The sequence below is a fragment of the Anopheles stephensi genome, chromosome 2, assembly GCF_013141755.1.
Source record: "Anopheles stephensi strain Indian chromosome 2, UCI_ANSTEP_V1.0, whole genome shotgun sequence".
In the NCBI taxonomy this organism is placed as follows: domain Eukaryota; kingdom Metazoa; phylum Arthropoda; class Insecta; order Diptera; family Culicidae; genus Anopheles; species Anopheles stephensi.
The window spans coordinates 53,566,572-53,638,660 of record NC_050202.1 but is presented as its reverse complement, the minus strand read 5'-3'; the positions used below and the strand labels follow the sequence as shown (position 1 = coordinate 53,638,660).

At 44.4% G+C, this 72,089-nt stretch overlaps 2 protein-coding genes across 4 annotated transcripts; both read left to right on the top strand.

Moving 5' to 3' along the window:
* Window positions 1-33,552: 33,552 nt before the first annotated feature.
* On the top strand, window positions 33,553-48,565 carry LOC118502734 (protein obstructor-E). Of its 2 annotated transcripts, none has more exons than XM_036035298.1 (5): window positions 33,553-33,889; window positions 44,455-44,664; window positions 45,563-45,751; window positions 45,832-46,042; window positions 48,415-48,565. In XM_036035298.1, exons 1-5 carry the CDS (start codon window positions 33,847-33,849, stop codon window positions 48,467-48,469), a joined length of 708 nt encoding a protein of 235 aa, XP_035891191.1. In that variant the 5' UTR covers window positions 33,553-33,846; the 3' UTR covers window positions 48,470-48,565. The 2 variants fall into 2 exon arrangements, with proteins under 2 accessions (XP_035891191.1, XP_035891189.1); XM_036035296.1 differs by lacking the exon at window positions 48,415-48,565 and adding an exon at window positions 46,678-47,974.
* A 19,344-nt stretch (window positions 48,566-67,909) lies between these two features.
* LOC118502746 (general odorant-binding protein 83a-like) lies at window positions 67,910-69,522 on the top strand. 2 transcript variants are annotated; one of them, XR_004905071.1, is made up of 4 exons: window positions 68,032-68,191; window positions 68,313-68,569; window positions 69,031-69,187; window positions 69,279-69,522. XR_004905071.1 is itself a non-coding variant. In XM_036035311.1 (3 exons), exons 1-3 carry the CDS (start codon window positions 68,032-68,034, stop codon window positions 69,046-69,048), a joined length of 435 nt encoding a protein of 144 aa, XP_035891204.1. In that variant the 5' UTR covers window positions 67,910-68,031; the 3' UTR covers window positions 69,049-69,522. The 2 variants fall into 2 exon arrangements, 1 of the variants encoding a protein (XP_035891204.1); XM_036035311.1 differs by having other exon boundaries at window positions 67,910-68,191; window positions 69,031-69,522.
* Window positions 69,523-72,089: the final 2,567 nt, after the last annotated feature.

The following is a 72,089-nucleotide window of genomic DNA, read 5'->3' as shown; positions in this document are numbered from 1 at the left end:
AAATGCAATAAGCGATCGTCATGAAGCGGGAGAATATCCATAAACTATTCAAGATAAAGCCACAATGTTATCAATGCCCCTCATTGGGAAATGTCTTACGAATGACCAGGACTAATTGGTCTACTTCTCTGATAGAGGTTCATTGCGGGTTCAAGTAAGACGTTTCCAATTTCAGACGTGTGGAATAGCAGAGTGGATTGTTAGTTGGTTTTACCAAGAATTGACACTTACTATTCGGCACCATAGACAGCATAGCTGAACAGCTTTTCAAAGCGCTTCAGGTGCTTTTTGTGTATGATTTTCCCCATCATAATACATGTAAACCGAATGTGACTGATCTAGATTTTTATTTGTCGTTTGTTTTGTTTGGTCCTCTCAAGCACTCACACGATCCCTTTCAGGGGTTCTCAACCAAACACTTCTTAAATACATAATTGCTCAACTTTTTTACATTTTACTGTGTTGTGCTTAAGGTATTTACTTATCTTATCCAATCAAAAAAACCTAAATATCGTTTATACGCCAAATATTACATCACCTTCTATTAGGATTCTTGCTAACTATATTTGACAGAAGTAATTTATCCAAAGCTACTGTACATGAATACAGTATCTTTGCATAGAGTTATTGCTTAGCGGAGAGTGGTGCTCATCACTGTCTGTTTAGCACAGGCATAGATAGTTTATATGTTCTGTAAGCAAGGTGTGAGTCCGGTATTTTCAACTCATTAGTTCAGTGGAGGGCATATTTACTCTGACTATGCAGTGTCTCTTTCTATTGGCATTTGCTTGAATTTGAATCTTGGATTCAGTAGATTTAAACCTCCTTGTGCTTTAGGGAGAGACTACTGAAGGCGTTTGAAAGTAATACTTTTTGATTTAAATTAAGATATTTATGTTTGTTTTGCCAATTAATGTGAGCAAATTTATGGGTTGTTACATACCAATTTAATGTCATAAGTGATCTTAAAGAAGTAGTTTAAAATTCCTAGTAACTTTATGTTATCAGCAATATACAGCAAAGTTATTTCGAGGTGAGTGTTATTGGAAATTATTAGTATTTCTAATGGTTGCGACATATTGTGAGTTTAGTTTTATTCAGGCTACTTGAAACTAGCTTGAAAAGACAATTAAAAATTGTTTAAAGTATATTCTGAAAGAAAGACTGATAATTTATATGATAAACTCCATGAAAGACTTTTGACAAGATCGATTATCACGGCCGTTTTGGTGGATGAATCACTCCAATTCAATTTGGGCCTACTGAAACACATCTTTTCTTGTGGTTTTTACGGGATGGGTCGTCCGGTGCTATTATCATGACATGACCCACTCACCTTATTCGCTTCATGAACGAAAGATCACTGTACAGTTCGTAGAGCTCGTCATTGCAACGGCCTCTCCATTGTCATTCCAAAATTACCGAGCCAATAATCCTTATGAGGGTCTTCCTTTCAAATGCAGCTAAGAGCGTTGCCTCAGTGAAATGGAGTCAATATTTCAGAGGCTGCGACTATAAATGAAACTCCTTTAGCCTCAGCTTCGTCCGTCACGACGGGTATTTTTAGTGGAGAAGTTTCCCTCTCCTTCTACACAGAAGGGTTGTCTAAGTTTTGAAGCAAAACTTAGTCAAACAAATTATTGGATCAATCAACTCCGAATCTTCTTTTGCTATTCCGCAGAAAGCATTGCCGAAATATTTCAGACAATATTAAAACATTCCAACTGCAAGTTGTTCAGATTCTTAACCTTTCTTAATTTTTTTTTCAAATTGCACTAGAAATTGAAGAATTACTTCCTTCATCAAACACCCATTCAAACAATGCTTCCAGAACAATGTGGAAACCGGAAACCAAATCGTTTAATTTCTGATCACACCCTTCATGTGCACTCCAGCAGCAGCAGAAGAAAAACCCGCCTGTACAAGCGCGTTTGTGGCTTACCGCACACACACACGCATACTCACTCATGCAACATGCAACAAACACGTTCGGTGTGTTTTGTTATTAATGATTCGCAACGTTGTGATATTATTAATTTGTCTAGTTGCCGCTTGAAATGAAGCCTTCCACCAGTTCTCATTTACATTAAAATTGGAATGAATTATGACGTGTGCTCTTTCCAACGCAACCAACCCTTTCGGGAGTGTCGCCCGAAAGGGTGGTCCACCTCCAAACTTCAAAAACAATAAAAGCTCACCCACCTACAATAATATTAATAATCATGCTGCCCATGCCATGTACATCATTCCACAGCCTGCAATCAATCGCTGTTTGACCCAATTTTCACGCTCGTTTGCATTTGCGGGCACAGTTTTCCACCACACCATCTGGCGGACGCTTCTTCACCTGGCAGGCTAGAGAAAGCTCCCCGATGGGTCGATGGGAACCGAGACTGCACCGAGCTGCATAATAAGCAATGCACTTTTGTGAAATGGATTGTGTTTAGCATGTGTTTTGTTTGTTTCGGTTGTTGCAATTGTTTCCCCGTTTTGTGTGTGTGTGTGTGTGTCGAAGCTGCTGTGGCTCGAATTATCAGACTGGTTGAGCTACTTGTTAATCGAATCGCCTGTAGCATTATGTTGCCAAAAACCATACCAACGGGTTGCCGAAACGTAATCGCTGCCGTAACGCCACGCACGTGATTCACCCGGTGATCGCGTTGTGCAAACAGAGCGCGCAAACTGTGAACAACAAACAAACAAATACAAAAAATCAGCCACAAATTTCGCCTCTTTTTCACTCTCGCACTGGCGGGGCATAGAGAGTTTGGCGGTTGTTGGACGATTTGGGGGGATTCGAACTGCATCGAATGCAATTGGTTAATTATTTGTATGCACGGTGGTGGCCATACGCAGGCCGGTCCGTTTGCGTACGATGCGTTCGATTTTAGTCGGACGGCTGGGTTTTGTTGCTCTTGCTTTGCTGCTCTCGTTCGTGTTTGATTATCTGTTTGATTATTTCACTAGCACCAGGGGTTGCCCAACAGGTTGGGAAGATGGGCCCAAAACATTTCACACAAAAAATTAAATTGTACACAAAAACAGCTTCCCAAGCTTCGGGCGCACTGGTTTTTGGTGTACCGATTGGCAAAAGAACGAGTGTGATGTGTGTGTGTTCTGCACTTTTCGCCATTGCATACTGAAACCTCATTCTATCGCTACACCTATATTTTTGATGAGAATTGAATTCGGGCCTACTAGAAATAATGATACCACGCTGATGGATAGTCAGTCCTCACTAAGAGAGATCGGTTCGGAAGGGATTTGAACCCTGGTCCTGCAGTAAGAAAAGCGGCACCGCTGTCACCTCTAGCACCAGTATAAACCTCAAAATCGAACGATGAGTTTGATTGTATGTGATTTGTATGACATATCGCATACGGCCGGCCAGTTACTTCAGCCTTCATGGCAGCACATATCGACTCTAGATAATGCTTCTTCATGTTGGCTTCTTCAAAGAATTCACCGATCTTTTAAGAAAAATTAATAAAAATTAATTATGGAAAATTCATGTATATTTTTTTACCTCACCAACCAAATTGCATAAAATTTGTAAAAAATCTCAAGTCTGTTGCACGAAAATAAAATAAACAAACTGGTGAGTAGAAAATTTAAAAAATCAATTATTGTTCAAATTTGGGGTGCATCTATAGGAAATGGTGTCAGTGTAGTCATCCATAGTGCATTCGGACACACCGAATTTGATTCGGTTGTTTTGTTTTGGGTTTTTTTTTCTTCTCTGTATATGCACCTCAGCAGCATTACCAGCGCGTAAGTGGGCTTCGATACACATGCATCAACACACCCATCAAACCGATCGATCGATGCGCGATGTAATGTGTTTCTGTTGTGCTTTTCTCCATGTCTTGCCAAACTTACATCATACCGTAGAACGAAATCATTTTACCCAACCACCCGAACGATTCGAACGAAGCATGCATTTAATAATGCGATTACTACACCTGCAAATGAATGTTTAAAAAAACCGGAACACCTTACCACGGCAACATCATCCGCTTTCGCCCCGGCTACCGGAGTAAGCCCGAAAGCTTATTTGCTTTTAATTACAATGATCGGCCAATAATTGAGCTTTCCGAGAGTAAAAGAGCTGCCGGTGAAAACAAACAAAACAGCGCAACCCAGCTGGGAAGCCACTTTGTTGCAATCAAACCATTCTGAAAATGTCGGATTAAAGAGGATTGAGGGTGTCCTCAATGTTGACGCACCTTCCGCAACAACAAGTCATCAGTTTACATTTGGACAAATAATTTAAATACCAGTGCGATTTTCTGACGACTGCGTGTGTGTTTTTTTTTTGTTCGGCTTCGTCCATTTACCCCTTTTTACATCTCTCGTCCGGATGGTCCGGTAAGATGATGCCGGGGAAGATTTATTGAGGCCAAATGCAACCTCACCTCACCTCATCGGGATTCTGTTCGGTTGTGCTTTAAGCCTACCCCACCACACAGACCATCCTGATGCCTGATCCCTTTTCCTGTGAGAAGAGGCTTCAATCAGCCGTTAATAGGACACAACTCGTTCACATTTCCCAATGTTCGTCCAGGATCGTCCTTGCACGGGACGGCTGGGTGTGGTAAACGAAATCCGAACCGTTGTTGACCGTCATCCTTCTGTCACGCACGGGCATGGATGGAGCGGGTAATGTACGGGAAGGCCTGAAGCACGGGCGGTGGAACAATAATGGGATAATTTCCGGACCTTTGGACCAAACTCCCAAATGAACCGCAAAACGCAAAACCCTATCGAGGATTCGTGAGGTCCCCGTTCGTTTTTTCTTTTCCTTCCCGTTGTTTGGTCGATTGTTGTTCGTTGATGAATGATTGATTGGATTCATCGTTTTGGCTCCATTTCCGCATCCCGTAATGTTACCTCGCTCAAGGCTTTCGGTCCCTCGGCCGATCCGACCCTGGCGATCGGCTTCTTATGTGTCACACATGTCTACCCCCATCACTCGTGATTCCTCGGGCTGGTGACGTTCGATCCCACCGGTCACATGAAAAATGACACATTGAACTTCATTTCCTTGATGGTTCTATTCATTCCGTTACCGATTCCGATTTGACCAGTACGCGCACACACACACGTGTGTGTCGGTGTGTGTTTTCTTGTCAACCGTATGTCCCTAAGTGAGCAATTCATGCTAATTTTTTATGTAGTCCTTTTTTCCTGTTGAGTCCTCGCATGGGCTTTTGTTGGTGCCCACTTTTTTTTTTTGTTGGTTCGGTTATTCCGTTCGCTTCGTTGAAGTCGTGCTACGCCTACATCGCCATGTAACGATACTCCAGCAGCCGGCAGCAGGTTTTGTGCTGCTTCCGCCGGGACAATGCTAATCAAGGTGACTTCCGTTCCGAACGGACGATGGTCGTTACGAATAGATGTATCGTTGCAGCAAGCAACCCCCAACCCAGATAGGAACTCCCTTATTCTGCTAGCCCTTTGACCGAGGGGGCAATTCTGCTTACCGACGTTCGGCAGTACAATGATGAATTCCTTGTTCGGTCGTTCGTTGAGCTAGGCCAACCATTGGGAGGCGGAAGGTTTACAACACTTCCGGAGGGAATTATCCGGTACGTGTGTTTCTGCCGCGCAGAAGTTTCTGAGATTGTGGGCAAAAACGTTTGATTTTTCTATTCGCAATATTCAAATATACATGCCTTCGATTGAGACGAAGGAGAAATTGCAAATTGCTTCCCCAGAAATGATGCCAATGAAGCAATTGGTGTACACAGATTTTCAACGCTGCTATGATTCATCGACAGAAATTGTGGCACATGGATGAACGGTAGCAAAAATTAGGAAACTAGTTCTGACTGCCAAACCTTACTCAATGTACGAAAACTTGTTCGATTGTTTTTAAAAGTATAGAATAAATGCACAACACGATACATCTAGTTTAAAACTTCTCTAAAAGACCAGCCTTAGGACTTGAATTGGACATAAATTACAGCAAATACCTACAGGGATTAAATTTTCCTGAAATCATCCAATACATAATCAATCTGCAATCTAAATTCCCTTGCAGCTCGAATCAATCTTAACAGAATTATCTAATATCTCATCTAAAAAATCTGGACTTAAAAGTGAAGGTGTCCATTTTCAGGACCTTCTATCAGTGACTACTTTATCTTGATGGTAGTATGATTGAACAAGGTCCACGAATTAAAGTTTATCTCTCTCTAATAGTTCTATTTAACACTGCTGAGTTCCGTTTGAAATCTTGTTTATCGAGAGCGGACTCATCGGTGGAAACATGTATTTTACAAGCATCGTCCTTAGTACAATCTGGCTGGTCGGTTTAGAAACAGGAATTCTATTGACTGCTTTGCATAACAATATCCAAACCTTTCAAGAAAATTGCTCATCGCTCAGACGATAAGGTAGGTGTACCTTTACTTTTACTCAATTTGGGCCTACCACGCCTCCTCTGTCCGTGTGGACGGCCTAAAAGGACTTTACGGGTTGGGTCGTCCGGTGTCATTCTCATGACGTGACAAACCGTCCGTAGCCTGGCGAGTCTAATGCACTGCACGATAGTGAGATCATCGCATAGCTCGTAGAGCTCGTCGTTGTAGCGGCTCCTCCATTTTCCTTCTTGTATTATTAAAATTATTTACTTGTATTATTTATTCTTGAGCATTGCTCAAAATAATATGCTTTTATTATACAAATAAAACGTAGTAAAAAAATAATTTAGGCCAACAGAACAGCAGATACGCTTACAGCATTAATCTTAACACGGCACTACCAGATAAAAAATCTTGTCCGGATCGCTTCCCTATACAGCTTCCCTATATACGCTTCCCTATAATCCAACTACGAGTCTATTAAATTCAAGCGAAGCCAATACAGGCTTATCGAGACCTCTCAACGCGTAGAGTCGAAAAAAGGAAAACCCAACACGGATATTACAACAAGATTTTACAATAGGTGGATACCAAAAATAAAATCTCTTGAAAAAACGTTTTAACCTTTTCCTGTTTCTTTTTTGTTATGAACAGAAAAAAAGCATGATGCGCGACATCGCTGCTCTGAGTCGTCTCTACGAGCGATAACTTTCAGACGCTAGCTGTCATAAGATGCACGTGCTGCTACAGGGCGCAACCATCGCGATCCTGTAGCAAGGAGCGGATGGATACAAGACTTCACAACGGGCGTGCGAACGGGTTGGGTGCGTGCGTGTGCGCTAAGGGCTCAGTGCATATTAGTTTTAATATAATATGTGTTTCTATATTTGTACGACCGTGACTTTGTTTTATTTGTGTTCATCGGAAAGAACATAAAATTTTTAATAAACAAGTACGGCTTGGCTGTACTGCTATAAACTAGGTATAAGTTACAATTCACATACCTTATCCCAGTTTAGCTCGGACGATCCGTCGATTGTAGTTCCGCAATCCCAATTTGGTAGTCCTGATTATAGCGGGGGTATGTATCGTGAATCAGTGTCTTTAATGGTAAGTATCATATCCCGTCCGTTTTTGGAGCGTGTTTTCTTCCGGTGTTCCTCCTTGGGCTCTAGAGCCAGCGATACTCCAGCACACTACCTTGTCTGTTTGCTGCTTAGTCTTTACTCTGGATCCTCTAGGACATTTTGTCTTTGCCATATTTCGTTTTTCTATTGAAATCACGTTAAAAGTAATGTAACATACACTGGCTGACACATGGCGGGGTTTAACGCGTCGAAAAATCTCGGGTCAAGAGCAAACAAATTTTCGGAAACGCGTCATAAAAGCCATGGTCGCTAAGACTAAGCAATTTCTATGATTTCTATCAAGAAAGGGTAGAGATATCTCATGAAAGCTTTTTAAATTCAAATAATATTTTTTATATAATAGAAGAGTCTTTCACCAAAACTACACCGTTGTAATGGCGTGTTGCAACGGTCAAAGAAAGCAGATAAGCCAGAGGGATGGAAGAACGCTGGATCTCGACACGCAGAAAACTGACGATGGCATATCCCAAAAATAAACGGGATGAAATGATCACCAACGATACCGACCCTCGCAACCAACACTACCACGACTACTGGATGACGGATACATATCAACCGAGCTCACCCGGGATAAGGTGCCCTTTCACGGTTTGGAGAAGGAAATGTTTCCAAACCAGCGTGAATTGTACCTATTTTTGTAACTTAGCTTTAAGCAATACGGCCAGGCCGTTCTTTATGAATAAAAAAAAAAAAAAAAGAAGAGTCTTTCAACTAGGGCGACCCGGTGATAGAAGCGACAACGGAGCTGGTCTTCGTACGGCAGCACCTGGACTCAAATCCTATCCTATGACTATGTCCAACTAGTGAGGGCACTAGCAACTAGTGGTATTGTTAAGTTTATACAGTAAGCCAGAAATGGAAGGCAATGTCCTAAGAGGTCGTTAGGCCAAAAAAAGAAGAAGAAGAAGTATTACAATAAAACACTTTTTAGATAACTTTAAAAAAAAGCGGCTGAAAGGCATTCCTTATAAGCTTTTAATCTGCCATTTGTCAAGAAGATTTCACAGTAAACGTTACCTGCCAATGTTGGCTGGAAATTTCTAATAACTTAAGTATTTTTCAATTAATATTACAGTTTAACTTCTTTAAAAATAATCTAGTAAATCCTCATAATTTCTTATACCATTTTCGTGGAAATCTAATACTTTTGTTCACTTGATAAGTTTAGACAGTTCAGACATAAAGTTCACAATTTAAGGTAACTGACACAAATTATAGAATTTAATAGGAAACTCTTGCTCACTTTTTATTTAAACTGTTTAACAATCGAATTACTAACCTATTTATAATGATCAATTTGTCTCAACTTTCAAACTCCACACCCCATCTAAGTTACTAAACCTCTTACCCATTTGTGTTCAATCAGTTCTGCTGTAAGTAGGTCACACGCGTAAATTTTATTCATGCAGCAACAGTTATCGCTTGAATCGCAGTCTTCAAACACCTCCTGCTTTCCCACCACCCATCCAACCTCACCCCAGCCGACCCATTACCCTTTTCGAATGAAAAGAGCATAACTTTCTGAGATTGACATACCTCCTACCGTCCTAATCGTGCACATGGTGCAAATCATTGCCAACTCATCTTTCCCCTGGCAGCAAATGCAAGTGCCTGTGAGTCCACCCAACACCAACTCCAAGCCCTAGTCGTCGCGGTACCAGTTGCGGACGCAAACTATCACGAAATGCACCCACAGCAATCCACGGATCTTCCCACGACGAAAGACCTCGGTGGTGGAGAAATTGATGGAAAAAGTTTTTCCTCTCCCGGGATACAAATAAAATGGTGCAATATCCATCCTCCCCCCCCCCCCCCCACTTTATTTCTCTTTCTCCTACCAACTCCGAGTGCGTTGAAGTTGCGCGAAAACCTTAATCCGGATCGTGTTTTATTTTTGCGATACACTCCCGGCATCTCGGCCGGCACTTCTATCAGTGTCACCGCGTGACAGATGAATTCAGCGTAGAAGCCAAGCAACAAATAGAAAACCGAGACAACTTCGAAACACGCAAACGAGAACGCCCGGTTCCGTCCGTATTGAACCTGGGATGAGCAGTTGAGAGACACAGACAGCCGGACGGACGGGGAAAAAAAGTAATCAGCGTTTCAACCTACAATCCTTAGTTGCACTTATCGTTTTTTTTTTGTGGTGGAACTGGGAAGTGAGGGAGGAAAAGTGATTCACACACCGAAACAAGAACAAAAATGCAACAAAAACCCGGGAAAACTATTGACAATCCTTTCGATGACACTCGTTCGCCATTCCCTTCGGACCGGAACACACACACACACCCACACAGACAAAGCACGATCCTTGAACATATTGCCATTCCGGCGCCTTCCAGCCACCATCATTGACAGTTTCGGGTTGGCAGTGCTCGTTTTATTTTAACTTTTCCGACGAGCAACCCATGGCAAACGAGGCACCACCACTGACAGTTGCGTTTCCCTAACGAGCACCAGCACGATCACGGGAGTCGCACGGAGTGAAAGGGGTGCGTTTTTCCGCTTCGGAAGTGCCGCGTGACGGAAAAGCGCTGCGTCCGGGAGGAGCTTTCTCCCACCACATGAGACCACGTCGTGCAAGGAGATTTTGCATCGCACACATACACCTCGCACCTTGCGCGTTGTGTGTAGTGCAGCAGTCGAGATGCTTGGCATCCGTCCGTGGTCCTGCATGTGGTGATGCAGCTGTCGGGCGAGAGATTTTCCAGCTTATTTCAGTTGATTTGGAATCGCATTCAAACAAAACCCGGAAACACTATCACTCCGGCCCTTCTCACGGCTCGTACCCGTGAAAGGTAACATTCTTGGAATAGCGATCGCGCGAAAGGATGTTGCAAGTTGGCAGTAATTCAGTTGCCAGGTGAATATCCTGCGCTCGTTAACCCGTCTCCCGTGCTTGATTGGTGCCAGGGTGAAAGCTTGCCGACACTAAACGAAAGCGGGAACGAGGGAGGAAAAAAGAACTGGTTGGACTTGGTAGCATGTGAAGGTTAGAGTTAGACCGTGAGGAAGGCTTGATTGACTTATTGTACAGTTTTGAAGCTGATGCTTATCATATCACACCATTTGAGTGCAGAGGAATAGGGCTTTGGAAGGAAAAAATAGTAACGATGATAACTTAATTTGATTATTGGTTTCTTTTTTGAATATTGGTTTCTGATTTATATTTCACTTAAACTAATGACCATAAAATATGTTGTACCGATCCTTTCATAATTGTGTCCAGATCCTTATACCCTTGTATTTGTACTAGTCTTATACACTTAATTTATTTACTAATCGCTTGAAGTTCAACTGATTCTAAGCTTTCTTAGAAGATAAGCTTCTTCTTGTTGACAGCCTTACAACCTCAAAAGTTCTTAGACTCAGTCGCTGGATAAAGCCTTGCTTAAGCTGTACAATTCAATATGTTTACATCTGTTTTTATGTACTTTTTTAGTACTTAATGTATTTTTTTATTTATTCATTTATTTATTTATTTATTTCTTAATTTATTTATTTATCTTTTTACTATTTATTAGGCTCTTCTCAATCAATCAAATCAATCAAAAAACTTTGATTTAATCATTTAATTTTTTTCGTTCTTTTCTGGTTTATGAAATTGTTAATTTTTTTAATGATTAATGTATCTCTTTATTGATCATTAATTGATTATATTTTTAACGTAAGGCTTCTTACAACTTAAAAATATTCTTTTTGTTTTGGGGATGCTTTCATGCTACAAAAATAGTCAAATTGTAGTTAATATTATAAACCTTACTTTAAAAATCGAGGTCCATTCAAGCTTTGAGCAACGTCATATTGTCATATAATAAATTTTGCTGTCGTTCACAAGACCATTAAATTTCATAATTATTTATTTTATAAAATGTAATGCAGAAAGAGAATTGTGAATTATCAAAGCTCTCAAACCTTATTAGTTTGTTTTTCCAAATAGCTCTCCAAACAGAACAGAGCCTAAGAAGAACGCCTCACGACCTAAGAAATAGAAGTGGGATGGAGGACTTCTCAAACTGCAGAACACAATTGATCCATCTTGAATTATAGTATCTTAAGGAGTGATTTTTTATAACTTGCATATTTTAAAGGATTTTATTTTAAATCGCTGCTCTAGTATCTTTACAATCATTCTTCAGTTCTAGTTCTATGCCGTGTATCTTAACGAACAACTGCAATAGGAAAACTAATATGTTTCTTATACATATACTAATTTAACATATATTTACACTAAAGGGAGGCTAGGAGGCCAAGTGGCGTCACCGCTCTTCACAAGACAAGACCGAGGCTCAAATCTCGTCTGGGCTGTTTATCCATAGTGAGGACTGACTGAGGATTGAGCGGCAAGAGGTCGTTATACCAGAAAAGAAGAAGAAGATTTATCCTACTATAAGCGAATCGTATTTGGTCCTTGTATAGGTAGCCTCGTATAGAAAGCCTTGTAATAGAGGTCTCGTAGAAGTACCTCCTACAGTGGTCTCTCCGAAAGATGCAACTAGCTTCCTCTGCCCATGAGGACCGCCTCAAAGTACTTGATGCACTAGATTGCCCGGTGCCTTCCTTATGGCGTAATCCCCCTCCTAGAGATTGAGGAGTCAAGCAAAAATAATTCATACAAAAAGTCCTACCCTAGTATAATACTAAAAATAAAAAAAGGCACAAAAATAACAAAATTAAATTTATTTTTCAAAATAAATGCCATAACAATCAGTATCGGACTCTAGGTTGATATAACCAATATTGCATATTTCACTTGGGGATGGGTCCATCCCGAATCCTCTGGCACACCATAACCCGTAGATGCAGGCAAACGGTGTCTTTGGGCTAGTCGAACAGCGGCCAGTTTACCCTGTTCCCACCTTGCTGACATTGAATTACGAAACCATGCAAGGGAACGATTGCATCGAAATGTCATCGTCATTCCCTGCGCAAACATTACAGCATTACATTAACCCCTTGGCGCCCATTCGCCTCCACCGATGCCCTCCCACCCGACCGTTATGGACTTTCACCTAATCACACCGTCCATCTTGCCGATGATTGCCGGCATTATGAGACGCAGAAGTAAACACGTTACTGTCACGCGGTTAGATAACGCAACGGGAGACACATCTACCGAGACGGACCCAAACGGGACACCGTTTCAAAACACACACACCAACCGTTTTCTGCCGCGTCATAACGAAACGCGACAAGCGTGTTTTAAGGGTGGTCGTGGAACGGAACCCTGTTGACGGTTCCAGTTGACACCTTTGGGACTCCAGGCTGTGGTGGCGTTTGTGCGTGAAGAATGCGTCTCAATCACCACGGCACGCCCGGTCAAGGTGTTTTTGCCGAAAACCCAACGTTTTAAAACCCGTAAAAGTGTGATAGAATTAGCTGACGAGTCGCGTAACTGCAGATTGAAAATCGTTCCATTCTTGTAAGATGCATCGTTCTGATTGTGCTCTCTTCGGGTGAATTCGATTATTGGAAAATGGCCTCCCGGGAGGCTTTACGTATGCGTTAATGATGACGAACAGCCGTTAATGCCTGTTTGCCAGGCGCCTCACAAAGCGTTCATTTTCACGGAGCTTTAATGGGACGATGGCAAACGTCACAGCACAACAATGGGTGGTAGCGTTAGCGACACGCCAATAACAATTGACACCGGCGCGAGAGGATGCTGCGGGCATCTGGGTGTCGAATATTTATCATATCAATAATCGTTACGAGGTATTGTTTACATTTTTCCCGTGGCCCATTACGTGCTGGAGAACGGGCAGTAGCTTTTTTGTCCCGTGTCTCTTGTGTTTATCACCGCACGGATTGCCTCACGCACCGAAATGATGCTCGCGAGGTTCCTGCTGGACAGTCGCGGACCAGGAAGAGGAGTGGTTGAGGCATTGTAAAATTTATTCATTTAATTTTTACGATTATAACACCGCGTCCGATCGGCCGGGTTGAATAATGGCCCGGCCGGCTACAAATGCTCATCGGTGGCAGTTTTTCGAGTCTGGTTTCACGAATCGAGTTTCGGTGTGTAGTTTTTTTTTGTTTGTTTGAGAGGAGATCAGTTTGACAGGGTCGGATGCTGTGATGCAATTTGTAATGGCGATCCATTTATCAATTGGTGCGAGCAAAAAGGTGTGCTGTTTGATGTTTGTTGGACAGTCGGTCGGGAAACCGCAATAGTTAGCAGGAATTGGGCGACACCGTGTTAGAGTTGGCGTTGCCACTGAATGAGAGCTGGTGGAACAAATTTGCAGCATAATTGAATTGAAACGTGTATGGCAGTAAGCAACTATTATTCGTTAAGGACGGTCTTACTGTATTGATATGTCAGTAAGCAATTACAAAATTGCAAACAATCATGTTGTTATCTCAGTTTCGGCTTAGGACCAGGACTCTTCGTATAGTTCAACTCCATTCCAATGCTGATCTGTTCGACCCATGGAAACTTCTGTCTAGTGACGTCTTTTGATCACGGCTAATATCCACTGCGAGTCTTACTACATCTTCGGGCAACATTTTTCTAAAGTCTGGATACTTCACCATAGTGGATCATTAATTCGGAGTTCCGTAGGGTATAAGTCTTATTGAAAAAGAATATCTTAGAAAAAAATGGCAAAGTCTTCCAGATGCAGAACAAATCGTCGATCGAAGAGACCCTCACCGAATCTCAGAATCAATCAAATAATTTCTTTGGGCTATTCTTAATAAGAGGACCTGTTAATAATCTCAGAAAGTGCTAGTAAAATGCAAGGATAAATTATTACAAGGATAGGATAGGATCAATTTTCATTAAAAAAAACTATGGTTGAGGTCCCCGGTTAATGTCAAAAGGCTACTTGGGAAGAGGTTACTTAATTTTTTGAATTGTACTTCGATATAGCGATCCAGTTAAATTAAATTCACTTCTTGAAAAGACTTGAATAACTAGCATACCTTCGCATGAAACTCTCACTCAACACCCGGAAACTATCTTGCAAACGCATCTAAAAATATCGAAACTGTCCCATCTAACACGATTCGCTGCGCATACCAGGTCTCCTTTGTCGGAGTTAACATCACCAACATCCCAACACCATCACACCATCGTTCTCCCCAGAAAAATGTAAATACTTATCACATTTCATACACCGAATCGAAAATCGTGTTCCTCTTTAACGCGCTCCCACAGCACGAAAGCGGTGTTGCGACTAGTTTGGCCTTCCCCAGAAGATCGGGACAACGGTGAGGGTGGCGAGAAACAGAACATGCGGGCATGCGGGAACTCGATGTGACATCTTCAAGGTGAGTGAGTGTGTTCGGTGTCGGTTCTAAAAGGTGGCCCAAGATCCGGGACAGGAATTTCATAACCACCATAGCCAAAGTGGATGAATTTGCAATGAGTTATGGTGCAGACTGCTGCCGATGCTCCCTCGGTTCTCCGGCTGGGTTGGGCGAGCCGCTCCGGTGGGTTTCTTCGAGCGCATCCTCAGGCGTTCGCGTGCATTCTCCACCGGCGAATTGTTCAATTGTGGGAGGCCTTTTGCGTACCTCTCGAGAGTATGTTTCGAGGAACAATGCGATTCGTTAGAGTGGCAGAATCGATTACTGGAGGGCTTTCCATGTGTATCAAAACACCACTACACAGATTAATGTACAGACATGACATTTAGTGATGGTGGTAGTGGCAGTTAGTCGGAAGATCTTTCATCGCTGCAAGCACTCACCCAGTATGGTGCGTTATGTCTTCAATATATTAAGCTTCTAACACGGAGGGCTATTCCTTGGAGTGAGGGCGACACACACACACGCATATGCGCACCCTTGGAGCTTATGCTTCCAGGTAAAATCATTCACTAGAAAAAGGGATATCGCCAAGTAAATCCTAGCATTCCTAGACTTCAAATCAATATTCTTCAGAGAGCCTTCCCCTTTATATATCACTCATCTCCACCTTTGGCAATAATTTTTCAATTTACACTCCAACCAAACATTCGTCCAAACGACGATATGATTGCGGTATACACTTTCCAGCAAGAGCTTTCAAAAAGTGGCCGACGAGTGTGATGAAAACAAATTACAACTATCGGACCCTTTCACACACACACACACACACACACATTACCCAGAACGGTCAGTGAGATATTCGATACGCCGAAGAACCAACCCCCTTTCCATCCCTGTGGGGTGTTCTTGTAAGCTGAGGCGAGTATGTACGGAGCAACCGTGCGGATCAATCACAATTGAATTGCACCGAGCACAAATGCTCGTGTTTGGTACGGATTCAACCCAACCGAGCCAATTGGGATTTTATTGAAGCTTGCGGTGAAGATAATGGCAAAAGGCACATCACACACGGGAGTGAGCACTTGAGGGGGGGCTGGGGTGGGGCAGGAATAGGCGCCGACAGTGCCCGGCGGCACCGGACCAAACATCCCGGACCGGATGCCGGGAAGCATTTGTTGCTTCGGTTATACCACAAAATTCCACACGCCACCACCGTCCATCTGGAATCTACCATCCCATCGCACCATCACGCCCGGAGGCTAGTGTTAGAATATGGTCATGAATGTGAATATGTTGTGTACATGATTCAATTTGCCCGGCTCCTTTTCCGGAGGCTGCTTACTTTACAAGAATCACTAATGAAGTGTGTTAAGGAAGCGCACCAGCCGGCCAGTGGCTTCGGAAGGCACGGCGGCGCAGACCCGGACCAAGCAAGGGTCAGGGTGGACATCCGGCAGAAAATTGAGGGACCATCATTTATTTACACCTAACTCTTGTCTGGGTTCCGTGTATGTGTGTGCAAGTATTCTGTGGAGAAGCTGGAGCAAGCGAGCACGTCAATCGTCGACCGGATCTACACCACAACTTCGGGACGAGAAAATCCGGACCGGACTGCTCAATAATCCGAAAGCTGCCAACCTCACATACGTACTTCGGTCCAGTGTCTGCAAGCACACATACACGCTCACAAAAATGTAAGAAATGGGGGGAAAAAGAAATCAGCAAATTGATTTAATGCTGCTGAAATATTGTGATGCCCTAAATCAGACCGCCAGTGGAATGTTTCTTGACATCCCCTTATATCTCATGGTAAGAGCAAAGCTGCGTCCGCGCATCGAGTAGATTAGGTTGAATGTGTTTAGAGTGATCTGTAATCCTTTTATGATTCGCGCGGGCGTTCGAGTGCTGCGGTGTTATGCATTCCGATAACATTTTGACTACTTCACGCTAGTGGCTAAAAGACCCCGCTCACCAGCAAACGAGACATGGTCGCGCTAGGTAACGGATCTCCCAATAAAAATACCTCCGCAAGGGACACAAAACGGTCCATTGGTTAGGCGAATGGAAAGGACCACACCGAATCCCTTCCGTCATCGGGCAAACAAAAACAAACCCATGCGGAAATGGTCGACAACTCGGTGTGTCTCCGCAACTTCGCTTCGGCAGTGACTCTGTGTGTGTGTGGTGAGCGACTCATAATGCCATCGCACGTCATCGCACAGTTGGTTTAGAGAAGGGCTGAAAATTGGATTTTATCGTAAACCGGAGTGCAGGCAAAAGTATAAAACCTACCAGCTACAGGAAGCGGTACGGTTGCCATTTTGTTTTTTTTTTTTTGTTGTTGCTTTCCTATTATTCACCTGTCGGACGTTCTCTCCAGTACACTCCCTGGCTTTTGGGTTCTCTCTCACTCACTCGCCTATGATTCCCACTGATTGTTGGTAGTAGCTAGTGAGGCGGTCGCCCGATGACGAATGCCGGCCACGCCATTCCAATGCTCTACACCTGTCCGTCACATGTGTGTTTAACCTCTAACAAATTGTTTTCCGCAATCAGTTGGGTGGAGGGCGGTCTAGTTATGTATTTCATGCGTTGCCACGCGCCTACGAGGGTTATTATTTACGAGTGGAGCTGTGGCGGGAGCTAGACGATTGAGCCTCTCGGACCGGGGAACGCTAAAAAGTGGTCCTCCGGGTAAACGGTGTCCCTTTTGATGTTACTTTTATGTGGGCGTCGGTAGAGAAAGTCGTTATTTTATCGTGAATTTAACGGCCGTCAGTGTTGGCCGATGGCTTAAAATTGGCCGGGATGCAAAAAGGATTCGGGTTTGGGTTGGTTTGTTGCGAAGCAGTCAGCAGGTCAAATAGAAGGGGGTGGGAGTTTTGTTTTTTTTTTTTGTTGGTCCTATTTACGGAAACGGTATCGAAGGACGGTGAGTTTACACCGTGTACCGTGTGATTTGTTCCGGTCAATTGGCTGTTTTGTTTGCCTAGCTGCCTAGCAGGTTTTTATTGAAATATGCGCTTTTGACAAATACTGTAAAACTGTCTAATAGATTTTAAAATATCGACAACATTCACGAGATCACGAGGGTTTAAACATGTCTAAACTTAATGAGCAATAGCTGCTCCTTTCAGTGTTTTAGCCTCATTTCGGCTCAGCAGCGATTAGCGTTTTAACAGCGATTGGGGCGGTTCGGTTTAACGGCGCCGATCTTCACACTGCAGGACCGGGGTTGAAATCGCATCCAGACCGGCTCGCCACTCGCAGGGCTGACTACTTTGCTACGGGTAAAATCAAGTTACAGAAAGTCAGAAATGGCAGGCCGAGATCTCTCGAAGTAATAGCGCCAAGGAAGAAGAAGAAGAAAAAGAGATTAACGTATTTAATATATTCTAAGTGAATACAGATGTCTTCCTGAATAACTTCACTTTAATGTTTACAAGGTTTTGAATCATATAAATTATATTTCGGATCATTTAGTTGAATATTTCAACTGGATAAGGAAATATTAAAAACTTGAAGTGGACGATAGATAACATTCCATTATATGATTGCAACTTTCCACTTCAAAATTGCAAAATTCCACTATTTAGTTAAAATATTCTGCATCCAGTGAATCAAATATTTCGCTATATGATTCAAATTCCTCAAATGTGAGAATATTATAGAGTTTTGGTTTCAATTACTTAGAGTATTATCCTTCAACACGTATGTAGGGCTTTCTAGTTTATTACGGGTACAATTAAAGCACAGTAAGCCAGCATTGACAGGCCGAGACCTTTCGAGGTTGAAGCAGTGCCTAGGAAGGAGGATTATCCTTCAACAATTCTTTTGAAGTATGCTGATTTAATCAACTTTAAATTGCCTGTTATAACTTGATAAGTAGTAATTCTGCTTCCTTACAATAAGGCTACAAATTTTTCAAAAAATACATCAAATTCTCAATTTACCGGAAACTACAAGCATTAAATATTTTCCTTTAAAAGAAACATCATTTTATCATTTCATCATTTTATGACAATAAGTTTTTTGCAAATATGTTATGCACTAAAGGCACACATAATTACGATTGGATGTTCCAAAGTAGACCTTTAGAAGACAAACAGGTTTAATTTTTTCCTTCATTTATTTATACAGGCTTGGAAGCTCTGAGCCTTCATTCACCATTTTCTTTTAAAAATTAAAATTGGTTAACAATACAATAAATTACAATACGGCGCCAAGCCGTCATAATTTAAAAAATGAAAAATATTTTAATTATTTTTTAAAGTTTTCCTCAGAGGATCCTCTTTAATCAATTAATATAAATATTCAAATTGCTTGGATTCCCAATGTCTTGATGAGTTTCTAAAACATTTATCCTAACATCATGTAACAAATTTCTTACTAACCCAATTCAAATCATTTGTCAATACATTGTTGTCCATAATTATGCCACTGCACTGTTCCATGCTCATTTCCGAACTCAATTCATTCTGTTCATTACCTTAACAAATTGTTCGCGAAGATGAGTCTAGACGTTGGGTTGGCATTCGGAAGCAATGCATAGCAAGTTATTCAGCTAAATCAAGTTACTTGTATCGCACAAATCAAAGCACACATTCCGAGACCGATATGTTCTCCGCAGCATCGGTCTCAGCATCTTGACGCATACATCACGCGCACAATCCTCAATCGCGTCCGCGAGCGGTTCGCGTGTGTGTGTCTCGCTGTACGGCCAGTGTATCTTGATGTAAATTAATTTATTCCAGGCAACCATCCATCCCGAACAATCCGGTCCATTTCTCGTGCGGCGTGGAATGTGCAACGCTCGTCCACGGTGCCTCGGGGAGTGTGACAACACACGAGTGTGGCTTCCGCGGTTCCGCGCCCGTCAGGCAAATACCGGCGAAGGACTTCCAATGACCCTGTACATCGGCACCAGCCGCTACAGGATTGCCGGTACGGAGCACGCAAATTATGCCGCATATAAGGTCAGCGATGTAGAACGGCCAGTACAGCGGCAACGAAAAACAGGTATCGATAGGTCCACCGGCACGCCGGTGTGAATTGGTTTGCCCAGACCACTTTGCAGCAGGAAGACAGACACAAGCTGTTTTTTTTTGTGTTGCTTTTTGCAGGAAGACCCGGTGCTTGCGATCGACCTGACTGGCGACCGGTACCCGACCCGACCCGTACCGTATCGATCAGGGGATGTCTTATCCGCGGGACAAAGTAGATCCACAATCTCGCTTCTCCAACACCCTCGCTAACAGCATTGTTGTGCCGGGTGCCTAGACCGGACCACGTTGGCACCTTCTCGCATGGAGGGATTATCATAGAACCACTGTCTACTGGGTGTGTATCGGGTTTTTTGTTCCTTTTCTTATGCGTATTAGTCCTACCTGTCTACCGGTCGCCGGTGCTGACTAGATCTAGCGTGCGTAATATGCGACCGAACTAGCACCGATACGGAAATCACTTATGCTAATAAGTTTTAATGGTTTTGCGCGGGCCCGAACCCGAACCATTCGTGCGTGGCGTGTTTGGTGTCCGGTCGTGTCCGAAAACCGCACAACACCCGCGGGCGAACCTGGGGCGAACCTGAGCGGCCCGATAGATGGCAGACGTCACTTTGGTCTAATCTAGCGATCGCTATCAATGCGAGGCCCGATATCTTCATCGGTCTCATGATGATGTATGGGCTTCGGGAACAAAGCAAGTTCCACGGCGTGCGGTGAGCATAATGGAGCAAATTTTGTCACTTGAAACAAATGACGAGTGGTAGATGAATCAAAACAAAGCTACTAACAACAGAGTGCACACTCGCACACACAAAAAAGTCACAAAAACTGGGCCACAGCCTCACAGCGCATCGTGGTTTTGAATAGGGAATAGATTTCGCTTTGACGACTCGGCCTGGCTACGTCCAGGCCCAAGGCAGACCGAAGGAAACACGCTCGATGACAAACGGTACAAGCTCACCCCCCCAAAAACCCTCCAACATCTAACGTTCGACACGCCGACAGTCACCATGATTGATGAATGCTGCGTTCAACGAATATCCCTGCTCAGAGAACGCCCCGCCGTCAGCCAAATTCGTGGTTCGCTGTTGTGCCAGGACAGTTGTTTGCCAACTGTCACCGTTCGACCGTGAAGTTTGTCCGGCAGCACCGTTTCAGATCGGTTCGGGAAACCCTTCGGGCTATTCGGTGATTTCGGTGTTTTTCGGTGGCAAACTTCACCCTTTGCTGAGGTCGGACCGGAGTTTCCTCATGGTGGGGAATTATTCACGTCCAGAAAAAAAGTAGGTTTAAGCGAAAAATCTACTCCCCGGTGAGGTAGGGCGCTTGCCTTCGTTCCACCACCGACAACGGTTCCACGAATCGCGCCAAATGAAGACATCCGACATCGGGTGAAATAGCTTTGCCCTACTGAGTCCTTCCTGTCGCTACCGAACGTGCTTCTGATGGCCAGAAGCGCGCATACATACCAGTGTCCAGTGGGGCGTTGAAAATTATTAACCCCATCAGCCAGCCAGGCCGTGATGACGTAGTCTCGCGCCGTTGGCTACGGGTGACAGTAACCGGACTCTCAGACAGTAACCGGACGTCGCCAGTCGGTCCGGCGACCGGTTCTTCGCGTGGGGCGACCAGTTGACCGAGATTGCGTTTTGTGTCGTAATGTCTTCCGCGGTTGATTGAAGGTAGCGCAAAAAGCCGAGATGGACCTGATGGAGAAAGAGTCGCAACACTAGGTTGGTATGGTCGCCAGGTCCAGTGGACCACTGGCGGACCCACTCCACACCTCCGGAACTGACCTTGCTCTGCGGTACACGGGCCACTGACGGGGGCAGCCGGTGCTCTCGATTTCAAATTACGAACCCTCGATTTCAAGATTACCCCGGTGTTTGTTGCTCCAGTTTAACTGGACTATTCTGTGTGTTTCTTCAGCTTCATGCTGCTGCGTTGCATTCTTCTACGCCCTGCCCTTCCCCTTTGAAGCGCAGAACCGAACTGCAACGCTTCAGGCATTCATGTGGCTGAACTTCAGCCGATGCTGGGTATTTGGTGACAGACCTACTGACGTTGAAACGATTGGAGTTGTGCCGTCTTCTTCACCGTCTAACTGGAGCACATCACGTTGAAGGGTTCGCGGGATACAATTACACATTGAACGTGAGTCGCGTTTACACCTAAAAGGGGGCCACTCCTATCCGTTTCCTGTTGGCTTTCCGGCGAAAAGTCAACCAACTGTCTTTATTCTCCTCCGCTCTCTCGCTCTCTTCGCGGAATTGAGAAACTATATTTTTACACTCCATTTTTTCTAAGGAACTTTATCTTTCCGAACTTAACTGCAATAGTAACAGATTTGAGCTAAGTAGAAACTGTAAAATAAAGTTATCCGTGATTCGTTGGGAGGTTTTCGTCCCATTAAACTGGAACTTTTTCCCAGAAAGCTGGAACTATTTTTGACCCCGCTCATGTACGCGCAGTGACGCACTTCAATGTCCCGCGCCATATTTTACTTTAAAAATTTTATTCCCTGCCTTTCGTGGAACTATCGTGCCGGGCACTTGCCTTTCTTTGGGCCGCTCCGGGCACTGTGAAGTGTAATTGTTGCATAAGCGTACAAGCTGCCTTAACCCCTGCTGCTAACGGCCCACTGGCACGGGGATTCCGTGTCCTGCCATCCGACCCGAAGAAAATCAATAAAACAGCCACGCCACCACACGCTTATCTGGAAGCGGCGGTGGAAAAGTGGTGTAAAATTTACATTTCTCATTCTGCTAGGCTGGCTGGCTGGTGCTGGCTACCAAGAGCCCGGTGTGGTTTAGCTGCCAGAAGTGGCTGGCCATTTTGATGCAGCACCACACACACACACACACTGCGGCACACACCAGCAGCGAAACAAAACAAGGAATGAGGAACACAGTGCTTTAAAATGTTCCCGTCCAACGGTAAATTCAATTCCGCCCTCCCAACCACACCCCATCTCCACACTTCAACCCCCGTTTTCGGTCGAAGGTTTGAAGTGCACAGTAAAGAGGCTAATTGGTGTTAGTTTGTAATCAATTAATAGTGCTTATACCCTCGCATGCAAGTCGATACATCCATACACACAAACGCGCACACACACCAAACTGAGCACGTGGCACACATCGGAACGACGGATTTAGAGCCACAATCCCATAATCCCTTACCCCAGGCTCCGCTCTTTCGCCCGAGATAGACATTTATTGTTTTGCATCAGCTGCCCAACCCGCCAAGCTTCGTCACAAACGCCAGTCCCCCTTCGCTAGCCCCCCCCCCCCCCTCTCTCTCCGCGCCCCACGAGTATTAGCCGTGCGGTATGTGTCACTCTGGGCAGTCGACGTTTTTTTCGAATGTCTCCACAGCTCGAACACGGTAGTTGTGTGATTCAGAGAAAGGTATTCCACCGTACCTTCGCTTATGTGCCACGACGGTAATGATCGCGAGTGGTTGTTGGCCTGCACAACCAAACCCCCTCCACCCTTCCCAAGCGGGTGTGACCACGTGCACATGCACAAGTAGCGTGATAAATAATCAACTGCACTTTTGCTGCGCCATCTCGCGCATGGATCGGCGGGAAGTGAAATGTTTCACTTCAGAACCGCACGCGAAACTTGAAGCAACCGGCGCACCGAAAGCAACCAAAGGGTAAAAGTGGCCTTGTTTTGTTTTTTTTTTGTTGCCTGGAATCTAATACCCTTTCTCGAAAAACCCCTTTTGTGTGGGGTGAGAATGGTTCTAGTCGCAGTAGGCCGTTTTAAATCTCTTCATTACTTCGATTTGTCCCGGCGTGTTGATGATGATTATAATTTAATCAACACATGTTTGTGTTATGCGTGCTTAAGATAAGAGCGTCACCGTACACCGGCTGTTGCAGCTAATCAATAATGATAATTGATGGAATGCTCTGTGCGGGCGCTTATGTTCATTAGCTGAAGCTGTAATAATTAGAATGAAATGTTTTAAAACCGAAAAATCTTGATTAATTACGAATTATGGTCCTTACAATCGAGAGGTCAACGGACAATGGAAGATGGATTGAACTTTAAAGCAAGTTGATCTTTCTTTCGGGCATCAACATGGAAATATGTTGAATTTGCTTACAAAATCAACGAAACTCGTTTATTGCTTTCTAAACAGTAGCTTTACCGATATACAAGGCTGTTGGCGAGAAATGCCTGACTGTAGAAGTATTCGAATAGCACATTAAGTGACACAGGAGTTGGCTCATTTTATTTAACTTAGCTCAAATCTAAGTACTATTATCAAACATATATGATACATTGCAACACCTGTATATATAATTAGATAAATAACCATTATTATTTATCGGTCATAAGCATTTGAAGAGAGTTCCTGGAGTTAAGTTCTCCTTGAAGCTGCTCTGGCAATGGCTTCTGGCTCACTGGTGAAGGAGTTGAATCAATTTTAGAAGCGTACGTTATACATCTTAAACGGAAAGGTTACTTCAATGGGCATTTTTGGGAACTTAGAGAGCTGATACACGAATTACCTAGCCATTGCCATATAATAAGGTTGACAGGTTCCAGCACAGGATCCTGCCTTGGACAATAGTTCAAGCCAAATGCTCAGTGGGGACCGCATTAAGTAAATTGTGCTCTAGGTTCTTGGGGTGGTCCGGTGACAGAAAGCGACAGCGGCGCCGGTCTTCACACAACAGGTCCGGGGTTCTAATCTCATCCAAACCGCCGCCTCGTACGAAAGACTGAAAACTTTCTCTTCTTCTTCCTTGGCACTACAACCTCGAGAGGTCTCGGCCTGCCATTTCTGGCTTTCTGTGGCTTAATTTTACACGTAGTAAAGTAGTCAGCCTTACGTACGGCGAGGCGGTCTGGATGGGATTAGAACCCCGGCCCATGCGTGAGAAGACCGGCGCTAATAATAACAAAGCTAATAATGTTACTACGGGTAAAATCAAGTCATAGAGGGCCAGAATTGGCAGGCCGAGACCCCTCGAGGTTGTAGTGCCAACGAAGAAGAAGCTCTTGTTTCTGATAATCAATTTTAGTCGTCTTCCGTGCTGTATACGATTAAATAGCTTATTGAAGATACTTTCCCATATTTTTTTATATGCTCTTACATTATATTTTTACTCTTCTGGTGGACTCCCACCTCAGCTGGCCGGATGCCCTGTACATACAAATTTATCCTACATTTATTCTACCAGGTAATTGGCTGAACTCTTATAAATGTTACTTACGGATCGTTACACAACCTGTTCTTAAGCATATGACTTCTATTCACAACAATTATGCACATTCAACTATGGTACTTCATCATACTATTCCTTGTCAAAAAATCAGCCTTATTTAATGATTTTTATCGAGGCTATCTAGACTTCGCTTAATATATTTGGCATGGTTATTACTGATCAGAGGTGGCCCATCGTTCACCATAATAGATTTGGGTAGTTCTTTTTCATTACCAAGTCAGAAATCTGTTTGAAGTCATTATTGTCAATTGAGATTCTAGGAAAACAATGACCCAAAAAAGGGAAGGTTTGAGTATTTTCTCCTGGATCACCGCCATACAATGAATTCTTGGAATATTATGAAAAATGTGAATGTCAATGAGTATTTCTAGCTTATTCAGTCCTGTATTTGTTAATCAATGTGATCGATTTGGCTTGTAGTTTGATATCGGCAATGTTGTGTCTGAAACCAGAGGCCTTGCACATTTCAAGAAGGTAACCATCATAGACTAATCTTTGAATTTTTGATATTTATTTAATCCATAGTATTAAGTAAGTTTACACACGTAGTAAGTTTCACAATTTTTCCTCTTTGTATTCAACGCACCTTTGCTTATACTATGACTCACAGTGTTAGAACACACTTCTTACTCGCACCAAAGGAGTAGAAAGCTATCCAAACATCAAATAACATGACGATAAACCGTCTAATGCAAGGTTCGCTTCGTATATCAAATCAATATATAACACTTAATAGCAAGTTTCAATTACAAAACTGCATTCCACGGCATGTCCATCCCATTCAAATGGTTTGTTTTGGGCTAACACACACGCACACAGCACGGTAGAAAAGCAACCATCAATTTCTTGCCCACCATCGTTCCGAGGCCCAATTTGTGGCTCATTTTGGCAACGATATCGAAAATGATTGACACCTTTCGAAGATGACGTAAAGGCGCAACAGCCATCGGTGCCACTGCCGTGGGGACCGGGGTATCTTCGCCGAGCAAAACCCGCGTGATCGCTTCGTACACGGGCAGAGGTTTGGTGCCTATGTGAACACGTTCTCCTTTCGCTACATGCGTTGCACTTTAAACACATCGTTTTTTTGCTTCCAATCGTTCGACGCGTTCGTTCTGTGGCGGTTCGGTTGCCACGGTTGCGCTTCGCCAGCTATCGATTCCAAATTCTTGCCCAACGAACGATTGGCGGTGATGATGCACCCGCCGAGACTTTGGTGCGTCTCGAAAGCGTGTTCGAACACGGCGGGGGCAGCAAACATTCACCCATTTTGACTTCCGTGGGAGGAAGGGGGGGGGGGGAGAAGACGGTAGGAAAAGGTGATGTTTGGTACACGAGAGCGAACGAGGGTAAGCGGCGGGCGGCGTTTGATAGGGTATGGCGGTGTTTGAAAATCGGTTGAAGCAGTCAGACAGCATGTGTGTACGCACATTCTATTCTTATGCTTTCAACGCCCTCAAGCGGGTGCTGAGTGACCGCAGGGAGGTGTTTTATTGGTTGCCGATTTATGGCCGACATCCGTGGTTGATGGCGTGAAATTGATGTTTCAATCCACGCAGCCTGCGTCACTGTGTGTGCCGTTGTTTGTTTGTTTTTTCTTCTTTATTAGCTGCAACCGTAGAACGCTCCATTCCAGCCAGCCAACGGAACTCCGATGCAAATGCGTGTATGCGTGCCGGGGTCCGTTCACCTTTCCGAGTGTCTGCAGTGGGCATTCCCGAGGCGTACCGACTTTTGGTGGCATCGGTTGAATATTAATGCAACCGTTCGGTGGGTGCTTTCTAGAGAAAACCTCAGCCAACGACAGGCCCTGGAGAGGAATTCGGTGGACAATTGTATAATAGCAATTGATGAATGCACTGTTTTACCGGGTAAATCTAGTGCGATCGGGTTACGTCGAGACCCTTTAGCGGGTAGCCACATCCTGTAGTTGGACGGCCCACGGACGATGCGTGCCTGCTTGATAAGGTTCGTGCTTTCACGTACCGTTGAAGTCACTGACACATTTTTACTGCTTTTCGGTACCATTTCGGCCACATTGTAAGGGTTCTGAGTGGTGGAAGTTAAAAATTGAGCGGAAATGTACATTGTGGCACAACATTTAGCGTTTTGGTATGAATAAAAGAAGTTTTACGTGCTATTGAAATAGAGCGAACAATTGCTTTCGGAGGTTTTTCACACGTTGTTTAAAGTTTTCATATAATTTTTTCGATTTTCACAGTGAAAACAGTAGTTTGCCTAATTATGTATTAGCATGGAAAGAAGGAGGAAAACTTTTTAATCGTATTTTTTAGATAAAATAACGTTTATCTGTATGGTTATTAATATAAACTCACAATCGCAATCAAACTTTCTATCACAAACACCAAACAATCTTCCTCTTCTTCTTTTTCTTCTTCTTTGGCAGTATCACATGGGAAGATCTCGACCAGCTAATTTCAGGCTTCCTGTGACTAGATTTATCCGGAGCTACATAGTCAGTTCTGCGTACGGGGAGGCGGCCTGGACAGGATTTAAAAAGCTGGTCCTGGCGTGTGATGACCGACACCGCAATCGCGTTGGTCACCGTTTGAACCCAACCTTACATTGTTTGCAAAACAAATCAACAAATTTTTTAGATGAAGGCCTCAAAAACCTAATATCAAAAAAGTTTTATTGACGCACAGACTCACCGCCACAAGATGTTCGTGTCTCAAGAAAGGCACCGAACGTTCCAGCCCTGAACGTCTCAATTTTAAGATGAAGTGAGCTCGTTAATGCGTCTGCCAGTAGTTTCGGTTTTTGCATAATGATAATGATAGAGTTTTTGCAACAAGCTAAGACCTCCTTAAAAATTATTGACTTAGTTTTAACGAACTGACGTCACATTTTAACTTGGCGAGGCTTGTCGCCAATCATGGGTTCAGCAATATAAGGCGAGTATGACATAGATGATAGAAACCCCTCATAAAATCTTATAAATAGCATCAACAGTTAAAAAAACCAAACTGACTTGGAGCTAATAATGAGTTTCTTTATTTCACCAAAGATCGTGTTCCGTTCTAACCAACCTCACCTTCTCTTTCCATGGTCAAAGCAGAGCTCCGCTTAAGACGCTCACCTTCTCAGCAAACGCGTTGCGCATCGCAAGCAGCAGATTCCTCGAGTCTCGTTATAATTGTGGTGCCTGACTTTGTCTTATATTGAACTAAAGAGTGTGAAGTAGAATAGAAACTTAGAATTATGGCAATGGTATTGGTGAAAGAAATACACACGTTCAGCTGTAAATAAGATCCTAAACGATGACAAACTATATCAAGGCCAAAGCTATTATTTTGCTGCAACTGCTTATGTTTATTTAAGTTCTTGTGTGGACTATCTAATTAACTTAAGCTTAAATTAGTTAAAATATACTCAACTAACTGATCAACTGTCAAATAAGATTTTCTGCTAGGAATTTTAACAGCAAAGAGCTCTCTGGTGATCATCTGAAGTTCTCTAATCTGCTTTTAAGTTTTAAATATTTTACAAAAGCTCCCAATGCGTTTAGCTCAATAGTGCACACACACATGAAATCTTGTCTTAAAATTGTTTACTTTTACCTGGAAATTACTGGAGCCTACCAGACTCAAAAGAAAATTAAAGGCATCAAATTTATTCGAGCAAAACTTTAAGCAAATCATTGGTTTGGGTCTTCAATATCTGGGATTCCTTTAACGCTCGCTCATATCGTTAACGTCCTGAACAATTATTTAAAAAGTTCTGTTTAAAGTAAATTTGATAATGTTTGCGTACCGATTTCAAACGCTCCAAAACACAACAGCCCAGCTCGCGTCGCTCGCAACTCCGCTCATTACCCTGCTAATAGCATAATTGATCGACCGAACCGATCTCAGCGTACACCGGACCGGTGCATTGTGCTTCAATTTCAGCACCCATTGCCCTACTTCCAGGAATCTGGTTTCTGGTCCGCTGTCTTGTGCCTTTCGCCCAACCATCATCGTTCCCTGGGCAACCACCGGTCATGTCACCGGTACGCGTGGACACGACACTTTTATGCTTCGCGGGCCGCTGGAAGCTGGAACAAAAGATGATTGGGGCGGCGGTGGGCTTTTTCTTCGTTGGAGGGCAAATTCGTATGTCGCACGTAACACACACGCGGAGTCCAGCCCAGCAAACCACCGCTGCAATTACTTCAATGTCGTTCAAGCTTCCAGGCCTGGGAAGGGTTTAACCAGCTTCTTTAAAATAAAAACAACACGACTAAAGGCAGCCCAGCGCACCAGTTTCTGGTATGAATTTTTTCGGGCTTTCAAACTTCCTTCTCCAGCTCTGGCCGGCCTATGGCGGGTGGAGCTGCAGGCTGGACATAGGTGTATCGTATTATTTCACCTCGCCTCGATTATCGAGTGCGGAAACGGGTTTTTCTGGCCCCGTTTTTCTGTTTATTTCTTCTTTCTTTTTCTCCCGCTCGGTCTCTTGTTAAACCACAGCCTCTCCAGGCGTGTCGCGCATGTCAACCATTTTCGGAACATATTTTCGGTGCGTTCGTGGTACGCACCTTGAAACTGATTATCTAACCGTGCCGTCGCACCGCATCTTGCCAACACACACACGCCCTCACGAAACGGTGCGACAACTCTGGCGGCGACCGTGCGCCTGATGATGGCGCAGTTCGTCATCTGATCGATGAAAGTGAAATTTTTCGTCGTCTCACCATCGACACCGGTCCTTCCTTTCTTCCGCGGCTGTTTCCGCACACCAGCCAGCCCACACATCGCCACATTATGCTGCCACCACCCGATTGCATTATGTCAAACAATGTGAACGAACTTCCCCGGCGTACGGTGCCGGGCTGTGGCTGTTTGTATTTGCTGGGTGGCTTCAACAAAACGCCATCAACCGAGCGCGCGTTGCTGTGGTTTTTTGGATTTTTCTCCACCCTTGGGCGGGAAGGTTGGTCTGGCTCCCCCCCTAGTGTCACCTTCCCAGCCACACAACCCACCCCGCATACGTTCGCAGCTGCAGCAGTGCAGGCAATGCACCTTCTAAGTTTTCTCCTCGCGGCTGGAGCATTTGCGGTTTTATCGGTGGGGCTCATTTTGCATAGATTTGATAATTGTGGTTATGCTTCGGTACTGTGGTTGGGCTTTGAACTTCCTGTCGCATGAGTGGAATGGAGAGCGGGGCGAGGCAAGGTCGGGGTGGCATTAAACCGAACTCCTGTCGTGGCACACGGTGGTAGGTTAGTTAGTAGCAACATAAACGTGCATTGCCATGCGGTTCATTTACCTTCATCTTCAAATAATTGGCATTTATTGCTCGGAAAATTCTCCTCAGTAATAAATAGCCCCTTACATGGAACAAAACTCAACTTTGACTTTAAATTTAATGGTGAACAAAAATTCAGAGTGAAATCATACGCAAACTATAGCTGACTGTTGCATCATGCTGGTCGATCCAGAGCATTTTACCCTTTAAACAACTGAACAGGAATGGGCGTTTTACAATGATTGCTGTTTTGCTCTACATTTATAGTTGTCGAACTACCGGCCGATAACGAAAGTTGTTTAACCAGGCTGTTAACATATTCTTTGGCTTTTGATGGCAGGATTGCAGATACGTTTTGTCTGATGAAAGTGGGTGGTGGAGTGTGAGAATAATATTTTGTTGGTCATAAGCTGTTTTTCAATTTTACGGATGGTTATGATTGGGTTATGTGAAATTTGTTTCACTTTTACTTATGCACGTTCAAGTTTTATTTGTTTTTTTTTTATGAAATTCATTTTAACTAATTCAGACGTGTTACCGAATTTGGGAAAAAAGGCCTGATGAATAAGATGTTAAAAACCTGATTTTTACATAAAAAAACTGTGTTGAAGTATTTGTCTATTTTTTCTTCTTTCTCATCAACATCTCAACAACCTTTCGTTCTGTTGTTTATTATTCTTATTGATTTTCATGTTTTGCTTCCATTTTTCTTGCTTTATTAAAGTTTCTTCCTCTGCTTCCACTTTTACTTCTTCTTCTATTAATTCTTCTACTTCTGCTTTTAATTTTACTTCTACTGCCATATATTCTTCTACTTCTACTTTTATTTTTTCTGCTACTTCTAATTCTACTTCTTGTTCTACTTTAGCTTCTACTATTACTCCTTCTTTTACTTTTATGTTTACTTCAACTTCTGATTTGACTTCTACTGCTACTTCTTTTCTACTACAACTTCTACTTCTAAGTTTACTTCTATTTTTATTTTTACTTTAACTTCTTCTTCTACTTCTTCTTCTACTTCTACTTCTGCTTCTAATTCTACTTCTACTTCTATTTCTTCTACTACTTCTATTTCCCCTTCTTATACCACTTCTTCTTGCCGTTCTTATTGTACTTCTACTTCTACCTCTATTTCTAATTTTACTTCTACTTCTACTTCTGCTACATCCTCTTCTATTTTTGCTGTAAATCACCGAACGACCATGGAGTGCCATTACTTGCGATTATCTTTACTTGTTTTTATTTTTAGCTGAAAAGTTATTCTAACTCTCTAGGAACCAGTTCAGATTGGATTTTAATCCTGATTCTGCATTGTAAAATCTTTCTCTGAACCTTCGGGCCACTGATGATATAATTTTTTACTAAAAAGCTCAAATTTACAAAAATACGAGCAGTCATTAAAAATTAAAAAAGGCATTTATTTGGTGGCTGGTAGGACACTAGCGATATTTTTGCTTATGAAACACTCATAGAAATCAAGCTGGGGTCTTCATTATTAATAAACGTTTAGACCATATACAAACACCCTACTTAATTTCATAAGCGTGTATTAACCCACTGCTAAATTAGTGAGCATTTTGTGGATGCATTTTCAAAAAAATTATTCAAAGCGAGTCACTCATCTTAAACTAATGAGAGCCTATATTGTTAAGTATAGAATAAGCGATCCATTCAAAATCAAGTCATTGACGCCAATTAAGCTAGTGTCCCAATCACCACATTACGAGGAAGTCAAGCATTTAAAGTATTTCATTATCTGCTCAAGTTGGGTGCCATCAATCACCTTAAGAAAATATCTTCGTTTTCCATACAAATTTCCCAAATAATCCCAAACGGTTTTCCATCCGCCGACATAATGCTGCTTATTTTCTACTCTCAACGCTCTCCGGTAGACTTGCTTTACCTCATCAAACCCTTTTTGCGAAACGATCACATTACGTTCCCCGAAACGTGCTATTGTTTCATAATTTCACACCTTGAAACACGACCCCGTGCCCCTGGAAGCGGAGCGTAATCGGTAAACGGCGCGTTAAACGTTTTTGCTACGACACACACACACAAACGCCGAGAGAAGGTCGGTCGAGGAAATGGTTCGCGATCGTCCGCCACACCGCGATCGATTTGGAAGGGAAAAACCAAACAGAAAACAAAACCAAACAACAACAAAAAAAAAGCTCCGATATCAAGATCAGACCCGTGGATGATGCGGTGACTGCAACGAGATAGAGACCAACGAACCCGACGTCACCGCATGAGCGACTGCACCGTTTGCAGGGTGGTAATAAGCCGATGACGCCGATGCTTCACCAGTGGAAAAGCGGTGTGAAGCTGTGGTGGTGGTGTTTGGCATTTTCCCGCTCAATTCCTAATTATGCTTCCCGGTTGGTGGGTTCGCGGGGGAGATGTACGGGGGGAGTCACTCCATCAATAAGCCGTACGGGGCTGTGACTGTGAGCGATGGTGATGCGCATCGTCGAAGAAGATTAGTTGTTGGTGGGTAAGTGAGATGGGATAATCGCACCATTCGCGACCTACAACAGTGTTTAGAGGCCCTTTTTCAGAGGAAATCTCGTTCGTTTGGTGAATGCTGTCCGTGAGTGAGAGAGCATGCTCGGAGGAGCGTTTGAAGGTATTTAGTGACACTGGGATGTTTGTGGCTCCGGGATAATTGGAGTCGCAGTCTCACACGGGCGACACACTAAATCGGAGCACAGCGAGGAGGAAGAAGGGAGGAATGTGATGGGGTGATGGGGTTGTCGACTACAACAACCGTTCCGTTGGCTTTCTACGACACGGCGTGGAATGAATGGTGTCGACCCAACCGGAGAACAACCAGAAGGAACGGCAGGCACGTTAGAGAGAAAGGAACGTTCGGTGAACAGCTTCGGCTGCAGCTAGAAAAGGGAGGGTGAAAAGCTGCCCCATCACCCCCACCGACCCACTCCATTCCCCCACTGGCACATGAAAACGCGCACACTTCACGTACGCGACACATTGCGGTACAACACATTACCGCAAGGCAAGAAGGCGCACACGCTCTCCTTCTGTCGAACTCCGTCTTGCGGGCCACGATCGCGATCGCGGCTAAGGAGTGGGGCTCCCACCAGCTCCCGATACGGCTGTATGTGTGTGAGTTGGTGTGCGCTCGTGTCTCGTGGCTGTGGTGTGGCGTGCCGAAGCGAGACGGCACGCGGCGACCACCGGCAGGCGGACGAAGACACCCAAGAAGAACCAGCAAATGCGCTCCTCCGCCTACCTTGGGTATAAAAACCGATTGTAAAATTGCCTTTTAATACAGTTTTGTTGGAAGTTTCGCAGCGTGCACACCGGCGATCCTGGTGCGACCATACAAGCAGCAACCTAAGCGAAGGAGTTCTGTTTTTTTGTTAAGGGTGTCTCTGTGTACTATACCCGGTGCGGAACGGTGACGACAGTGAGAACAGTGCTACTCTCGACCAGCAGTGGAACGCGTGCACTTGTGTGGCATTGTTTGTGTGACGAGCGAACACGACACATTCGCGAGATATCCTTGTGGTGAACATTCCGTGCGGAACAAAAAAACACAGTGACAAAACATGAAGTATAGCATAGTGTTCGTGGTTGCACTCTTCGGAGCCGGTACGTACAACAAGCCAACTAAGCTCTTTCTTACCACCTTCTACAGTAGTAGCGAGTAAGAGTGGCGTGTGCAGAAGCAAAACGAACCCTTCTCCGCTTTCAATTTGATCTTCATCGTTGAGGATCGTCCGGTGATCAGGATGTAGTGACATACGGCACTAATGTATCTCCCGAGTCATGCAGCTAATGCATCACGATCTCCTACTCTAATAGGAGAGCCTGAAGGCTAATAAACTCCTACTGAAACGAAAACCGTGCACGAACGATCACTTATTCAATCGTGCAAGTCAAACGCTCGCAGCATTCCATCGTAGATCTTCGGCGTAGCTGTAGCCTTTTTTTTTGCGAAACTCGCCCAACCGCAAGAATGTGGCCGCCGACGTTTTCGGTGGGTTGTTTCGCTTTCGCTTTTGCAGTGCGCTCGAGCCCGACTGAATGAAACGGCAACAGGAAGTCAGAGAGCGCCTGTACCGCCAACGCGTCATACACGAGACGTCATGGTTGCTCTCACTTTCATGAAATGCGCAGCGCCATCTTGCAAAAGGGAAACGTAACGCAACACTGAGCACCGTTCGCTGCTCTAGTTGCTGCTGCGGCGACTTCATACCTGAGGCACTGTGGCCAGTGTTCTTGAGTGAGGGCAAGCTTGTTTTGATCTCGCGCAAAGTAATTTCGCTTTCGTTTGGAACTGGTTTGTACTGGGGCGGGTGGGTTTTCGCACTCGCTCATGGCACGATCTTATGGCGCGATATCTAGAAGACTCGACTCGACCGTCTCGGTGCCCGGCTACGGGTATGGAGTTGGTGTTGAAATATTCGGTGCACCATCGGCTTCTTTTTTTTTCTCGAAATATGAGTCGAGGTCAGCCGGTTCTCCACCCCTGGGATCTGGATTGGGATGGGCTCGGTGGTGGAGGGAAATTTATTCATCTACGGTCGATCGTTTTGCTACCACGCAACAGAGAATAGCTCGGACGCGGATTAATCCCGACAAGTCGCCCAGCAGTGGGTCCACCAACTTGGGACGCGGGGCGTGGTCGTAAAGCATCTCCGATTTCTCGCCCGACATTAGGTCGCTCGGTCGTGTGGTTCTGCGAGTGCCCTAGATAACACCACGCTGAATAAAATACCACTTCGATGACACTTTTGATTCATGGGTGGGTATCCTTGAAAATAGCGCCGACTGTTCGCTGTTTGGAAGGCCACCGTTTATCGATTCACCGAAAATCCCGATAATATATGTGGAGCAGCTCCCGCTGGAGGGGGGGGGGGGGAACCAATCGGTTAATTACCGATGCTGTCACACGCTCGATAAGTGCATCGGCATTCAGATTGTGCAATACCGAACGATACTGTCATTTGCTGGTCGGAGCGAGCGAGCCGATACCCTGCTGGGCGGTCAAGGTTGTCGGGGCGGGCTGAACAATTCCCTGCCGACCGGGCATCCGGGCACGGTGGATAATCGCTTTCGGGCGGCCTTAGTCCATATTCTAAGGCACTCCAAGGCGGAGAACTCAGCGCACAGAGCAGCAATGGAGCGGCGTTATCGAAGCTCGGGGAATAATTGCTTGCTCCAGCAAACGAAACCTTGCAGACCGATCCATCACCTCTGCACGATGCTTTCCCGGTGAACCGTGGGATGCGTTCAATTACTCTAATTATAGTTCGACGATCCGCGGTTCAAATCGTCCCTCCCCGATTGACCCGGGTCGGCTGGCTGCGGGACCATGCATCTGATGACAGACGACCGTGGTGTGTGTGTGTGCTTACTTGAGACGACAGGCGCAATTTCCAGCATCCTGAAAGACCCTGTCGAGTGTGATGGGCGAGCCCCGACTCGCGCCGGTAAGCACGACGCTCCATCAAGGACGCTTAATTGAATTACACTTGCAAAACACCTTCTTCGTCGCGGGATCGGGCACCGGCGATACGTGGTCTCCTTCTGGCCCAACACCAAGCACGTTAATTAATCATGGTTGCACCGAGACAATCGGGTGCCGGGTAAGACAGCCATCAGTCATCAGTGATTGTGATTTCCGAGCACGACTTTCCATCACAAATTACAGCGAATCAAAATGCTCCCGCACACACACGCGCGCGCTCGGTCAATGAAATCAGCTCAAATAATGAGATTATCGGGACTAATTCGAAGTCGAAAATCTTCGCACCGTACGGCGGAAGTCTGCGGCACCCAAACGGTGCGGAGTGCCTGTTTTATTTTCATCGTTTGCCCTCTATGCCTCTTACCTAACGCGGGTGCGCGCCGGCAGCGTACAGCCCATCCGGAGCGGCCCGTTAGATAATCGCCACGGCGATTAGTATTCCGTCGGCGGATCCTTTGCACTTCGGGATATTCGGTATTAAAATGTAGTTGCGCTTCCAATCACATTCCGCTCACGTACTGCGCGGTCCGTGTGACCACGCGTATCCATCACTGGGTTCGGGTCAAGAATACGGCTTGTTTGGCTGTCCTGGCATGCGACTGGTGTAAGAAGAAGAGGGCGCACCAGCAAGAAAAAAATGTGTGTGTGACATACGTGTGACGGATGGCTGGAAGAAACGGTCGATTCGCTTGGGTTCATTGACAGATCCCGTCGAGACACGCGGGTGTCCATTTTCTTTGGAAAATGCGTGACAAAATTAGTTAATTTGTTCAGCTCCTGGTTGAGGCATTTCTACTTAACAGCGAGTCATCAGAGTATCCGTTAGCATCGTGATGACATAAAGCAATTCTAGTGTGCCAGCAGTGGTGCATTGACATTGAAAGGGGCCATCGAAAGTCGCAACGAATTGTGACGGGTCCGTTGAAGACCTTTCGAAAAGTCCGTGTGTCACTTACCCGATCGAATCGATAGTTGACCTTCACATGCTACACCGAATAATGTCTGTATTGCTCGGGGGCGATCCTTTTACCAATTGACGGAAAGGGCACACACTACTTTCAATTGTGCTCCAGTTTTCGGTGTTGCCTGTTTGTTGTTCCCTGTAGATAGCGCTGCATTGTCAGGCCCTTTCCGAAACGGTGTGCTGTTGTACACACAATCTGGAACACACTGGAACTCGCTCGCTGTTACCCATAATCGTCATACCCATCTCCGTGGCCCGTGGTATAATTGGCAGTCCAAGACCCGTTTGTCGAGCCATCCTTTCCCATGTGTACGTCCCCCGAGAGATGGGGAACGCAATACGCAGCATGAACTTGATCTGCACCAAGTACTGGCGAATGTGGAGCAGCCAAGATTGTTGCTCACCGACACTCGACATCGTGCAGCCTGCCGCTCGCTGACCTTCATCGGCTCGTGACGGATGTTTCGATTTAGAAAGTAATGCCAACGGAAGCGCACTAATTGCGCAAGCCACACACGGTGAAATGTGCGTCCAGGGTAATTATCGGCCAACCCCGGGGTACTGGCTAGTGACCGGACCGGAGGCTTTCGGAGGGCTCCTCCAGATACCTGAACTTGGCCCACAAATATCGCTCGAGCGCTATCGCTTTGCAGGCACATTAGCAGATGCTCGTGTTTTTTTTTTGTGGTTGTTGATTTGTAAACGATCCGGACTCTGGTGTCACAACGCCTGATGTCAATATTCAAATCCCATTCCGTCCGGAGCTTTCATAATCGATTTTATTTACTCACCTACTCAGCATAGGTTGGGCTGAAGGTGAACTGCCTGCGGGTGAACGTCGAACGGTGGTGTTCCTCGCGTACGGGAAGGATCAGGCCGAGAGCACAGGCCAAAAACTTCATCTTCTGCTCGCGCCGGTTCGTACGAAGGCGTGGAGGTTGATGTGACATAATCGGGCGATTGTGTCACCGTTTGGCTGGTTCCACGGGAAGGAGTTACCGTCACGGCAGCACCGGCAGCACCATCTGCAACAACATTCCATCGGGGTTCGGCTACCGTTATCGAATCTCCTCAGGGACTGGTTTTTCGGACATCTGGTGGTGGTGGCGATGATGGTGGGTGCTGGAACCGTGCTGTTGCGCAATCGAATTTCGATCTTCGATAATCGAGTAACCCGCTCGTTCGATCTCCCGCTCTCTCTTTCACTCTCGATCTCACTTTCTTATCCCTTCATGCTAGTGGGCCAGCATCCAACAGACGATCGAATTTTGCAATTCATTAACAAACCGAACAGCAACACCTACCTTAGCTATGCGGAAGGTCTGAGCGACTTTTCTCGAGCCACTCTTCCAAGCCAAGTTTTTTTTTATTGTATTCTGGCTTAATTCGCTTTTTTGTTCGTTTGCATACTCCACGCTACCACTTTCACTTTCCAGCAGTTTCGTTTTGGACCAGCGCCATCAACGGCTTTTTTTTTGTTTCAGCTTCCCGGAACAGCGAAAATAGAGATCAATGTGCTGTGGGCGCAAACGGCTCTTGCGTTATGTCCGATCGTGTCCGAGCGAATGTCGCATGTCGGCATGGTGCATTTTAATGATGTGCATGCACCACCCGAGCACGGGAATGGAGTAGATTTATTAATAGTCCATCCTGTGTGACAGAGTCATGTTATGGCGTCCTCCCGGAACAAGCCTCACAACGCTTCGTTCCTGAAAGCTTAGACGCCGTTAGACGAACCCTTCAAGCATCTGACTTCTGTGTCCCGGAGACCATGTGTCCATAATTTCTTAAAGTCCTCCCGGCCCTCGCCATTAACCTGATGCTGCCCCGGGGTATGGCCAGCAAGGTTTATTTATGTGTTAATTAAATTCTACTATCCATTAACGCGTGCTGTACATCTCAACCGTGTGTCGGTGTGTGTGTAGCATTGTTTGACATGTGCGCCCACTGCACTAAAACATGGCTTGGTCGGATTCGCAAATCGTAAAATAGCGATTGAAATGTCAAACATAAATTCCACCCTCTACGATGGGTGGATTGAGGCTTGAGAGAGAGAGAGAGTTAGAGTGCGCAACTACACAAACTACCTCGCTTTAAGCCCTTTAACCTGGTGGGAGTGGTGATAGGATTTCCTCGCGATTCAATAATCAATCCCGCAGGTGCAGGTTACCATTACCTTTCGCGAAAGGTTTACTCGTGTCCATCCATGCAAAATCCGCAGCTATTGGTGCAATGGTGGCCACGCGTTGTAGCGTTGTGAGGTTCAAATGTCAAGTAGCAGGGCGGCAGGTTGGATGACCTCTTTGCAACCTGGAACCTGGAGGCAGGAACATCAGTGCGTTCCAGCGCACAATGGAAGCAAATCTCTTACCGTGCTGGATGGTTATGAAAAGCAAACAAAACTGTACTTAAGATACAAAATCGCAAATTACACATCGCAATCCGTGCGTGATAATGCTCCCGGGTAACACACCGAAACCGTGCTGTGGAATTGGATATTCCACCCTTACCAGCCGATGCCGGAAAATGGCAGTTGTCGTTTATCTAAAATCCACGCCTCTCACATCCCACCGCTTCTCGTCTATTCACCCCTTTGTAGGCCGATTTTCAATTCACCAAAAAACCTTGCAACACAAAGCAAACAATCGTTTAAAATCAAATCTTGCGACAGCATCGGTACGGGCCAAAAGTTGTCAGCGTCATCGTCGTTGTCGGGCCTTGATTCTACATGTGTGCGTATGTGCGTGTTTTTCTTCTTTTCCCTGCCCAAACCGGTGCTAGGATAATAAACGTTTATTACACGCGACAACTCGCGCATCGAACGGTTTTGGATGTTCGTTACCCGTACGCTTCGCTTTCCACACGCGCGCGTTTGTGTTCCAAGACAATATTAGGTCGACGATCAAAATTCCGCGAGAAAGCCTGCCGCAGAGAGAAAAAAAAACACGAGCCTTCCTACAAACAAACCATTGTTGTTCCTGGGCTGATATGCGTTTTGGATAACACAAGTTTGATCCCTCTGCAACCCGCTTGGGGCTAAGTGCTTCTTGCGACAAAGCCGAACGAAAAAGAGGAAAAAACACACACACTCGGGCCCCATTTGGTTGGTATAAATATTGACAGATTTTGGGTAACTCTCTCCCGCTCTCTCTCTCTCTGTATGACGGCCTGGAAAAACATTTGCTTACAATCTGCATCGCTGGTTCCCCCTGTTCCCTGGGAAAATGCCTACGGGGCGCGGCTGATAACATGCCCGGATAACAATGGGGATAATCAGCGTGCTTTATGTCGCGCGCTTTTGTGTCGTGCACGAGTCGCGAGGCGTCGTTCGTTACACTCCGGTTTCTTGGTGGTTTCGTGAAAACTGCCCACGCCCCTAGACCTCTTCGAACCCTTGCTCCTGTGTACTTTAATTGCGGATAAAGGGTTCCGGGATTTTTTCTTTCCTCTTCTTCCCCAATGTTGTTACCTTGATCTTATCAGGACAGGTCGCGGGAGACTTGTTTGGCAGCAGCACTAATCTTGGAGAAGAACAGTAAATGCTTGGCTGGTATTACGGTTGGAACGTTTTCCCGAAACCTCATTACCGTATCAGACGGTGACTTATGCCTTCGTGGCAAAAGGGTTGGCTGTGCCTTTCGGGATGTATAGAAGGTCCTGATAGCCCCACCTTGGAAAGGAACACCGTTACCGATAAACGATTTTTGCAGTCAATGCCAATCGGTATCGTTTTGCCAGCGCGTGATAAAAGCGAGATTTTATCCCGGTTTTCTGTTCGGGGCTTTTTGCAAACGAAACGATTTCACTTTCAACCGTATAATTAAGGCTGGTGCAGCTTCACGAAAGTAGTGGCTATTATGTGTGCGCGCGCATAAAACCACTGGGGGGGAATCACCTCAAGAAGCGTTACGGTGTGCAGGCAATTATAATAAAAAGCCGTTCATGGTCAACGTTGGAAGCAGCGGGCAGCTCAACAGCCGAGTGCATCGGCCCACAAGAAGGCCAAACCGTGCTCGGATCGTGCTCGAAGGGAGATAGAGTGAGACGGAGGGAGATCTCGAATGGTTTTCTTTTCCCTACTTTCTTAGCCCAAAATAAAGGCAAAGAAAAGGCACTCAAGTGGAAAACTTACCACTCGATGGATAATCATTTGAACCAATGCTAAGCCGTCCCATCTTGATGTGCTTCCTCGTTGTGGTGCTTCCGTTGTGTTTCTCTGCTGGTTCGTCTTCATCTTCTGCCCATTTGGACTCTCAGTTTTCCGAACCACAGACAGACGGACAAAAAAAACTGCACGCGATCGGTTTATTAGCTATTAGCAGATAAATCACCACTCCCGGGCCAACCGTTCATTGAACTCCGGTAGCATATGCAAAAACAAACATTACCACGAACCCCGCTGGTAATTGAAGCCGTTGGCGGGAAATTGAACGTCATTCGCGGGGGGTGAGTTTTATTTTTACGCGCGATCGAGTGGAAGTAGATGTGTTCCCCCTTTTCCCTTTTCTTCGCGTGTGGCACTGTTCGAGGAAGCTGTCGACTATTTTCGACTGGAAGGCACAAAAGCTAGGCGAAAGATCAAATTAGATCGCGCACGTAAAACGGGAACGAAAACGAAAGCTCCAACCCATTGCTCAACGGTTCGGTTATGCCATCACCGCAGAAACCTGTAGTTACACGCTGCTTTGGTCGGCATTAGCCGAGGCGCGTCTTAATGGCGATCGCACAGCCATTTGCTGCTCAACTAAACTAATTAACCACGAGTGATTAGGCAACGATGGTACAGCAACGAGCCCTAGTGACTACTCCCAAAAACACACACACAACACGGTTTGTCCCTTATGGGAGTTGGGTACGAAATTCGGTTACGACTGTGGTGTGGCGTTCCTCACTAATCACGACCATCTACGTGCATGATGATGGCACAGCAAGCGTACGGCGATTACGCACCGTGACCAAAATAGTCACACGAGTCTTGAGGGCCTTGTTGGCCGCCAGAAGTGATAAGTAAGACCGGACGATTATTTAACCGGGAGACATTTTTAATGAGTGATTTGTCGGGTTTTCGTTTTTGATTCCATGATGTAGGTTTGGGTTTGATTTTGATGCGCAATAGGAAGCTCTTTCTCCGAAGAAGTGTTGAGTAGTTAACTCGACAGCTTCATTGAGGCTTCTCCAGAATAAACAGAGGAATCTGAGCTATTTTCATTTTACCATGGTAGTTCTTCACATTAACTGTTAAGGCGACTACTCGCTTTTCATAGGGTAAGACCGGGTATCAAATCCCATCCAGACCACCTTCGCTCTCTCGCAAGACTGACTATACAGCTGCGGGTAAAATCATGTTAATGAAATTGTTGAGGTTCTAGAGCAAAGAAAGAAGAAGAAACAAAAGCTATGCCCTCACTCTGAAGTTCTTTCCGCCCTATAAAGGCTCTCAAAAAGTATCTCTGTTCTCAGATAGTAACTTTGATCTCACTAGCTAGCCTCTGTCCTCATAAAGCAGTTATTTGTTCAGTGCAAAGCTCTTATCTAAGAAAGTAGCTCTACATGCACGTTAAAGCTGAGTACGCACTTTGTAGCTTCATCCCTACAATCCCAAAAACAATCGTCCTTCATTTTGAAGATTTGTCTTCGTGATCTTCCTGTAGCTCTTAGTAAAGAGAGGATTATAGCTGTGCCAAACTATAGTTAAAATTTCATCAATTTAAATACTTGAGGCAGCAAGTCCATGTTCTTATTGAAAACTGTATTGTCTATAAAATTGTCCCAACAAAGAAAAGCCCTAACCAATCTCATTCCCACCTTCTAGAACTTCCGATCTCTGATCCAAAGACATAAGAAATAGAAGTCAAATAAGAAATTGTATTTTCTTTTAAATACAATGAATTCATCCAGCAATTCTCTAAGAATCTCATTATAAGTTTGGTATTTTACAGATGTTTTGATGAGTTTAACAAAGATTTAATCAAAGTCGATATTTCGACTACTCTCATGGATCTATTTCAAATTCACATTCACATTCTATTCATTTTCTACCACACAAAACAAGCTACTATTACAATTTTAGAACCTTTTGAGCCTATCGAAGGCCGCAACCTGTCAACCCCCGTTGCGCGCTCGGAATGACAAACTGTTAATCGAATCGTACGCTAACGCCACGGCCATCCGAGGCGTGCAGGCCACGAGACCATTGGCTGGCCGGCCGTTCTGCATAAATTAAAGATCATTTGCGGTGATAAAAATAATGGCAATTACGGTGTAATTATTATCACGGACGAAATTTACGACTGACCGAACGCTGCTGATGGGTTGGGAAAATTTATTGATTCAAAACGATTTCGTTCCACCGTACGGTTGGTTCCCGATATGGAGGCAGGAAAGAGTGGAGTGGACATGTGAAAAAGGGGTATCGCTGGTACTGCTGTCATCGAAGTTAATAAACCCAACCCATCCGGGTGTTCCTTCCCTCATTCTCTCTGTCCGCCCTATCCCCAAGGGAAGGTCATGGACAGCTATGCTGTTGCCGTGACCAGTTGCGGTTATGCTAGCTTTCCCACCGACAAAACCTCTCGTAACATTTCGGGTTTCGGAGTGGAGCGAAACTGATTACCACGGTAGGATTTATGATTGGGCAAAGCGTCCCTGCGAGATTACCAAACGTGCTAAATGGCATCGCTTTTTGGCGGCCCCCGGGATTGCCCATTACCCCGGCAACGCCACACCCCGGACACGCCGGACCGGACTTCGTGTCAAATTTTAATCTTCAGGCAGCGGACAGCTCGACGATTTTGAAGATGAGTTCATTAATCATGAGCTCCGCAGCTCAGGGTACTGAGTCACGGGACAAATAGATGTACTGGCTGGTAGAGAACGGCCTAAGCAAATCGATCAATGGCCACTGTATTTAGATTCATTCTACAGTCCACCAGAAACTGAGAAGATAACAAAAAACCAACCCAAAGAAAGCAATGATCGATCTTGCCAATCCTAGGTGCGTCTTTCGAGTCTTCAAAGGCGAAAGAGAAAAGGCCGACTCCTGGCTGAAAGTGATGAGACTAGTGAATCTAAAAAATGAGATCCCTGCGCACACACACACACACGCAGTCACACCTTCCGGCAAATCCGACAGGTCACAAATCATTCACCTGATCACGGAACCGTACCAGTTTTGCGGTTTTGACGATGACGCCCCGGAACGCTGATGGAACGATCCATCATCCGTGGACCCTGGCCAGTACTGCGGGGCAGGTGGGCTAAGAATATTTATTGCGGCCTAGCGTGCCAACGAGGAGACACACAGAAGAAGAAAAAAAACGGGACGACCGTTGGTTGTTTGAAAAATGACACCAATCATATCAGCCCACACTGTTGGCGTCGGGAGTAAAGCCTCGGATGGCTTAGGTTCTTTGCTGCTGCTTCTTGGCCGCTTCTAACGCCTTCGCGTAACATCTGACATAACATTCAAATTGTTTGGGCTCACTGTAACGGGCGCGCTGCAACAAAACCCGATAAAGCAAGAGAAAAATGAGTGCTCGTTCGTGGAAATTCAGGGAAAATGGGGGGGAAACACCTTATACACACAACCGAATGAAGCACGCTCCAGCTGAACTAGGGTTCGTTTTCTGCTCGCCCAAGCTGCTGTTACTTTTGCTGCCTCAAACTGCATCGTGAACGCACGCAACTAACCGCATTCTTTATCTCTACCTTAACCCACAGCCGTCGCTCAGGAGAGCTTCAAGTGTCCGGACGATTTCGGCTTCTACCCGCATCACAGCTCCTGCGACAAGTACTGGAAGTGTGACAACAACGTGGCCGAGCTGAAGACGTGCGGCAACGGTCTCGCGTTCGATGCGACAGACTCCAAATACCTGACGGAGAACTGCGACTACCTGCACAACGTGGACTGTGGCGACCGCACCCAGCTAGGTAATTACGATTTGCAGCTTCCAAATTGCCGCCCCAGACCGTACCGCGACCGGTCACCGTTGGCCGTGTGTTGATCACCGCCAGGTTTGACGCGTTCTTCGTGGTGTAGATTTTGTTTGCGATATTGTGAAGACCGAAGCAATTGGACTAATTAAACATGCCATGTGGTAGAAAGCAGATGGAATGCAGAAAATCATACGCAAACTTAAACAAGCTCGGAGACAGGGCCGATATGTGTGCCGACACGTGTGTGTGCTCAATGTTAACCGCACTATTAAGCTGTGGCGTGGCGTTCTTCCGGGATGCTGAATGAATGCAGCGAAATGAGATGTTGTGATGGCTTCTAGCGCCTTCCCGGTAGAGGACAGTGGTATCCTTTTGGCTGAAACTGGAAGAGTTAAATTAGAATGGTTTTATAGCATCAAGCACTTCCTGGCAATGAAATCCTAGGATTTTATATAGGTTTATACTCTGGAATTGGATATACACTATTTGGATGAATATTACTAGTAAAATTTCATAACAAATCTTGATTATTTAGATATTTTTTATCTGAAGTTGAGGAGCTTTACGGTATCTCATCACCTTAATATATTTTCATTGGAGGTTGTTGATTTCATTTCAATAACCTTACAATGTTTTGGATTAAGTATCGACATTCCAATGAAGCAGTTTAATTTTTTGATATGCGATATTAAGCACATCTTGAAAATATTTAACGGATTGATAATCGGATCAAAAAGAGGTCCTCTTCGGTTTACATTTACTTGCTGCAAATTAGATTCCTGGAAAGTTTTCTATTTTTGATCGTCGAGGCTTCACAAAATCGTGAAGCTAGTTCGTCCATGTTCTCCAAACTAACTACGTATTCTAACCTATCTCCCTCACACTCTTCCAGAACCTCCGATCTCCACCCCACACTGTGAGCGTCTGTATGGTATCTTTGCTGATGCCGCCAAGTGCGACGTGTTCTGGAACTGCTGGAACGGTGAGGCCTCTCGCTACCAGTGCTCGCCCGGACTCGCCTACGACCGTGAAGCGCGCGTCTGTATGTGGGCCGACCAGGTGCCAGAGTGCAAGAACGAAGGTAAGCATTGATCGTCTGAGCACGCTCCGAGTCGATTCATGCAACATTCTAAACCCAATGGGGGTCCTTCGGGTTTACAGAAGTAGCAAATGGATTCGCCTGCCCGGCTGCCGGTGAGATCTCCAATGCTGGATCCTTCTCGCGACATGCACACCCCGAGGACTGCCGCAAGTACTACATCTGTCTGGAGGGAGTCGCCCGCGAGTACGGTTGCCCGATCGGCACCGTCTTCAAGATCGGCGATGCTGACGGCACTGGCAACTGCGAAGATCCCGAGGACGTTCCCGGATGGTAAGCATTCCCACTGTATATCCCACGAACCAGTTTATCTGTGTTTGTGTGTGTGTGTGTGTGTGTTTTTGTTTGTGGTGGTGATTTTCACCTACCCTGGTGACTTCCCTGGAACTTCCCCATTCCCAACCTCTTAATTGACCTATGTATTTGGGTGTTTGCAAACTGTTTGGCGTTTAATCAATAACTTCCCCAAAAAACTTGGCTTCCTCTGCTTCCGCTGCTACACAGGGCCAACTGACGGGCCCGACTCGTGTCGGAAGCAGGCGAACCACCCTAACCACCATCTTATCTGACAGTTTAACATCAAAGAAGAGAAATTCCGGCTGTGCAAAGTTAATCTCATTCGACCGACTAAACATTAGCGTGCGTCACACGCATCCGATCAAAAAACCCACACCTTTGTTCTAAAAAACGTTACTTTGGGCGCAAACTTTGCCCAAAACCAACCTTTTCCCATGCCTCCCTTATACCTCAATCCCCTACGAGGGAAGTTAAATGTATGGTAATGACTGCCCGACACACGTACCACGCCGCGTCATCCCATGCTCCGTCCGGTAGCGAGAGTCTAATTCCGAATTCTTTCTTTCTCTCTAACCATTCATCTAATCTCCCACCCCTTACACCCCCAACAGCGAAGATTACTACGGTGATTTGGACTTGAAAAGCATCCGCAAGAGCGAACTCCTTGCCGGGCTAGCCCTCCAGTCCGGTGGTGCGCCTGCCTCCCCCAAAGCTATCGTTAAGTCGAACCGTCCGGCTCCGAAGGACAGCAACTAAGAAGAAGGGAGGAGGGTGACTGAGGGTAGAACAAAGGACGAGAGCGAGAGAGATTGCTAGAGGGGGACAGTATGATAGAGGAACTAGACAACGTGAAGAGGGAGGAAGCGAGAGAACAAAAAAACGGCAAACATCAAAACAGGATTAATTGTTAGGGATACCGATAGCCGATACAGAACTAATGGCAGGGCGCAGTCTATCGAATAGGAAGACGAGATGGAACTAGAAGACGCGACAGAGAGAGAGAGAGAGAGCTAGACAGCTACCACCAGGCTTCCGGGGAGAATCTCGAGGCGGACAAAAAATCCCTCATTTTAAACTTTTCCTACCAGCTCACATCACCAGGAAACACTAAAAACAAATCGTCCAGGAAGGCACACCCCCCAGACATTCAACCAACACTCAACTTGAGCCAGCCATAGTTAAGGACTAAATCCTAGCTTGATTAGAAAACTTGTGGAGCTGCGAGTGGAATGTGTTTCCTAACCTCACTTTTCGATTAAAAACATTCTTGCTTCATACTGAACGCACTTGAACGCACTTTTCACAACCAAACTCAGAACGTATTGTTGAGTTGTGTTCGTGAGCTGTCGGTGCACGGTGCACGCAGATGAACATTCCCATGCCGGGAAATATCTCGGTGATCCTGTCCCAATCCCTTTGCTCCTTTTTTGATAATTTATTTATTTCGCTAAATTCCTTGTGGCCTCCAGTGGCTTGTGATTCAACCGCATCAAATGACTCCTTGCCTGTGGACTGGTTCTTTACTGGCTTTCCTTGAGGGACAATATTGATAGTGTATTATCCTGATGAGCATATCAAATTGCTTAAACTTTCGGACTCCGGTTGTCCATCTGAGCTAACTGCTTCAAATCGAGATGATCCTTAGAGAAAAGAGCGAGCTTAGGTCAGGTTCGAAAAGGTCGGATCGGTTATGATTCGTGGTTCGACTCGTCGGTTCTGTTCGCGAAACGTGCACCCTGTTCGTTAGTCAAAAGTGAAGAGGACTGATGACTGGTAGTGAAAAGGGCGAGAAGAAGTCGAAGAGGAGTGACACGCGAAGCGCTTAGTTTAGAGCATTAGAAACAACAAAACAAACAGAAAAAGAAACATTAATAAAAAAAAATCTTTAAAACCACTTAAAACCACAAACCAATCATCCATTCCTTATGTCTTATCACCCGGTCTGTCTGTTAATAATTTCTTCACCTCACTCTTGATCACGTGCAACTTGAGTTTAACGGTTGGTTCTTTGTGCTGTTTCACCTTCACACTGTTTTGTGGCGATTTTTTTTTCACTCTGTTTTGCTAACTTTTGACTACTAACGGGTAAGCTCGTGTGACTTTTCTGTGTGTGTGTGTTTGTTTTCCTAACTATTTTCCGTCTTTTAACCACCTTCGTGTATTACTCGATGACATTATGCCATTTACCTTACCTTCGCATACGTCACATAAGCATTCCTTAGTCCGGATGTTCCTATCTAATGAATCGGTGAACTGGTGGGTTTGTTGCTACGATTTTGTGTGTGATTCATGCATAGGTTTGATGCACCGTAAAGACTCTACTAATGTACCACTTTCCATCCTTACAGCGAGGACTACTATGGCGATCAGGACATCAAGGCCCTGCAGAAGAAAGGATATTAAATGGTAGTCATTAGCGCGTAAGCACGATCGAGTGTAAGTTATTTCCGTGAGCCTCCGTGAGAAATCTTTTTAATAAAAAAACGTGTAGAGAAAACAGTGGCGTGTGTTTTGTTTTAGAATGTAGTTTAGTGTACAGCGATGGACAATAGATGCAGAGCGCCATTGATGATAGAATCGTTTTCACAAAACCTTACACAAGAAATTTAAATAAAACAAACAGCAGAGTTTATTGGAAATTGGTGAAATGACATCTCTTTTCAGCCCTTTTCTTGGCTAAACGAACTCTCAGAGCCACAGCTGCCATTATGGTTTAATAGACATAATTATACCTCGTAGTTGGATATTCATTCCTTACTACGGGGGAACAGTTAGGATGGGATTTGAATCAGGGTCCTGCTGGGTTTTTTTCCGGCCATTAGAAAAAACAGCCATTAGACAAAAATAAGGTGGTCTTGATCTGCTGTCCGTCTCTATATGATGATTTAATCCCATAAAAAATCGTATCTTATGTGATTATAAAACTTTATATCTAAAGCACTTGCCTTGCGATATAGCTGAAGGATATTTCACCAGTGGTGGGTCATGATATTTGGACGCCCCGAGCGGAATGGCAGTTAAATTTCCCACACCGATGAGGCTCCCCTGACTGACGAGACCTCGAGCGGCCGCTCCTTCCGCTCCTAGGTTGATCTGCCAAATTGTTGAGCCCCTTTACCATTGAAAGTATTCATTAAATACTTACACCCGGTTCTATGCTGCTTACAGAGTATTCCGACGATTTACGACGCTTTCTATGAGCTTTGCCGATTTGCCAGATTTCTTTGTTTTCGTCCCTTGGTTGTTTGACAAATTCCCAGTTAACTTTTATTCTCGTTTCCAAGATTTTTTGATGTTTTCTCACAATTAGTTATCTTGTAGCAAGATTTTACCTTCAGGAAAATCTTGCAGTTGTATCTAGATTTGCATTTCATTGTTTCCTGACTCTACAGAGATGCCTAGTGACATGCCTTTATATGCTTTAGTAGGTTAATAGTTAGAAATGTACTCAAGTTGCTGCACAGCAAAATGAAATAAACATCAGTAATCGCAAGCAAAACTGTATGAGAGCCCGTAAAAAAACTTCAGGATTGTGTCAAAAAATCTCGGAAAAAATCCAAAAATGACAAGGGGCGTGTTAAAAAATACCGGGGACAGAACAACAATATCTAAGGACGCGTCAAGAGGCTTCGGGAAGCCCTGAATAACACTGACCCTTAACGACTTCTATACGTAGTCTGTAGCTTGCTGGCTTAGTTATCCATGACTGCAAGCTCTTCTTCATCTTGGTATCCGGTTGGTTATAGCTACCAATCAGCCAGCATTGCACCGTGTACCACCTGTTAAGGACCTTGAGGACTCTACCACACTCAATACGGAAATAAGCATTCTCCCGTTACTAGATATAACATTGGAACACTGTTGAGGCACGCCGATCCAATGGCTATTCCTTCATTGTTTCTTTCTTGCTCCTGTGGAACAGCATCAAATACTCACCCAACCCCCTTTAATGTTGTTGAAACTCGGTATACAACAATAAATATCCTTGATCCATTCATGTGAACCTTTCACAGTTTCAATTAATATTGCTTTTGAATAGCTTTTGTCGTGTCTTGTCGTTGCACTAGTATTCTACTTCTATTTGTTTTCTTTCCCAATATTTTCCTTCCGAGCTTAAAATTTATGAAATTTTATATTGCTAATCCCAATCACAACTTACACTAAATAAGAGAAATATTGTACAAACAAAACAGACAAACATTTTTTCCTTAACACAACTGTCATCGGTTGCCCTGAGCTTCGTAGAGTCGACACACCTTCGTGCCTTCAATGCGCAATTCCATGGGCATAAAGCATCCTCTATCAAAACGGTTCGAGCTTGACAGGGAAAATCTGGCATGCAGTGATGGAAAATTTCAAATCAAGAAATCATTCACCGCAACCGACAGTTGCTAGTGCAAAGGAATTTGTTTATTACCCACAGAGCGTTGGTGCTGTTGCTGTGGAACAATTCTTCGGCAGCATTGAAATAAGTTGAAGTTTTCACATACCAAAACACACACACACACAGACATAAACCCACATCTACGCCTACACTGGCAGACTGCGTACCGGGAAGTTCTAGCGTGATTGCTCTAAGCCACTTTGGCTCCTTTACACTACCAGATCGGAAACATTCCTTCCTAAAACAAGGGCAGGGAAACGAAGGGAGAGGCTGACTGGGGAAGGGCAAAAATCTTATTATTAAATTTTATAAATACATACTTTATTGCCACGAGAGTACGTAGAATACCTGTTGGACGTGCGCGTGTGAGCATTGTACGCACCCTGTGAAAAGCGAGAGGTTTTCCCTTGGAGGCTTCTTTTTCTCACACAAACACATTTCCGTATCGACGGTGGGAGCGTGTTTGTGTCGAGCGAACAGCGAGGTGCGGCCCGGTATGGGTGAGTTACCATGGGGAACGGAATCGCTCACCGCAGGACATTCGTGGCCGAAATCATGGTAACCACCGTTGATGGTTACCGGCGGACCCATCGGTTGCCCCGGGCATGGGCACGCAAGATGGTAGATAAGCTCGTTACCGGTTTGCCGGAGAAAACACGGCACGGAAAAATGGGCCGGCACGCGAATAATTTGTCCCCCGTGACCGATTTGTGGTTGCTGAGTGCGCGTGCCAACGGTGGCACCGTGGCTTACGGCATCGATGTTTGATGGGCGATAACTTGTCCGCGGTCGTAACGGATTCGTCGGTGGTCCGTTCGACCATCGACTTTGCCGGTTTTATGTGCAAATCGTAATTGAAATCGTTCCTGACTTCTTAAACGTTTTATTGGCCGGTTTGCTCGCCCCAAACTGGCATTGGATTTAAGCAGCTTATCTCATTATGCACGTTACGGATCCGGTCAGTTTGGGGGGATGTGTTGCTGGTTTGTGATTAACTCCGGTACGCTGATTGCTTTATTTCATGTGAGCCGAGCTAGTTGTGTTCAGCACTCGAAACTTAACTAGAGATGTAGTTGAGTAGCTTATCTGAAGTAGCCACCATCACTAGACGAACTGTAAGGTCAGAAATAGCTGTTGAGTTCCACAGAGAGCCATGGCAAACTCATAAAGCATCAAAAGATCTAAACTTAATCTCAACAGCATGATGTATTGCTTTCAACAATGTAGATTTAGCGCTGATGGGAAATTTTCTTCGAAATGCTCGTTTAATTATTCGTTTTAGTTATTTTTTGTGCTTGCCTTTAAATAGGACGATTTACATGGCCAGTGATGGATGAGTTCATGTGAACAAAGGCGATGATAAAAATTCAGTTTCTTCCCAGAATTGAAGGTAAACTATTCTCATTCATAGAATCCAACACAAATGAAGATTCATTCAACTAGCACCACATATCTACAGGTCTTTCATTGCAATGCTAGATATTAAATCCCGTATTTATCCATGCATGGCGATGATTGCAATCATCAAGTCATGATTTTTTTTTTTTGCTTTTTGAGTGATGGTTTCAACTCTGGAACTAAACTCAACGCTGATTGAAGAGCTGAAATGTCTAGCTGTTTGCTAGATAGTTATTTGACAAGCATTTTTGAAAACCTCACTCTTCAATGTGAACACCGATATGAATCATTCGAATGGAATATCCTAATAGAAGCTATCAAGCCAGTCCTGTTGAACTGTCGATTGAAATGCTCCCTAGTCAAAAACTTATCGTTGAATGCTGAAGGCAATGTATTAAAGATGTTTAGCCTTATTTATAAAATTATCGTAAGTGTCACCCTCGTGGTGTGATCGTTCTCGCAGAGCCGCCTTATTTCTCAGTTGACGTTTATAACTTTAGTTAAGTTTCAGGATAATTGTAAGAATGACAATAGCCAGGTGAAGGTGGATGGAAAAAATCTCAGGATCCTTTGCTATCACTAAGGGCCTACGTCAGGGAGATGGGATTGCCTGTCTCCTTTTCAATCTGGCATTAAAGAGAACTATCCGCGACTCGGAGCGTGCCTCACAGAACCTCGGGTTAGAGAGGCGCGAGGTTAGTGTGGCGAAAACCAAAATGATGGTGGCACCACCAGCGGTCCTGCTAACAAACACTGATTTACGCAGGGGTGATGTACAGATAGCTGACCGCACCTTCGAAGTCGGCAAAAACTTCACTTATCTGAGGTCAAAAATCAGCACCGACAACAACATTGATGTTGAGTTACACGCAAGGATGCTGGCTGCCAACCGGACATACTACAGCCTGAGGAAACTTCTCCACTCTAAATACCTGTCGCGACGAACGAAGCTGGGACTGTACAGAAAATTTATAGTACCAGTACTCACATACGCCTCTGAGACATGGACTCTGTCCAAAACTGACGAAGCCCTCTTAGCCACTTTCGAGAGGAAGATGCTCAGAAGGATTTTTGGCCCCGTATGTGTGGCCGCTACAATGACGAGCTCCGGTGGGCTGGTCACGTCATGAGAATGACACAGGACCACCCAGCCCGTAAAGTCCTTTTGACCGTCCACACGGACAGATGAGGCGTGATAGGCCCAAAATGAGATGGAGTGATGGCCTTGATGCGTCCCCCAGAATGGCCTCGATAACGGATTGGCAGACGACGGCGCTAAACCGTGAACGGTATCGAGGATTGTTGCAGCAGGCCAAGACCGCAAAGCGGTTGTAGCGCCTGATAAGTCGGTTAGTAAGTAAGATTCAGGATAATATCTGTAGCACAACACTTATTTGTGCTAGATAAGTATTTTGTTTTGGGGTTGCGCCAAAGGCATCAGCAGACAAACCTATGGGTCATTTTGCAACTCGCAACAACTTACATACAACAATGCAATTCTACCAGCGTTCCAGAAGCTTTCGTAGCTACAATGAACTTCGAAAATTTGTCCAAGGGACTCCAGAAGCACAACATAATTTCTTATATGTCAACATACGACCGGTATTGCTGTAGGTGTTCTGGATTCACCTTTTCGAGTGTCCCAACTATATTTGGTGAAATGTATTAACAGGACATAGAGAGAAGGAGTATTAACCACGAGTTTGCTTAGTTGTTCAGAAAACCTCTTGCCTAGCCAAGAAAGAACTAGTGAGCGACCTCTTCAGTTCGAGGAAAGTAGAAGCTCACTGCGTTCTTTGGCTGGATAATGTGCTGTCGTTTCTGTTGGAGCTCTAATGCCTTCCTGGTCCAATTCTGCTGAAAAAGCGTTGTAGCCTTGGGCTAGTGGCACCTCACTGATTCATTATGATTCAGGTAACTTTTCAAAATTCTCCTTTTTCAAGCCTGTGAAATTGTGTTTTGTTTAGTTATACGTTGGATCATACTGTGACTGCAAGGTTTTAGAAATTATCTGTACAATTGCGATATTCGTGATCCACTTTATCTCAAAGCTTTGTATTGCAGCCTGTTTCGACCTCCACTAGTCAGGATTGGGCGGCTCGGTGGTAGATGCGACAGAGGCGCCGGTCTTCACAAGACAGGACCGAGGTTCAAGTCTCATCTGGGCCTTTCCCCCATAGAGGGGATTGACTAAAGCCATAAGCAAAACATCGTTAGGCCAAGGAATAAGAAGAAGTAGTAGTGTGGGTTGAAAATCCAGACTTGAGCGAGTTCGATGAACTTTTTCACTCGGCTAGCTGTTAGATATTTATTAAGGATCATCGCTTCAATTATATGTCCTTTTCAAACTGTCCGCTGCCAATTTCTTAGTTTAATGTCTTTACAGGATCGCCGTTCATTTTGGCAAGTTTTAAAATAATCGTATGTTGTAAAACGGCAACGGTATATTTTACTTATCCCTGCGAGACACCTGGTGAATGAGTTCGGTTATCTGCTCCTTTAATGTCATCATGCGTTTAGCTCTTACGTACTTCAGATATGTAGCCCAAGAGCTGGCGATTTCTTTGATATAAATAAATGAAATGAAATATGCATAAAAACAGCAAATCTTCATGTGTTACATTGTCTGAGTCTCCAAATCTGCGCTTCAACCTAGAGGTCCTAGAGTCCTCCAAGGGGAGTTGCTACAGTTGTACTACCTCTAAATTCACCCATTTTTTTAAGATTTTGTGGAGGCTCATCAAACCTAATCTACCGCTTGCTACAATAGCTCAGTAATAAAGCTGCCGAATCTATCATTTGTGCGGGAATGGCCCATTTAATAGACATCTAATTTGCGCCCTCATCCAACTTTGTATTGGTCCTTCACCACCGTCCGATTAATCCTTTCGCCAAAAGGGTTGTTAAATGTCACTCAAACCACGTAAAACCAGCAGCCAAACCAAGCAAAAAACGATATTCCCACTCGAAAGAAAAGTTGTACGACCGTCATTTGAAAAGCCACAGAATGATTCCCGTTGTAAGCGTTGCTCATCGGCTATGATGCTGGTTTAGGGGTTGTTGTTGCCGTTGTGGGTTGTCCGAATCTCGCTCGCTCTATTGCCAGCGCGAACCGCAATCCGTTTTGCACGTTGGGCCGCTCGAAACAAACCGTAAAATTGTCGATTAGGGTGCACACTTACTGGCTTACTGGTGGAGTTGGGTGATTTTCGCTCGTTCTCCATTTCACTTTAAGGCCTCGTTCCTGATCCCTCGCGCTCAATCGTACCCCCGTTTGACCGGTCCGGGGAATAAAAATAAGCGTGTTCCTTACCAAGACGCTCAATGCCGAGGACCATAAAAATCAGTCTCTTTCCATAATGGTTGGGAAATAAACAAAATGTTACCCCGCGAAAAGCTTTCCCCCCCGTTCGGTAAGGTTCGTTTGTTCCCCGTAGCCACAGAAGAGTGATGTCTGTCTGCGGGTTTCCGGATTCGCATCATTTGAAAAAGGACGGGAACGAGCGGAAAAAAATAAAGAGCGGTTAAAAAGGAATAAAACACCAATACTAAATTACACTTCTCCCAAGCGCACCCAAACCCTTAATGGCTTGGGCTGAATGATTTCTTGAGCCTTTGCCTGTCCAAATCGCTGGATAAATGACGGTGTCCAAACATTCGGCACCGTGACGCTCAGTCAATTAAATCCGCTGTTGTTCACCGAGCTATCGTTCGTCCTGAGGACTCTTCTGGTGCTTTTTTGTTTGTTTGCTCTTTTAAAACAAGACAACACGAATTTTGTGTGGCATGTTACATCGCTGTAGTGATGGGTTGTTATCTGGAATGCACTCATAGTTCCACTCCGGATTCGATCCTGGTTCGAGTCCAGTTCAGATTCCAAGGAAAAGGAACCATCGGTTTCAACCAGAACCGTTCGGAATCGTCCTGAATTTTCCGGAATCAACTGAAACCGTCAGAACCGTCTGGAACCTTCCGGAACCGACTGGAACCGTTTGAAACTGTTCGAAATCGTAGTCAGCCAGTATTAGTGAGTATGAACCCACCATTAGAGAACGGGTTAACGCACGATTTTAAAAGTCTGCTCTAGCTTTATTCTGCTTTATTTTAATCCATCAATCAAGCTATTTAGTCCTGCAACATCCCCAACTTCTACATCCGTTGTCAATACAATCATGGATCCATACAATGATTTAAAATCGTAAAAAGGTGAGTAATTAGTTAGAGAACTAATACTTGTCAACTACGATTCCAGATGGTGTCAATGGTTCCGACAGTTCCAGACGGTTCAACTAATTCCGACAGTTCCGACGGTTCCTACAAAAGCAGTTCCGGACATTTTTTAGGGTACCGACAGTTCCGCAAGTTCCAGTTCGATTGAACCTCCACTCCGGAACTGGCTCCGAGTTTTGTGGACTCGACCGGAACCGGTAGCTCCGCCTTCTTTTGCTAATTTTGCCCATCTCTACTTTGCAGATGTATCCATCCGATGAAGGCTGTTCTTCGTCTTACACGCTGCCTGCACGTTCGCACTATAGCGATAAACGGAACAAATTGAGGCATAATCATCGTTAATAAACCTACCACCACCACCAAATGTCCTCCCATTTCTAGCTGATGGTTTTTTCTGGGTTCTGATTTTATTTTAACTCATTTGTAGTGGATTTGAGTTTCGAGTTTACACTGGTTTTGCGGTTGTATCGATTGGGCGAGACGCTTCTGTGAGCATCATTTCCAACACTCCAAACCATATTGACTACTGGGCAAATGGAAAAATCCCAGAATATCTACTGACAGCAATCAAAGCACAGCATTAGCAGCGTAAGACTGTAATCGTTTTGTTTTCCCACCGAGCGATTTTCCTCTTTCCCCAAAACGCGAACGTTATCCAACGGCCGACTCCAACGCATTAAGATTATAATCACTTATAAATATCAAACCGGAAAGCATAAACCCATAGCACATACACACACACACAAATTGTTGGAAGAATTGCTGATCGTTATCTGAATAGAGAAAAATCGAAAACAAGAAAACCCGGAGACCGGAAAAGAATTTTCCACCCGAAACGCGGGCGCTCGCTATCCACCGCTTATCGTTTTGATTTTTATTTTCCGCTTACCAGCCCAAAGCTTGGCCCAGCCCAGCTTCACAGCGGTTTACTTGATAGGCTTAGGAATGTTTTGCTGATGGCTTTAAATGTTTTTTTGTTTCCCGGTGGGAAGCATTGCATTGCATTCGTTTTCGGCACGATCGGCACGCACTGATTATTATTGGCCGCAACAGGCGCATTATTTGTGCGCCGCTCCGTTGGAAAAGGGAATGGATGAGCTTGTATTTGTTTAGCATGTTGTTTCGTCTTTAGTCCTTTTTTCTAACGTTGCTTCTGCCGTATCGCAAGCTTCACTAATCCAATCGCTTGAAAAATAAAAACCCATTCCTTCGCTTCCTAATGGTTCCGGTCAGTTATACCCGTGGAAGGAAACGAGTGGTGGTAGAGAGTGGGAGAAAGGAAAAACTCTTTCCGCCAGCTGACGTGTGCTATCCATGATGACCGGGCGAAGCGGCCAACGCCATCCCAAAAAGTGGGCCATAAAAAAATCCCTTTCCGAAATGGGTAATGAAAAACAAAATACCATTTTGCTATTATCCCCGAACGATACCGATGACCCGATGGCTCGCTATTGTTGAATGGGGTTGAATAAAAAAACACACACACACCAACACGCTAAGGGAAAATGTTTATACATTCGTTCAATGAATCAGCTATTTAGATTATGCCACCTAAGCTCCCGGAGGAGTCACGTTGACACGCAAAGTGGGCCTTGATTCTACATTCGGGGCACGATCTACGGCCAACTGTCAGTGCCCAATTGACTGTGCTGGGGTTAGGTTTGATGCGCCGATAGAGCAAATAATCGTAAGCCAGAGCTTGATTTCACAAAACAACATATCGTGTGGGTTACACGATTATGGAATGTAATACGTAGAAGAGTTTTAGTTTCAAAACATGGTGCCTGAGTGAAAAGGTTGGGGAAATTTATATCTTAAATTTATGAACGTATGATGCCTGATTTAAACAATGCGTCAAAGCTCCAGTGGCTTTTTTTAAGTGCCTCCGTGAGAAGTTGATGATGTTTTCCATCACATTAAGCCATCTGCCAGAATTTGTGCAAAAAAATGGCAACATAATAAATTAAAAAGTGTCTCAAAATCCGTATTTTGGAGGTGGTCTTTATGGGAATTGAACCCCAGCTCAAATCCTTGAAGCCATGTGAAGACCGGTGCCGTTATTGCCTCTGCCAACGGATCACCCCAAAGACTTACGGAAAGACTGAAAAGAACATATATAGGGCAAACTTGAAGTTATGGAGATTGTGGAGTCGTTTTTTACCTCGAAAGATCGCTGTATCCTATCCGAATTGTCCTTCCATAATCAAATGTATATTTTAATATATTTTATTTAGTTAGAAAAACCGTAGTTTCCATCAAATAGAAACTCTACCTTCGCTTCAGTTGGAATCTCTCTCCTCCTAAACCAATCAAGGGCTTAGGCTGAGCAAACCTTATCCAGGGTGAGCTAGTTTGTTTCAATGTATGAGGTTTCTTCATCCAATCCATTCAAGTCGAAGTAATGTTCCTAGCGAGTATCTATATCGTGAGGGGATACCTTATCCCGAGTGTATTCGGATGGTTCGTTGTCTATCATTTCATGGTCCATGAGAGTAGCCCTGGTCAAAGTGGCCTTAATCCAGATCCATATCTGCTGTATTGGAACATGGAACTCTAGGAGTGACCTCATGTCTCTTTAACGCTGACTCTTCTGTCATTGGCAATACCAGACATGAACTACTATTGGGCTATCGTTAAGGAGCCCTGTGATGAACGACAACTGTGTTTGCTCAAGTCACTCTGTATCGGGCACCTGGCCCTGTATTCAAGACGGTCATCCCAGGAACAAGCTTGATTTTTGCGTTGTATGGACTCCAACCGCGCGAGAGCCTGCTGAGCGGCAGGCAACCACACTGCATTGGCGTACGTCACCACCGACAGCTTAAGGGAACAGTACAGCGTTTTTATAGACATCTTGAAACGATGAGATCAAACTGTTGTTTGAAGGAGAGCCTTGTGTGAAGAAAATTGCCCAGGCACTTAACGCACTGTTGTCTCTCTAAGTACTGTCCATTTGGCGCGTAATTGAACACAGCTAAAGCTCGTGATAGGCTGAAAGAAATCGTTATATATTTATTGGCACAGAGATTTAATGCATCACGCCTGAACCAACTATTTTACTTGCAAAATGAAACCTGTAGTCGAGCATGGTATTCAGGTTCATTTTTTTTGTCCTAATATTTTAGCATCGTCCGCGCAGTGGCGGTTGTTTCTCGCTAATATCACAATTAGAGGGGCCTCAACTGCCATTCTGCTCGAAGTCTCCAAACATCTCGACCTTCCACTGCGTCCGCGTATATTAATCATTGATTTCAAAATCTTACGTTATGATCTGGATTATTCTATTGCATTAAATATCTTATTCCACCGTTCAATATCACTAACCGGTAATCGTACATCGAAGTCCACTTGTGTCAAGTGTCATAACATTTTAAGTAGGTTTATTAAATAAAATAAATTTAGTAAATTAAACTCAATCATTTTTTTCTCATTTGTCTTCAAAAACACTTTCACCTTAAAATCATATACTGGCATTGATTTTAATCGCCTGAACAGTGTTATAATTTAGCATTCTGTTTATTTTACATAAAAAGGTATTTTATATACAGGATTTTATTCCGAACCCTATAATATAGGCTTCAGCGAATCGGATGTTATAAGGTGCATTTAGTTTCAGTGAAAATATTACTCCAACCCTTCATACCGGTAACCTTGAGCGGTTCTTGAGCGGACCGCCTCGAGGCTTCAACCTAGGAAATGACAATCCATCCAACTCTGGATCCAACCTTTTACAAAAAAATACAAAATGAAAGAAAAATCATGCACAGCTTCTCACGCTACGGGGAAAAACTGTACCGTATGGTCATTACACCCATGATGTAACCACAGCCGAAGGTGTAGACCGCCTATCTTGCACAAACGTTCCCGTGAGCGATCCACATGTACCGGTACCGGTTTCGAAGTTTTTGCACAATTTTCCATTGTTTATTGTTTCTGGTGGTGGTTTGCGGGTGTGTGTGCTATTTTACCAAACATGCCTCGGAAATGTGTTTCAAATTGAGTTTAAAATTACGTTCTCCATGTCCCAGCTCCAGCTCAGAGGAAGATGTGGAAGTTGGCGGTAAAAGCGGCAGACAAACACCAACTCTGCCCCTTTAGATGCGTTTGATATTGGGCGGATGGCGGACGAAGGCTTGTCCTTAGTTTCCACCACCGGTACGGCGGAGCAATTTGAAACGAAAAAAGAAATCAAGAACCTCAGGTACCGAGCGGCTGTGTTTGGTGGAATGGACGGGCCAATTTGAGGCAAGATCTGGTGAATACTGGACGACTAAGGACGAAAACTTCATCGTTCAAGTGTGCGGTTGCTCCGACGCGTACGGAGATCCATGTGCAGATGCACGCCCGGGAAGCAGTGAGAACCGGGGCAAAAGTAAAATTTATGACTTTTCATAAACTGTGCCACCGGTTGAATTTTTCCGCACCATCTAAAGTACCTCGTGTGGTGTGGAGGATGACGGTGGATTCGGCAGCCCGTACTGCCGAATGTCTCTGCTGATTGCGACCTCGGAATGTGGTTTCGCTGCGATGGGGAGATGGGAAGGCGGGATAGTCGGAGAACAAAAACAGAGCAACTCATCCCGTTCGACAGTAAACCACGGAACCGGAAATGATCCAACCTCGATGAGACAGGTCGTTTGAGGTGAAAAGAAAAGCTACGGGCAAGCGGGAGGGGGCGCAAGGCAGCAAAACGACTATTTAGGCTAGGTTGCGATGCTGCGGTAGGATGTGGTTTTGGGTGAAGATTTTCAGATCGTCTCAGCAATATTTGAGGAACCAGGTTCAGGAACAGGTTCAGGACCAGGCTGCCGGATTCATTTATGCGTTTTCCTTTCCGTTGCAGTCGCGAAAGAAGGGAAAGGGAACGGAGAGGCTTGGAGGAAAAACGCGGCGGGGCCAGAAGTTTACTTTCGAGAGAAAACATATTTTACGCCATGCTCACCTTGGGGTTCCGGTCGTTCGGGTGGTGGAATTTGTCGAAGTGAGTTTTGTTGACTCTTCGCTTCCGAGTTGACGATAGTTTTCGGTACGGATTGGTTGCAGCGAACAAGCGGCTGCAGTTCGTCGGAGTAGAAGAAGAAGTAGTAGTAAGTGCTTACGCGTACCCTTTTGCTCCAGAGCTGGTGGAGGAATGTTTCAATGCCAAAGCACAAGAGTTGGTGCCTGTGCAGTACGCAAAGTTTCCCTGTTAGGAGAATATTTCCGACCGACTTTGGAAGCAAGGTTTTGCGTTCTCTTGTTTGCTTGCCTTGACACGGGCGACACCGGCAACCGGTCCGCCTAACCGTTGGTTAGGGGCTGATTGCACTAATGGTATTTTGTTTTGAAATTTTCTTTCCAGCTCAATTTATATGACATCGTACGACAAATGCTTCAAAAGCTTGTTTTGCAGCGTATCTTTTGTTTACAGTGCAGGGCACGACACATTGCAGTTCAGAGGTCTGGGATTTTCAAATAATCGGGTTTTACTGTTTGAATTTTATTTCATATGCGTGGGACCAGGTTTGCGGAAGCGTAGTTTGAGCATAATGAAGGTTTTCTTAAGCATGAGAAGTGTTAGAAATTAAGATTGTCAGGATTGAGAATCTATCGGACTTGAAAAGAAACATGTATAAGCGTTGGCCCATGCGGCCCAGGAATTGGAATCAAAACTTAGGCTTGATCGTTTCCCTGTATGCATGGCAAACTCCCCTGTTCATGGAGTCATGGGAGGTATTTATTTATTTTTCTTTTGGTGCATTAAAGCTGGATTTTGTAAGCTAGAAAGGGAAGCTGGAGTCTTTATGCTAGTAGGAAGGGTCTACATCGAATGTGAATATTTCAAAGTTTAACGAGTAACGTATACATTATTTTGGTGGTGCTCTAACAACTGATGAGAGGTAGAAGATATGGTTGTGCCCGATCACTCAGCCCTCAAAATACAGATTTTATTAACAAATCTAAAAAATCTACACTCAAATTTAAGGACGATGTGAAGGATAACAGGCGCTGATTTTCTGAGGGTGGCCAAAACCAGATGAATTCGATGGCTGAGGCACGTAATGAGGACTCATAATCCAAAAAGAAGGTGCTCGCTAGTGACGTGTCCGGCACGAGTACCAGAGAAGCATAGTGAGCACGTTGGCTGTTTCAGGTAGAGCCTAACGTGTCGGAGATCGGATGAAGCCACTGTTGGAGGATTTCAGCCCTTTACAGAGTTTCTTGAAAACAGGTTGGCGACCTAATCATGTCTTTTAGACGTGCTCTACCCTTATCAGGCCAAGAAGAACAAGAAGGGAAAATATTACTCAAATCAGATTGATTTACATGGTTTGATGAGGTCAAATTCGAAATTTACCAACATTTACGTCTTTTTAACAACTAGCCACTAACAAGATCTTGATCTGTTTTTTTTATTTAAATTAAAACTCCTCAACTTTTGCTTTTTCTAAGCTTACCTTCACATTAACATCTTATGCTAGCATAGGCTCAAAAATGGACAATGATAGCGATACTTATATTGGTGACAAGTAGGCACAAGAACTTGAATAAAATATGTTAAATATTTTATAAAAATGATGCCAATTATTGGTTTGTTCTTCAAACTGGTCGTTGTTCTGGATGATATTTTAAAAATTTTTGTTCGAATATTTTCGGGAAATATCACTTAAATTCATTAAGTAGATATAAACATACATACATCCGTAAAAAAAACTATTGAGAAGCAAGAAAATTATCACGGTCCTCTACAAAGTAAGTAAAGCATCCTATTTCATTCCATGGACAAAAGGTTTTCGAAAGTATTTTAATAGCTCGATTTTTTCCTTTCTCCTTAGCAAATAGCAAAGATGATTCGTTTCTATCGCAACAGTTACAAACTCGGTGCCATTTATCATTAATTTGAAAGCATTTTTTCTCGTACACAGGTACACGAGTGCTGATGCAGATAACACCGAATAAAGCACTTGGTCACTTGGCCACCCCTTTCAGCCGATGACGCGAAGCCGTAAGCCAACTACGCCAAAGATTACTCTCCGGTTGTGTGTTGTTGTGCTCTATCATCACGCAACAGCCGCGTTAGTCCAGCTAAGAACTCTGAACGAAGAGTACAAAAAAACAACCAATACAACAGGCGACATTCAGGCGACAAAACCAAAGACGCTATTATAATCGCGTAACTAATGTTTTGCATGAAATCTTACGTCTTATCGCGTGGCCACAAAACAAACCGCTTCTGCACGTGCACCGTTCTGTTGCTGCTGCTGCTGCTGCTGTGGAATCGTGAATGAAAAATGTGCTCAAATTTATATTTTATGATTCAAGAAAACTAGTTCCACACTTTATGCCGGCGCGGATGGGTTGTGATGAGCAATGCCGCAGTGAGAGGCAGAGCAAATGATAAGAATAAATTATCCGACCGTGCGATGAATCAACCGTCCCGTGCTTGTCCCCGTTGCGCAGGTTGAAGGTGACTTCGAGAGTAACACGCGGGGACATTTAGCCGAAGGAATGACCACAGCTAAAACCACCACCACCACCAAGACAACGACCACGCAATGGCAAAGAATAGCTTCAATAAATCATAAGCGTCCTGTTGAAAGGCAACTCCCGTGCAGTGTGTCTCGGGCCCCTTTTTCATTGAATCCCGTCGGCTGGGAGGGACGAGCGAACAGACAACAAAAAAAAAAAACGGGGCAAAAGGTACGAAAAGTGGCTGATAATAGAAGAAGAAGGTTGCACTTCGTGCGAGTCGCCAAAAGGGATGACCCAGGCGGGGAGGGGAGCTAGGGCGTGAAACTGGGAAATAAAAGCATGCGAACTGTAATCTTTTCACCTCAGCGAACGGACGGTAAGCATCGTCGTGGAAACGCATCCAACGCCACACCAGTCACCATGGTTGCCGTCGTCATCGTTGTCATCATCCTTCGCATCGGTCATTATTCGCATAGCCCTACACGGTGCGGTGAGATGGCCCTAGGAGGTCAGGACGATACCGCAAAAGGACGATGCGCGTCGAGCCATCTTAAAATCAGCGACCAAACGAATCCCTGCCCAACGCCACATGCCCATACTCGGAGTTGTGGGGAGTGAAAAGGGGCCGCCGAGGACGCAGAGAGCGGTATCTTAGAAGCGAAGCTTTTTAGCATGACAGACACTCACACGCACAAGCTCAACCCATACAAAAAAGTGTAACTAGAATAGAAAAGAAAACGATGAACTCGGGTGGTAAATTTGATAAGCAGCATCGGGACACATCCAACTTTTGCTTTCTTTCTGTCGCTGCCGTTGAACATAAAAGTGAGGAGCGAGGACCAAGCAAGGAGGGTCTACGGGGGTTCACCCGATGAGCGATGGCGTTGATAACCCAGGCTAAGGAAGCTTTTGATGTGACTGGGACGACCACTAAGATGGCCGGACAACCCGTATCACTGTATCACGGAGGCCTCAGGTTGAGGTTTGTGCTTCAAACCGTCATTCATCAGCTTCATCCTCGAAGGACTCGCCTCGCCTGTTTTGGTCACCCGGGGTTGGCCTTTTGATATCGTTGAACATTTGCACAAAATTACTCTTCCAGCACACACACACACACACAAAGCGGGACAATCCAGTTGTAAGAAAAAAGTCCAAGTCCTTTGCTTTCTGCGCCGTGCTGGAAACGGTTAATGGAGGGATGGGATAGAAAATTAAATTTATGAGCTAAATTTTTCTTCCTCCCTTTCTCTGACCCCGAAAGCAGTGTGAGTGAGACTTTTGAAAGGAGTGCGATATGCTATTAGTGGTGGGTATTAGAGTGTGTTTAACAAAACGCTCGCACAACGGTCAGTTTGCTTGTCCGTTTGCTTTAAAAAGGGGAGCATCGTTCGGACGAGAAAGCCTACCGCTTTTTTTCCCTCGTCTGTTGTAGATATCCACCAAGAAAAAGGGACTTGGGATATTTGTAAGGATATGTCCGAGTTGAAAAAAAAAAAGTTGTAGTGAAATGGAGTAAATCCGGGACGTGTTTAACTTTCTCGGACACATTCCCTTCCCTGACTAACACTCGTGTGTTCCTTTTTTTCCTTTATTAAGGTCACTCCTTAGGTGGATCACTACTATCCAGCCTTTTACGAATGTGCCGGGGTGTCATATGTTTATGCGATAATGATTTTTATCCTGTCAAACTGTAACCTGTAAGTCCGGTTCGAGCAGTATCCTCAGGTAGATACGGAAAATGCTATTTCGTTGATTTATGATGTTTTACCCAAGAAGAAATACTTTTGAAAGATTCCACCAACGTCACACCAGCGTTTTCTGGTGTGATGTTGGTTCAATGGAAACGAATAGAATGGGACGATAGTACACGTACAAAAGTTATCATTTCGAAGGTTGTTTCAAGAACTATCCAGAGGATTTTGAGAAGTTTTTGGAGAAAAAGTTTGAGTTACTCTTTCATCTATTCTTGAGGATATTATTTCATTATTATATTATTTCATACCTGATTGCTGGACTGGGTTGCTGGAGTATGTCAACAACAAAATTATCACTGAGAATTGAGCTTTCATCATCATACAAACCATTCATTAACTGCTAGATCTGATAATCTATAAATGAGTCCTATTTCCTATAAGGACCATGCTATTCATGCTGGTAACTTCAAACCGAAGATGATATCAAACAGATATGAAAAGGAGACGTCAAGTACCTCTGTTTTTTTTTTTTTTATTCATAAAGAACGGCCTGGCCGTATTGCTAGGTACCTCTGTTTATCAGGAAAACTCTTATAAAGGACCATGTCCATATAAGGTGCCTCAAGAAGCATCATGAGCTGATAAAACATGTACATTGCAACACATTAAACTTGATTGCAGGATCCTCTTTTTAAGCGCTGATTTATGATTTCAGGAATGATGACAGAACTGATCGCGGAGAACCTCTGTTGCCTGAAGTATTAAGAGTCTGCAAGTTAGGTGGCATCTTGTAAAATTTGAAAACACAAGTTAAATAGACAAGGATGTCTCATGTGAACTTCACCATCCATATTCGTAAGCATATAGTATTGAAGTGCCTGAAGCAATCTCTTGCCATTCCCGATGACAAGAGCTAATTAGACAGGTATTAGAGATTTGAGGACACTGGGAGTTTATTAGTTAGCAATAGTCTCCCTCCAACTTAGGTGGTGCCAGGGATTCAGAGAGGTTGTAACCCGGTCTATAGATGTCCCATTTCTGGAGGACTGCTGATAAATGTTTAAAGATGTAAATATTTTTAATAATGAATAAGAGTTCTCAAGTTTCATAGTAACAACATAAATAAATCAAGAGCCACAGTAAACCTGTAAGCATCGTCAAAAGAGCTTCTACACAGGCATCACTTTGGAATCTAAACTCTTGATATGACTCTGGAAAGTCAAATTATAAAAATTCAGAATAAGGGTTCCCAACAAACCATTGTGTTTTTTTACCTCAAAATGAACTGTACTTAGCTTGCATTAACTTCGAGACGGTCTATTTAATTTATTCAAAGCAGGATGTAATTATAGCAGCGCTGTCCTATAACATGTCAAGACCGCGCATTTAATCCCATTAGGACCGAGAGCAAAGGGTTCTCAGAACTAGCAAGATTTTCTGCAGTAAGAGTGTTAATCTTGACTAACGCTTTGTTTGCTACAGCATTTAACAAAATCCGCTATCCCGGAGACTGTTAAGAGAGCATCCATCGTTTCCACCGATTAAACCTCTAATTCTTCCCTTCTACTCTCCAAACTATCAGCGCGTACTTTTCCACTACGCGATATACAAAGTTGCACCCTTCTCATCAATCTTTTTCGTCACCTTTAAATCATCATTCGGCTTTCATTCTTATCTGCCAAGCAAATTGCTACATTTCACCGGACCTTGCGACTTATAAGCAGCAGCAGCAGCAAACCTAATGGCGCATTTCGAGAGTTAATTGTTTACCACTCGGCACAACACGAAGGCGCATAATTATTTCTAGCCATGAACTTAATTACTCCGCACGGTCGACCTCACCGCCAACCTAGGATCGAGGCGCATCGATTCCGGATCGAATTAAACAAACACTCAGAATGGGGCGCACACAACAGTCCGCGAGGGGTCCGACAGTTTTTCTACCATGTCATCATCTCGGAGTTTTCCCCGCCCAAAATCGGTACGTCGTCCGTTCTGCCGCTAACACCGGTGACGTTGCGAAAACACTAAGACTAGGGAATTGCGCTTCTGGTGGCGGCTGACGATGAAGGAAAAGTTTTGTTCTACCCTGTACGATGGGTGTGCTTAATGAACCATTAAGTTTATTTTTCTTGTGATGTGATGTTTAGCAGAGGTAGGAAAACATTTTTTCATCCTTCGTTCGGAGTTGCCCGAACTTCCCTGGAGGCGCTAGCGAAGGACGATTATGTTATCTGCGCCCGTCTAACGAAAGTTTTGCAACGACCCTAATGGGATAATGGAAAAACATGTTGCTCGTGATTGATTTGTCAACACCAATGATTAAGCGATAGTGGTTGCAGGTGGTGTTTTGGACTTGCGAGTCTACTATCTGCTCCGTGGAAGGCTATGCGTATGGCAAAGGAAGGCCACAAAAACAAACTTCAAGTTCCTAAAATCGGGTCACTTTGCACTAATTGTCATTGGCGGGTAGGTCACGCAGATCTACCGAGGGCCGGACCTGATGTCTGCTGTTAATTAATGGTCATCGGTAAATAGTCACCCGAGGGGGGGAGGGGGGGGGGTGAAGAATGTAATTAACTAACGGCTAGCCCCGATTGTACTAGTGTCATCATTACCGTGCACTCACTGGGCGATGGCACTTAATTATTTGTTTAAATAGAACGCTTTTCGCAGTGGCTTTTCTTGGAAGAGCGGGCGTATAAAAAGTGACTCCCTATGCTCGTGTTTGCTTCAGTTGAGCTTGACGAATCGTTCATTGCTAGTTGACCGTAGGTGGAATATAGGTGGATTATAGCGTATACAAAATGAAGTATTTGGCAGTCGTTTGTGTCGGGTTGATGTGTTGCATGATGGCGTTGGCTCAGAGTACACCTCGCCGTGATGCCGAATATCCACCGCCGGAGTTGCTGGAGGCGATGAAACCGCTGCACGATATTTGCGTTGGCAAAACTGGTGTTACTGAGGGTGAGCTTGGGTGTCTTCTGGATATTGCTCTAATGTGTTTTTACTCTACTTGCTTTTGACAGAAATCTGAATTCTGAATGTTAAATATAATCTCCTGTCATGCAATGTCATCACTTTCCAGAAGCGATCAAAAAGTTCAGCGACGAAGAGATCCACGAGGACGAAAAGCTCAAGTGCTACATGAACTGTCTGTTCCACGAGGCCAAGGTGGTGGACGACAATGGTGATGTGCATCTGGAAAAGCTGCACGATGCGCTCCCCAACTCGATGCACGACATTGCGCTGCACATGGGCAAACGATGCCTCTATCCGGAGGGTGAAAATCTTTGCGACAAAGCCTTCTGGCTCCACAAATGCTGGAAGCAGTCTGACCCGAAGGTAAGATTCTCCACCACTTCCACGAACAGCAGAACACAGTGACCTTTCTTTGCGTACGCTCTTTCCTGGTTGAGCATTATTTTATTCGAATACTCTGAAGAGAACCACCACACAGGAGTAGCAAAAAACGATATTCAAAACGCCGCGATTCGTCGAAACCGGAAATCGGAATAATTTCTTCTCGGTGGCAAGTTTTAAATTGAAAAAGTTTAACTTTTAATTGCTTCCGGCTAGTGTGACGCCATCGTGCGGCAAATATGGTTACGCCGAACGCGCCGTTCCTGATTCCGGTCGTAGTTTAAAGGGGACAAGCGAGATAGGGGAGAAAGAAGCGAAAACCTTGAAGTACTTTATTTCAGATTGAAATGCATTCGCTCGCGATTTCGGATCTCCTTTTTGCGCCTGGCAAGCACTTTAATCGGTGTGGGTTAACTCCACTTTTGCTTATCCTTTCTTTACAGCACTATTTCCTAGTGTAAGCTGTGAGGTTAAAGTGAGGCCACGAGACAGGAACTGCTACCAGCCAGACCAGACTCTACCGTGTGAGGATGTGCATCGTGAGTCGGTGCGATTGAGTGATCCTTGCTCGCTACCGGCTAATCCTGCTCCGGTGCTCCGGTACGGTTTTTTGGCATCCCGGTTCCGTGTCGGTGGTACGGAATTAGTAATTAACCTATTTTTCCTGCTTTCCGCATTGCACTGCACGTAGTGACGTTTCAACCGACCTGTGACTAACCAACTTCAACGCCACCATTTGATGGGTCGTCCGGTGGCCCTTGCAAACGGGTACGAATGGATGAAATTCAAAATTCCCATCCGAACTTTCGGTGCAAAGTTCTTACCTTCTCCTACTAACCTCCGCCCCTTCCTTCTTGCTGCGAACGGGAATTTCTTTTCCTGACCAAAAAAAAAGCTCAAAAAAAATAAAAAAAAGGATGAAAAAACCAAACCTACACACAATCTCTGACTCGGTTTCGGTACGGCTCATTGAGAAACAAAACGTAAAGAGAAACTATAATCAGACCGTATTTTCTTTTAATTACATTCGCGGGCAAAAACTTTCAACAAGTCTTACAGTTTGACTTCGTGTGGCGGACATGCACCGTTTTGCAAACGATTCCGGCGTTGGCTTTTAAATGGAGGTTTATTTAAGTTCGTCACTTGGTTGACGGTGGGTTTAAGTTTTTGTTTGCAATAGAGTTGGTTTTCCAACCTCAAGATGATTAAATACTTGAAATGTCTTAAAGTAAAATTGAAAACTTACTTCCGGTGTGGTTGAAGTGCAGTCGAGAATGAAAATTTTAATGAGTAATAAACATGATAAATGCAACATAGTTTTGAAATTTTTGACCCATGACGGTTAAGCTCAATATTGACTGTGTCCTAGGATTCGAACATCAAAGATACAGAATTATCAATTTTCCTTTTTTTAAGATGCAAAAATATTTTGATAAAGTTGTTTGAAAAGAACATTGCAAAAAGTATTGCAGTATACAACAGGCACATTGGAGTTACATTATATAAAATGTAAATGACTATAAGCACTCGTCTAAGATCTAAGATCAAAAATCCAATGGTTCCTAAAAAATTGATAGAAACTTCGAGTTTTGAAATCCATAATCTAAGATTCATCACTCTGGAACATTTAGGATTAGAAATGTGTGGTAAAAAAATCACGAGATCCAAGACCCGATATCCAAGATCCAAGATCCAAGAACCAACATTCAAGACCCAACATTCGAGATCCTGAATGCAAGAGATCTGAGATCTAAGATCCAAGGCTTCATTTCCGGTATGAAGCTAAAATCAAACACACGAGATCCACGATCCAAGATCTGCGTAATGAGATCCAAGGTCGGAGATCTTGAATCCACGAGATCTGTAATTCAAGATTCACAATCCAGGATGAGAGAGCAACATATCCAAGGCTTAATATCCGTTCCTAAAAAATACAGGCTAGATCCAAGATGCGAGATATAAGATATGAGATCCGAGACGCGAGATGCAAGATCTGAGATCCTGAATTCAGAATATCTGAGAGCCAAGATCCGGCATCCATGCGGGAGAGAGAAAGACGAGGCTTAATATACACTATTCAAATCCAAGGCTCGAAATCCAAGATGTGAGATACCGAATACAAGGGATCAGATATTCGATTTCCTGGATCCATAATGCGAGAAAAGAAACCAGGATCCAGGATGCAACATTAAAAATCCAGCGATCTGAGATGAAAAAATCCTATGCCTAATATCTGATATCCAAGATCGAAAATCGTATCATGATACGAGATACAAGATCTGTGATATTGATATCTAGTTTGAGCTTCCGGAACCTTGTAGAATTTCAGTGTATATGTTCCTTTGCTTTAACATTACTACTTTATCTTTTCAATCCCTAACAAACTATCTCCGAGTAATTTTAATCGCTCAGTAGCTGTTTAATTCAACATTCAACGTGCCAAGTTTAAGATTACGGTGTCAATTTGCGCCATGGAATACTCTTGTCAGATTTCAGTTCTAGCCCAAAGTAAGACTTCTTCACTGCCACTGATAGACACAGGGCCAATTTCTATCTAAGCTTATACCCTAAGGCATGTTTTGAAGGCAAAAAATCCCATAACCATGAATGCACAACTGTTAGCAACGACCTTAAGCAACTAATCCAATTGTTCCATCATTCTTCTTTTGAGCATCAAATCACATCACAACAAAACTCATCGGATGGTGCAACTTGAGGTGATTTATTACTGACGCACCCAACGGAAACTTTTAACCGCGTTTTAACATCTACACGACATCTTCATCATGATCGTGCCGTCATGTTATGAATTCATCACGACTTCTTCCCGTCCTCCCCATCAACCAGTCACCAGTCGTGATCTGTCACGAGAGAAAGTTAATTTGTGTGCCCCCGGTTTTCGCAACTAAACGTTAGAAATATGCCACAGTCTCCAACGGATAAGTGCGAACCGTCGCGAAAACTGCCACCGGTTTTCATGCAGGTGCATCACGAAAACCGTTTACCGACACCGGCCCCCATTCGCCGGTGACAAGCTGTCTCGGTAGAAAGTCAGCAACAAATCTGTTGAATGGAGGTATTAAGACAAAACAAAGAGCAAAGCAACGGCACCGAGCACAACAGAAGTTTCAAAAGAAAACCCCGTCGGCGAACCCCAAAAAGGACAGAAAGGAAAATGCGAAATGGCTACGCGCGCTCGATGGCAGACGTAAATCAGTCTCGGTGAGATTATTTACCGTCCTTTTACTGTACCGACTGTACGTGTCATTCTGGTGTGCTGTCGTCGTAGGGGAGAGAAATAGAAAAAGGCAAAACAGAAAACACCCTGCAGCTCCGAAAGGTAGTTGATGGCTGCCTGTGCTGTGTAAGTGCTTTTAGCAAGCAATTAAAATTGCTAATTAAATGACAGTTCATTTTAAAATGCTGTGTAAGAAGCTTTTGTGCCGTGCCTTTCCGCGCTCGGCTGCGGCGGGGAAAATGGCGCAGCGGCTGCACGACAACA

Coding starts and splice junctions, on each gene's coding strand:
- LOC118502734 (XM_036035296.1), top strand. CDS start 33,847: ATGAAGTATAGCATAGTGTTCGTGGTTGCACTCTTCGGAGCCG. Junction 44,665..45,562: donor TGGCGACCGCACCCAGCTAG/GTAATTACGATT, acceptor ACACTCTTCCAG/AACCTCCGATCTCCACCCCA. Junction 46,043..46,677: donor CCCGAGGACGTTCCCGGATG/GTAAGCATTCCC, acceptor CACCCCCAACAG/CGAAGATTACTACGGTGATT.
- LOC118502746 (XM_036035311.1), top strand. CDS start 68,032: ATGAAGTATTTGGCAGTCGTTTGTGTCGGGTTGATGTGTTGCATGATG. Junction 68,192..68,312: donor CAAAACTGGTGTTACTGAGG/GTGAGCTTGGGT, acceptor ATCACTTTCCAG/AAGCGATCAAAAAGTTCAGC.